Source organism: Gymnoscopelus microlampas, assembly GCF_963454915.1.
Source record: "Gymnoscopelus microlampas genome assembly, chromosome: 3".
NCBI classification, from domain to species: domain Eukaryota; kingdom Metazoa; phylum Chordata; class Actinopteri; order Myctophiformes; family Myctophidae; genus Gymnoscopelus; species Gymnoscopelus microlampas.
In genome coordinates this window covers 46,358,751-46,412,484 of record NC_139940.1, presented here as the reverse complement: position 1 = coordinate 46,412,484, position 53,734 = coordinate 46,358,751, and the positions used below count along the sequence as shown (strand labels likewise).

At 39.2% G+C, this 53,734-nt stretch overlaps 3 protein-coding genes and 2 long non-coding RNA genes across 6 annotated transcripts; 3 read left to right on the top strand and 2 right to left on the bottom strand.

Moving 5' to 3' along the window:
- The first annotated feature begins 5,634 nt into the window (after positions 1-5,634).
- LOC311042373 (uncharacterized protein) lies at positions 5,635-11,289 on the top strand. Its single transcript, XM_084053069.1, has 8 exons — positions 5,635-5,711; positions 6,651-6,929; positions 7,111-7,407; positions 7,510-7,761; positions 7,885-8,148; positions 8,655-8,762; positions 9,355-9,380; positions 10,589-11,289. Exons 1-8 carry the CDS (start codon positions 5,639-5,641, stop codon positions 10,721-10,723), a joined length of 1,434 nt encoding a protein of 477 aa, XP_083909195.1. The 5' UTR covers positions 5,635-5,638; the 3' UTR covers positions 10,724-11,289.
- Positions 11,290-11,408: 119 nt separating this feature from the next.
- LOC311042374 lies at positions 11,409-12,769 on the bottom strand. The gene is made up of 3 exons (XR_014600495.1): positions 12,586-12,769; positions 12,119-12,172; positions 11,409-12,020 (listed from the first exon to the last, which is right to left on the bottom strand). It is a non-coding gene; the product is annotated as an uncharacterized lncRNA (long non-coding RNA).
- Positions 12,770-18,457: 5,688 nt separating this feature from the next.
- Positions 18,458-24,822, top strand: LOC311041152 (allograft inflammatory factor 1-like). 2 transcript variants are annotated; one of them, XR_014600355.1, is made up of 7 exons: positions 18,458-18,578; positions 21,251-21,312; positions 22,048-22,114; positions 22,223-22,264; positions 22,571-22,748; positions 24,210-24,503; positions 24,571-24,822. XR_014600355.1 is itself a non-coding variant. In XM_084051668.1 (6 exons), the coding sequence occupies exons 1-6, from the start codon at positions 18,560-18,562 to the stop codon at positions 24,295-24,297; spliced, it is 456 nt and encodes a 151-aa protein (XP_083907794.1). In that variant the 5' UTR covers positions 18,458-18,559; the 3' UTR covers positions 24,298-24,821. The 2 variants fall into 2 exon arrangements, 1 of the variants encoding a protein (XP_083907794.1); XM_084051668.1 differs by having other exon boundaries at positions 24,210-24,821.
- Positions 24,823-26,551: 1,729 nt separating this feature from the next.
- Positions 26,552-29,849, top strand: LOC311041505. Its single transcript, XR_014600421.1, has 3 exons — positions 26,552-26,738; positions 27,196-27,269; positions 28,460-29,849. It is a non-coding gene; the product is annotated as an uncharacterized lncRNA (long non-coding RNA).
- Positions 29,850-30,370: 521 nt separating this feature from the next.
- On the bottom strand, positions 30,371-35,600 carry LOC311041504 (phosphomevalonate kinase-like). The gene is made up of 5 exons (XM_084051907.1): positions 35,432-35,600; positions 34,937-35,000; positions 33,886-34,038; positions 32,103-32,232; positions 30,371-31,007 (listed from the first exon to the last, which is right to left on the bottom strand). The coding sequence occupies exons 1-5, from the start codon at positions 35,518-35,520 to the stop codon at positions 30,832-30,834; spliced, it is 612 nt and encodes a 203-aa protein (XP_083908033.1). The 5' UTR covers positions 35,521-35,600; the 3' UTR covers positions 30,371-30,831.
- Between the last annotated feature and the right edge of the window lie 18,134 nt (positions 35,601-53,734).

Here is a 53,734-nt window from a genome sequence, read left to right as displayed (position 1 = left end):
GCGCTCAGGTCAGGATAATATTGGACTAATAAGAATTAAATTCACTATATCTCCGAAACAGTGTTCAAAGGAGTTGAATATGATATTTAAAACTGCAGTTTTTATTACAAGCCTATAATCTCCCAAGAACAGATTCTGCTCTGCGTTTGAATCTGTCGGTAGCCGTGTTGACAAACCGTGCACATTGGGTACAAGTGGGCATGCCATCAGATCAGGAAGCAAGCCGCGCTTTACCCAATCAAATGTAGTGGGCGGGATTTACGTGTGTGCGGTTCGTTCTCCACTGGAAACAAACCGAAACTCATTTAACAATAGCGTCCTCGAAGCCGACAAAACCACGGAAAGTTAGTAACATTTTAAATTGCTCTTTCATCATAGAAACAAGTGGGCTTATAACCAGAACGATCCATGTTCTTTGGGAGAAGTGGTGTTAGTGTTGAATGAAAGGCTGAAGGCAGACAAAAACCCCGGTTATGAAAAGTTTGTAAACCAGCCTTCTTAACAAAGTGTCCCCCCCCCCTCTCTCTTTTTTTCCCCACAGAAGTCCAGATGTCCTCTGACCTTGTGGTTGTGATTGTAGTTGTGAGTGTGTGTGTAGTTGTGTTCTTGGTGTGTGTGCTGCTCATGTACAGATGGAAGACAAGGAGACAGTCTGGAGGTGAGTGAACTTCATACACATGTACAGTATGTGTTGTTTAAGTCCATGTGTTCTGTACCACTGTCATCATAGAGGTTGGTGTTGGTGGTTGGTGTTCTCATCTCCTCACACACACCTGGATGGCAGTGACTCAGGAGGTACAGTGGCTGTTTGGGATGCCGGTTAGATCCCCAGCTCCTCCAGGCTTATTGTCAAAGTGTCCTAATAAATTAAATGCTAAGGATGAATTCCAGGTGTGTGCACGTACTTGGCAAACACCCCAAAAAAAACACACTGGCTGGTGTCTCAAACAGAAAGCAGCTGTCTGCTGTCTGTTTAGTTACCATAGAAGGTAGCGTTTTTGTGTGGAGTAACCTGGAAATTAATGTGATTGACCCACTTAACAGATAACGTTAGCCACTGTTATCAACTGACTCTGTTAAAAGACTTTTGGTTTTCCTAGATATCACACTGAAGGCAAAACTGTTGTTTAAATTTAAAAACAAACCTGCTGCTAGCAGCTTTTTCAAGATAATAAAAAAAAACTTTTCTTGAACAAAATTGGCACAACAAAACACATCTTCCTGGGTGTTCAGCAGCTGACAGGAAATTTTCCACCTGGCACCCTGTTTTGGTAATTATAACCGAACATTGTTCAAACATTTTGCTGATCTACAAGCTCACGACACTTTGCAGCACTTGTAAATATATTTTCACAGGTTTCGTGCAAAGTAGGGCCTAGCCTCTGAAACCATATACTGTGTTGGCCGGCGTCCCCCAGGGGTCTTTACTATGCACCTCCTTTTTCCCTTTACACCAAATATCTTCGATACCAACTGAGCGTGATTTTACGCCAACTTTGGAAGGCTGAAATTGTGTGTAAGACCAGCACTAGTTTAGTTTAACTTCACCAAGTGTAGGACCAGCTTTAGTTTAGTTTAACTTCAAGTAAAAGGTCAGCATTAATTTAGTTTAACTTAAAGCCTCATTGTGCAATACGTGGCCTCTAATAATTCACAAGTTGAATTATGCAGTTTTGCCAAAACAAGCCGGCTCTCTCAAACACCCCAACAGACTATGGCAGACAAAGTCAAACTTGCTATGTATATACAACAAACATTTCCCACAATTTGGCAATGAATGTAACTAAGTTTATGTGTGTGATCCAAAGGACCACGATAGAAATACCTCTCAAGAATGTTTGTGCTATATCCTTTTGACATAATATGTCAAAAGGATGAAGCACAAAAAAGCTTGTTCATATGACTGTATGCATTTTCCTCATTATTGTCCATAAAAATGTCAATCAATCAATCCATTCCACAGGGTCCAATGCCAGACAAGGAGCAGACACCAGACATTCTCTGCAGGTCAGAATTGTATATATTTATCTATTTATTCATGTCTCTACTACTCTATGTACAACTATGATTAATGCAGCACTAATATTGATAGATATATGGAGCACTTCTACCACAGTTACTACTGTAGTGCTGATAGCAGTAGTGATTACTACAACTACTCTATTACTATAAGGCAAATATCTTGTAGTCTAAACCTCACATAAGAGACAGAAGATAGATTTAGCCGGTGATTTTGGTGAATTATTTCCTTTTGCTGTTGAAAGGTAGCATGAAAAAATGCCCGCATCTCAATATTGTTAATTAAATCTTTATCTAACAAAAGTTATGTTAATTATATCTGTATACAGTTTTAATACTGTTGTTTACCTCCTCAGATGGCCACCTATGAGAACTGTCCTCCAGTCTCCACATCAGAGTTAGACTCCACCTACCAGAGCCTCAATCCAGCCACCATGGATCACAACTCACTCTACTCTACAGTCACACCAACACACACATAGTGTGAACTATATACAACACACTGTACTCTACAGTCACACCAACACACACATAGTCTACACTATGTACAACTCACTGTACTCTACAGTCATACCAACACACACATAGTCTACACTATGTACAACTCACTGTACTCTACAGTCATACCAACACACACATAGTGTACACTATGTACAACACACTGTACTCTACAGTCATACCAACACACACATAGTGTGAACTATGTACAACACACTGTACTCTACAGTCATGCCAACACACACGTTTGAATTGTTCATAACCGCCCCTTGGAAATTAATCTAGTTCCAAACTATCTATGCAGTGATACTAGTCTGGCCATGCCAGGCTAGTACAGTAGCCTACACTATTATGTTGCAGTCACAGTAGTGTCTCCATTGATCTCCAACAACACTGAAGAAGTGCATCTTCCTCATTTATATTTAGTCTTTCTACTCTACTTATTTGTTTTGATCTTTAACAGACTTGAGGAAAGTTATCCTTGTTTTGATTTCTTCAGGTGTGGACAACTTGTTTCTAAGTCAGTGCTTCCTTTCCCAGCATAGATAACACAGCTCCATGGTACTAGAGCAAGCTATATGCACTATTAACTCAGTATTGCTTAAAACAGTACGACACTTTGGTAGCGGTCTGGGTTGTATACTAGTTACCTTGCCATGATGTAACCCCATGGGAGGGCGAGATATCAAAAATAGTTCCTTGATTAGATATTGATATTATTTTTATATCAACTCCCTGTTGTTTTAGCTATTTATATCAGGAAGACAATCTGGACCAATCAATCAACAGGAAGTTGACATGTTTCAGAACCTGGTTTTGTGATGTTATATTGTCAGAATCAGCTTTGTTCCCATTTGTCATTTGTGCTGAAAGAGTGACTTTGACAGCTGTGTCCGGTTGCAATGTACTGTAAGTCATCATGGCAAAATAACTACACAACCCAAACCTCTACCAAACAGTGCTTGCTCTGTAACATGTGTAATATAGTAAATACTGTAGATTTTTGTTTCACAGCAATTTGAATTACTGATAAAATATATGCATTTAATATATTATATATAGTATTTGCATGAATCACATGATTTAAGGCAAGAAATGTATTATAGTATTTACTTTTGTCAATCCAATAATATTTTCTCCAGAAATATTTCTGTATTTGTGCCTGTTTGTCTTTGTAAATATATGAGATCATACACAGTTTTAAGAAGTTAAGTGTGCTACCTGGCAGAGGTCTGTGCACTACTGAGTGCTTTTTAGTTATTGTGTGTAGGTTGTGTGGAAAACCTGGTCCATCTGTTCGTCCCACAGTCCAATACTTTGGTCCCAAAGATATCGAGATATCTCGAAAACCTATACTTGACTGGTTCTGGGTTGCTCTTATAGAACAAGTGTGAAATACATGCATGAACGTCTTACTTGGCCAAGTGTCAAAGAACAAAGAAAGACTAGTTTACTTAATTTCTTTCATAGTCATTAACACCCACTCCTAATCTCTTTTTTTTGAATAATAATATAACGTACAGTATAGCTCAAATATCCACACTTATTCCACTCCTGGGGCGAGAGGTGGACAGATAACTTTACCAATTCCATGAAGAGAGCTGCAGTAGTTCTATTACGTTATATGGAATAGTCTAAAAGTAAGATTCATAACACCAAAGAAAAAGCTTGTTTTAACTTCATACACTGTACACTCAAAACATACAATAACATCTTTCTTACCAGTTTGATAGTGCTACTTTTTTAAATCTGTTGTATCCCCCTCTTTTTATGTGATAGTTGACTTTTGTAAAATGTATTTCTTTGTTGTTTTTAGTATTTCTTTGTGATACACTGTGATATTTTCTATTGTTGTTAATGTATATTAATGTCTTGGACCCCAGGAAGACTATCTGACGTTAAGGTGTCAGCTAATGGGGATCCATATAAATAAACAATAAACAACACTGGCTGCATTGACATAGAATTTAATGGTCACCTAATTCTTGCTCTCCGGAGAATAAACTGATTTTGGTGACCACATGGTCTGTCCTCTAGTAGCGCTACCCTAAGGACACCACACTTGCACACAAGATATCTCATGATAGGCAGATATTAAAAACGGAGCACATTCATGCTTCACAGAGGACATGTCGCACACAATTTCACTGCCGCTGTTCACAATGTGCTGTATGTTAATCCTCCTTCAGTGAATATATAACCTAATGCTGGCTTTGGCCCTTTATGAGACAATGACTCTTGGTTGAGGGTTTTTCACAAATAAACAACATCGAAAACCTTTGGAAGTGACGAGTCATAAAAAAATAGCCCACTGCAACTGCTCTATATGAAACAACATATTTGTTGTGACATTAGGATTAATTAGTAGTAAGAGATGCAACGTTTCAAGTTAATATCAGTACAAAGATCATCATCTTTGTCATAATGTGTTGCAAATATTCTGCAGATACGGGGCCATTTCTGGCTATTGGATGCATAGGGCTCCTGAAGCCACCAGGGGCCGCCTGGGCAGCAACTGCTGATTTTGAGAGGAGCTAAGATTTGGGTTGAACTGAGAAATTATAATACTATAGATCTCAAACTGTCCTTTTGTTTTATACATTTTACCACCTTTTGTGACTATTCGTCCCTAACCCCCCCCCCCCCCCCCCCCTGCCATCGAACACGTCATGTGAAGTGACAAGTCATAAAGAAAAAATAGCCCTCCAATGGCTCTATATGAAATAATATTAGTTTTGACATTAGGATTCATTAATAGATGTTAATAGATCTCAAACAGTCATTTGTTTTATACATTTTACCACTTTTTCTTCTTTTTTTTTACTATTTCCCCCCTACCATTCCAGTTGACCAGCTGCCCTGACACTTGAATGAATGTGAGAAACAATGTGTATGTAGACCAGAATGCAATGAAAGAGTACGGTTTTACAGAGCAATATTATTAGGATGGGATGGATCAAAAAAGAGCTGTCATGAAGAGCTGACAGGCCTCTGGAGATATTTATGACATCAAGATGTAGAAGTGTGTGGGAGTTGCCTGCATGTCATTTCCTGAACATACTGTAAGTGTTGAAAACTCACATTATGTTGCAATAAACAAGACAACCTTCAGTAAATTAAGATGGATTCCTTTCCCGTCTTAAGACTCTGTTTCTTCTGTCTTGTACAGGCAATATTTGGACTTCAGCCATCTGGTAATTATGAAAAACAATGAATAATATGATGAATATCATGTGATAGTTGTCATGTGTATTTATGGGAACAGTGCATGATTTTCTACAAAAGGAAGTGTATGTCAATTCTATCTTGTCTTGAGACATGAACATTATCAAGATAATGTTCATGTCTCATAGTCTCTGTGAACAAAATACATTTTTCATTCTGTGTAAACTATAGTTTAGAGTTATGTATTCTGATCAGGTGTTTTGGTTTTCATGGTCAATGATTAAGAGATTTGATCATTCCCACGTCTCTCTATAAAGAGCTTATAAGATGTACAGACACTTCAAACAGTATGTGTGTATCGGACAGTAATGGACATGTCCAATAAAGCTACATTTGCATTAGGAATACATTAGCTCCAGATGTATGCTGGTATGCTGTGACAGGTTTACAAGTGAATAAAATAGCAATCATGGCCTGACAATGTATTGACAAACATTGATTGACTACAATGACAGTTAATAGAGTAATTTACAGTATGTTATTAACATTCAGTCATTGATTAGATTTCACCAGCATCTCTTTGATTCCCTCAATAATTCAGTTGAATGAATAACTTCACCATTTTGCATCCTGTTTTGACCATTTCCAGTCTGGTCACCAGAGAAAACGTTGACAATGTGCATTTCTGCAAATCACAAGAAATGTTGAAACTGGATTTTTTTTCAGCTCGCTCGGCAAGCACCCCTTGAGGTACCCACGCTGCGTACCTCAAGGGGGTCAAGACATTTCTTCTTTGGCAATTGGGTTAGAAATGGTTATACATTTCTTGATTTGCACCGGTAACTGAGGGCATGTGTCAACAGATTTAGAAAGACACCACACATATTGTGTTTCTATGACTAGTTCAAATGTTATTCATATTTTTAATAAATATCTCTAAATATGTTTTTTAATAATTCTCCCAACAGATCATTTGGCCTTCTTTGCATCCCCTGGAGATAGTATAACTTTACCATGTGGTATACATTCTATCAAACCCTGTTCCAGCATCAACTGGAATATGACTGGATTATTTAGATTGGCGGAGCAGGTGGTCACAGCAGGCAAAGTGACAGTCAATGACCCGAGTGTCACACTGGATCAACACTGCAATCTACTGATAAATCATGTGGAAATTAATCATGCACGACATTACACTTGTGATGACGGGGCTCTGAGTTCAAGTGTTTCCCTTGAAATTCCGCAAAGTAAGCTGTCATGTCTTACTTATCATTTTAGCCTTAATGTCTGACTATACCATGTGCCGTTTACATTTTTGACAAAATAACGTATTCAATCTATAAAAAAAACTCAAAAAGCTCAAAAGATTGTTGATTCTGAACACTGTATCTATAGTAACTCATTTGTTCCTTCTTTCCTTTTCACCAGTTACTCAGGAAGAAGCTGCATTGAAGAAGAACAGGATAGAGCTTCACTGTTCCCTGAACACGTTTATAGGACACACAACTTGTACGCAGTACCACAGTGGAATTCAAATTAAATGGCTGAATGAGGACAATATGCCATTGAAGGGAAGCAGATTTGACATTCTTCCTCCAGATAATAACTGTCTCTCTAAACTTTCAATTACGCAAAAATTAACAGACCACCGCATGAAATGGAAATGCCAGGTGACTCAGGGAGAAAGTGTGAAAGCTACCGTCAGTTATACCACAACAGTAAAAGGTACTAAACTGAGCACAGTCATGCAAAGATTTAATCATAGTGCATTACAATGAAGGTCAGTCATGTCAAAAGTAACTGTTTTCTGTGCTTCCTGTTGTCTAGATGGCGTGGAGGAAGTGTTTGCAGTAGTGGGTGAGTCAGTGTCACTCTCTTGTGGCAACACTTCCTCTCTCAACATGGGGGACAAACTGCAGTGGTACCGAGGTGACAAGCCAGTCCCACTTGGTAATGAATTACAGGTAAAAGATGACTCTTCACTGGTCATAAGAGAAGTGGCTTCATTGCATTCTGGGGACTATCAATGTTTGGAAGATGTGAAGGTGGCCAATCGAGTGAGACTGCACACACTAGACAGTGAGTGTTGACACTTTGAACATTGTACTATTATCATTATTATTCTACCATTATTATTATTATTATAAATAGTAGAAGTTATATAAGTTACTGTGTCTCTACTTTGAATTTGTCTCTTCACAGTTGCTGCAGAGTACGGACCAGAGGGCAAAAACTTCACCTTGATCTGTTCACTTACCTGTGCTCTTACAAAATGTGAAGAAGAATTCAATTTAACCTGGACTGACAGCAGCCAGCATGGCCAGCAGAGTATTTTAATTCATGATAAAAACACATTCATCTCCAAGTTATTCCTCCCAGACCTGCAGGATGTAAGAGATACAATTTATTGTTCAGCTTCCAAAGAGGGGGTTGTAAAAGCTGTTAAGAGATGGCCTTCTACAAACAGTAAGTATGAGACACACTGGTTGTACTGTATGTATTCTTTAACCCATTAAAACAGCATCTGTGTCATTTTAGATTTTAGCTATATATATATATATAGAGCAACATAAGTTTATCAGAAAACTCTTAGGATTTAGAACATTTGTTTTCAAAAATAGCAAATATACAGTACAAGCTCACAGTGCGTCACAAGCTTGTACATCTGCTGTTTTTGTGGGGAAAAACTGAAGCGAATGAAAGGTTTTTAATAGTTTTGAATTTTTGAACACAAATCTTATTTTGTTGGGGTGCCTGGCGTAAAAAAATTCAGATGGGGGGCGGTCTGCGGCTAATACATATCATTTTGGGGGTCCTGGGCACAAAAAATACTTTGAGGACTACTAATTTAGAAGGCATTTGTGGAACCGGGCCTCAGGTCTTAATAGGTTAACAGCATCCACATGTGAGAAACTGAAGCCTCATTTCTTGATAGTGATTTAGATAAATAGCTGATGGTTCTGCATCAACAGCTGCTGCTCCAGTAGTTGCATGGGTGGCCGTTCCTCTGGTCCTCCTGCTGTGTGTGAGCGCTGTTGGACTCTACGTGTGCTGGAGGAGGAAACACGGACTACCTTTAGGTACCGTACTGTCAGTGGTGGAAAAAGTACTCACGTTTTTTTTACTCAAGTCAAAGTATCAATACTGCAATGTAGAAATACTTTACTACAACTTAAGTAAAAGTCAGCAATTCAAAATGTACTTGAGTAAAAGTACAAAAGTATTGGCATCAAAATGTATTTAAAGTACCAAAATTAGAAACTGCTCATTATGCAGAATGTCACTTCACAAGTTTTCAAATGTATACAAATCTTTTGAAAATAGCAGATTTACAAGATCACAATGATGAGTTTGTAGATCGGCTATATTCAAATGGCAGAAATGTATACAGGGCTAAAGTGGTTAATGTATGTTTTGTAATAATAATCAAAATCTACAAAGTAACTACTGACTAAAGTTTGATAATAATTGTAGTGGAGTAAAAGTAAAACATTTGCCTGTGAGATGTAGTGGAGTAGCAAAAGTACAGAAAATTGGAAATACTCCAGTAAAGTAAAAAATACTTAAAAAAGTACAGTACTTGAGTAAATGTACTTAGTTGCTTCTTCTGAAACTTTTTGCATTTTATTAATCATATCCCCCCCCCCCCCCCTCCCCCCTCCGATTTCGCAGGAAATGAAATGGCAGATATCGGAATGGTAAGAATAAACACTGTGAAAGAGGAAGCTTACCGTACAGTACGTTTATTAATCATGTAACCATTTATTGCATATGGAGATCACAATACTGTTTGACTCGTTGGTAAGATTTTTGCTACTCTTAATTGGGAATGTTCCCAGCTGCAGAAAAAGACAGCATAACAATATGAATATACACAAGCAGCGCGTAATGAATAACATGCAGGGAGCATTGCATTATTTACATGTGAAACAAGTATAATTGCAATGTTAACATTAAAGGTACAGTAACAGACTGTTGCGAAGAACACACACAATGACAATGTGACGGTAGCTGTTACAACGGTCTCATGTTGACTATCGTTGTAGCACAGCCACGACGCAGCCGTCGTATTATGACGGTGTGAACGCATCTGTGTCACTTTAGATTTATTTGGCTATTCAAATTCAGATCTACAAGCTCATAGCGTGGCAAGTTAGAGAACCACTGATATTAAAGCAACGTAAGTTTTTTTTTCAAAAAATACCTAGGATTTAGAAGACATTTGTACAATCCCCAGAAGCAAAGATTTGAGTTAAAAAAAAGTTTAAAAAAACCCCGAATACATTCAAAGATTTTCAAAAACAAATAGCAGATCTGCTAGCTAGTGGCGCGGCACTCTGTGCCGCACTATGAGCTTGTAGATCTGCTAATTTTGAAAAGCCCGAAGTATACATCTAAAATGACACAGTATTTGTTCCCGGATTATATGGGTTAAATAGATAATAAGTGCAGAGAGAGAAGCTGATGGCAGTGATAAGCTGGCTGTCTGCTGGCACAGCATGTCCTGCCAGAACTAGCTTAGCTACTTATTTAAAGTGCTCTTTCTTTCTTTCTTTCTTTCTTTCTTTCTTTCCATCCAATGTGCCTTAACCGTCTTAAACCATAATTGACCGGAGTCCCCGAGGGGTCTATACCAGTACCCCCCCACTCCCCCCCCCCCCCCCCGTACACTAAATATCTTTGAAGAAAATAGCCATACAATCTACCGACGCTGCTCTACTATCCATCGACATGACAAATAGAAAATAGCCGATCTACTATCTATCGACAGTACATATAGAAAATAGCCGATCTACAGGCTCAAGTGTGTTTCCGCCTAACATTTGTACCTGAATAGAAACACAGGGGTTCATGTGGTTAATTGATGTATTCAATGTAACAGCTCCAGTGTTGTTCTCCTCCACAGACTCATGTCTATGATGACATTCTGGATTATAATCCTGAGGCAGAACCACAGCAAAGACAAGAAGCCATAAGAGGAACACCTACAACCAATGAAGTAATCTATTCTCTGGCACAGGCTGTCGATAGTACTAAATAAAATAAAAAAGTGCCAAATTGAATCGATTTTAGCCCCGACTTGTGGTCTTACTGAGGTCACGTCTCTTGACCTTGTGATGTAAAATTCATTTTCATATTCTTTACCATAACAGAAACATTGTATATACTACTGTCTCTGCAGTGTTCATTTTGACAGGAAATTCTGATTTAGTCTTAGTCTTTTGAATAACACACCATTTAGTTTTAGTCCTATTTTAGTCTTCTGAAATAGTTTAGTCTTAGTCTAGTCTTAGTCGACTAAATATCAAAATCTTAGTCTTTTAGTCTTAGTCAAAAAAATGAACCCTGTCTGCCACCATGACTATCATTATGCAGATAATATTGGATTGTGGATATTTTTTATTTAACTATTTAAATGTCCTTTATAATGTGTTTATTTTGCTCTTTATCTTAATGCATTTCGCGTTTTTGTGCAGCACTTTGAATTGCCTCGTTGCTGAAACGTTGTGCTGTATAAATATTTGGTCGTTGGAAATATTATTTTCACAATATATGTTTGATATATTATGGCCAATCAAAAATGAATACATAATGTGTTTTTTTTCCCTACATGGTTTTGTCTAAGTTCTAAGTTTGCCTCTAAGTTAATAATAGCCTACTATATGCAACAGAAAGTCCACACAGAACCAGTGGTGTAAAGTAACATAAGTACATTTACTCAAGTACTGTACTTAAGTGCAATTTTGAGGTATTTTTATACTTAAGTGGAGTATTTCCAATTTCAATGCTTTTACTTTTACTCCACTACATTGATGAAAATATTGTACTTTTACGCAAGTGTGTACTTTTACACTTTTACTTACTTTTTAAATGTATCTTTTTATTACTAAACAGCATTAACCACTTAAGGTCTAGGCCTATATATATTTCGGCTATTTTAAAATAGCTGATCTACGTGTGGCATTGCGACACGTTGTGAGCTTGTAGATCTGCTATTTTCAAAAGATTTCTATAGCCTACATTTTGAAAACTTGAAATCAGTCATTTCTGCATAATGAGTACTTTTACTTTTGGTACTTTAAGTATATTTTGATGCCAATACTATTGTACTTTTACTCAAGTCAATTTTGAATATTGAACTTTTACTTGTAACAGAGTATTTCTAAATTGCAGTATTGATACTTTTACTTAAGTAAAACGATTCAGTACTTTTTACACCACTGCAGAGAACAGAAGATACCATACAGATACAGTAATCGGCAGTTCAAATGCTTCCTTATTAAGGGATGGATGGTCATCTTGGAATGTGAAGATGTCTCAAATCTCTACGACATGAACTGCAATCAATAAGAATTAAACAGTGATTATGAACAGGTTTTGAGGGAAATGTAATCATGCGACTAATTATTAGAAGGTATAAATGTGAAATACTTACAGGTGCAGAGGTCCTCCTCTCCCACACTCTCATATAGTGAGTTCATTTGTAGACCTATGAGACATTTGATATAAGTGTTTATATTGGTGTTGACGTGGACAAACTATTACAAACCTTGAGGGGTTTCCAGTGGGTCCCCAGCTAAACTAGTTAATATAGCATCACAATCATTTTACCACTTTATCCATATTTTATACTTTGGCTATTCCAATACTTTGTGCCACACTGTGAGCTTGTACATCTGCTATTTCTTTATTCTAGCATTAAGATTTAATATATATTTTTTATCACAAATCTTCTCTCCTGGGGGTCCCTGGCATGAAACATTTTCAGATGTGCGTCTGCGGGCGAATACATATCAATGTGGGGGTCCTTGACATGAAAAGGTTTGAAAACCACTGAAATAAATCATGTGAAAACAAAACAAAACAAAACAAAACAATACAAAGGACATGCCACATGCTTACCTGCTGAGGCTCTAGGCTGAAATCTGTTGTCATAGGTGCTGTCAGCAAGCATGAACAGATCTAATTGAAACATAATAAAATGTGGTTATGATAATGATTCCTAAAAATGTTCGTCATAAACTGTGAATTGGCACTATTGCAATAACCTGACTCCGCCAGATGGAAGAAGCTTGCTTCACACGTGTTTCACAACCTGTATTGTGAACTTGTGAACTCAATACCGGCAGAGTTCAACTTAAACCACTTAAAGGGGGATACCACAAATTCTCAACATTGAACCATGTCATAATATACCTGAGAGCTGTTGTGTGGAAATAAGAAAAACAAATGCCGGACTTTTACTTGTAAGGGCGCGCTCCCACCGCACTTTTATTTTACCTCTGGGGCAGAATCTGCCAACGCTTTGTCAATGCAAATGCGTGAATTCTTGGAAAAAATCCGCAAGACCAGGAATCCACGCATTTGCATTGACAAAGCATTGGCAGATTCTGCCCCAGAGGTAAAATAAAAGTGCGGTGGGAGCGCGCCCTAACAGAGTATTTCTACATTGCAGTATTGATACTTTTACTTTAGTAAAACATTTGAGTACTCTTTCCACCACTGGCTACTGATTGGCTTCTGGTGTCTCCAGTAAGACGGATGTCTTCCTACTAACCAGCCTCCAAGCACACCAAACCTCTGTGTTTTCAGTGTTTTCGATTTGCTATGTGTTTTTAGATTTGCCAGCATTAACATGGGTTAGAGTAAGCGCAAGCAACTGTTAGATCCCATTTTTATCTGGAATCTAGAGTTGCAATACCAAACCTTGACAGCCCGTACATCCACACGGAAAAGTCCTATCTGATTGTATTAAGCTGTAGTGACTGTCTTGGGGCATAATTCTCCATGGGCTCTTAAAGTGTGTGTGTGTGTGGGGGGGGGGGGGGGTTGTCAGTAGGGTTACAGTCTGTGAAATAAATGGGACACCTCGCTCTGCGTGCCCAAAGTGAGAAGTTGCAATTGTTCATTCTTGCAATTCCTACAAAACGACGTTAAACTCACCAACTTTGCAGCTGTACGGAAAGCTTGAATTATCCTCTTTCTATCTCGAAACATAAACTTATTTCTAAGTTTATGTTTCGTAGACATGTTATGAGCCACTTTCTGTCAACAAATTCCGTGCAGGTGATTTTTATTTTTAAGTGTTGGAGTTTGGAAGCGCTCGTTTTCAATAACGCAACATGCTGCCTCCTGCATTATGTGCCATATAGAAACAGTTGGTACGCAGGACCGTTGAGTGATTTCCAACAAGCGCTTCCAAACTCTTAACACTTAGAAAATGTATCACCTGCATGGAATTTATAGACAGAAAGCAGCTCATAACATGTCGGTGGATTTCTATGATACAAAAACTTTGGAGATATAGAGAGGATAATTCAAGCTTTCCGTACAGCTGCAAAGTTGGTGAGTTTAACGTTGTTTAATACAATCAGATCGGACTTTTCTGTTTGGATGTATGGGCTGTCAAGGGTTGGTATTGCAAAAAAAATAGGATCTAAGAGTTGCTTGTGGCTAGGGTTAGTGTACTGTAGTAGCCTTGGTACTGTAGTGGTGGGTGGCCTCCAAAATAGTGGTCCCTAACTCTGGGCTTTGAGATCACCTACTCAACGACTGCTGGTTTTCTATATGTCTCGTAATTGTATGAATGTACTTTATGTTATTTTATTTCGTACTGTATGTCTCTGCTGATGTGGAATGGTTGATGTGAAAAATATATCAGTGAAAGATTATATTTTAATTGAAAATGTTACGTTACACAGCACTTTAATGTACTTGAACGACTGCAATGTAACTGAATAAGACTGGTCTAGATGTGTCATCATACCTGGCTGTTGCAACTGTCTCTGGGGTTTGTGTTTGTGGTAAATTGCCACTCCCACTATCAGCACAGACATCATGGTAACCACGGTGACGACCGAAGCCACCACAATGCTGGTGCTGGGGGACACTGCACTGGTAACTTCCCCTTCGTGTTCCTGTTCATTCTGTATTGTAGCTTCTGGTGTAACTGTTGTGATATAAGTTAAAAGCCCACAAAAATAAAGACAGTCATCATACAACAGTGTCCAATATCTTTTTCATTAATGAGATCAATGAGTTATTTAAATACACAATAAAAAATCCACACAGTTTACACACAATTATCCACACAATTTATCGATTTGTTATAGCAGCAATCCACATTTTTTTTTTAACCAATCTGTATGGTAGAGGTTGTTAACTCATTATAACTAGAGCGTTTGGAGGTGGTCTCCCGTCGCTTCCATAGAGAAATGTAGATCCTGGTGTCGGGTAGGACACCTATTGACAAGTAGCACTGCCTGAACATAATAAGCGCAATATCTACCCTGGTCTAGTGGGGGGGGGGGGGGGGGGGGGTCTCAGACAGGAGACCAGGGTTCGAATCCCGGGTAAGACATAAAAGTTACAATTTGCAGCTTTAAATGAACACAGAGGATATACAGAATGAGATAACATTACAATACTGACCTTGAGGAGTCTCTGACTCAACAGTTGTTGTGATAACGGCATCTGTTGTATATAAAGAAGGACATAGGTTAATGGCATAATAAATAAATGATGTTATGAATTACTGATAGAAACAACAACAAGTCACAGTTTTTGACTCTCACCTTGAACCTTCAGGAGGCGATCAGAGCAGCGCTGTGTTTGTCCAACCAGGTACCTACATCTGTACCAGCCTCTGTCACTGTCCTTCACAGGAGAAATCACTAATGACGCTCCGGCAGCTTTCAGACGTTTGTTCGCATGGCTGATGTTCAGGTATGGAAATATGCTCTCCTCTTTGCCCCCTTTCAAAAATGCCCAGGAGACATTTTGGTGGTGTCCAGGTGTTGTGCCACAATGCAGGGTGGCCACTGAATTGCGTGCTGCCTCCACTGGGTCGAGTCCGGATCTGCACTCTGAAAGAGAACGTTCAGCAAAAATAGGTGACAATAGGTGAACATTCTGTGAAAATAGTCATACATTAGCAGTGAGTGAAATTATCTTAATTCTTAAGATTGCCTACTGTACTAATGCTGGTTTTCGATACTTCTATTTCTAGTCAAAATGAATCCCCGGTTATCTAGCTAGAATGGACTTTAGGGATTCGCCCAGGACCAATGATCTATAGGTAGCATTAGTGTGGCACAGCCCATTATTCTGACGTCCAGTTGGTCCGACTGCAGCCCATTATAACTAACCCTACCCCTAATCCTAACCCTAACCCTAACCTCACACCAGCCTAATGGTCGGAATAATAACTCTGTGGGGGGGGGGGGGGGACTCATGGACAACTCAACACATAGACAGGGCTCAAACCTATTGGACAATATGTTTCTCAGGCAGCCTCTCTACCCATTCAGCTGTATGGCCGCCAATAACAATATCAGTGTTGGGGAGCAACTCTACAAATCTACAATAGCAGATCTACAAACTCACAACGAGTCATTTTACGATGAGTTATGAGCTTGTATATCAGCTATTTTTGCTATTTGATGTACAACAAAGTATAGTGTTTAAGATTTGAAAATACACAAAGGAGGATTGTATAATGTTACCTTTCAATGTTAGAGTGATACTTTGGTCCAAGATAAGGACCCATCCTTTCCATATCTGACAGCGGTACAGACCCTCATCAGATTGGTCTACTGCTGTCAGAAATGCAGACTTGCCTCCTTTCTCATCGGCTCTCCATTTCACATTCTCTCCATCAGGGAATTCAGGGCTCTTGGGCCTGGACAGGATGACCTTGGGCTGAGCAGAATGACCTCCAGTGTGTTTTGTCAGTTGTAATCTGTAGTTATCCAGGCCTGTTTTGGTTGTCATGGAACATGGTAGACGCACGTCTTCTCCTTGAGTTGTTGCAACTGCTTCTTGAGAAGACACAGACCCTGGACATAAAGTTGAGAATCAGTTTTTAAGAATGAAGTCTAGTTTTTGAAACCTGATTTATACTTTGTCGTGTGATGCTGTCGCTCGCCAAGAAGTGTCGGCAAGTGACACCGTCATAAGGCAAAGTATACATTGATTAGCTACATGTTTAATTGTGTGTGTATGGTGTGGTAAGAAAGACTCACTACTGCAAGAGATATTAAGCATCAAATAGACAAAACTATATTTCATTTGTATGACTTTTTTCAGTTTGATCAATGCAGCCGTTATACTGTATATTGTACCATACTTTCACCATGAAACAGGACATTGAACATCTGAACGATTGTTAGATCGATTGATCAAATTTGGTAAAGAAAACAAACTCAAAAATCTACTCACCTCTGCATATGATAATCAGCAGAATTAATACTGAGAGATCCCACACATTAAAATGAGCCATTATCTGTTCATATATAAGCCTGTGTGTTCCACTGTTCCCATAGCAGTTTATTTCTGAAACTAAATTACGGTTACCTGCTCATCACATGTTTTCAGTTCTCTTTTAGTTCTCACATTAGTTTCTATTTGATTATCAGCTATTTTTTGGCAAAGAGGTTCGGTGTAGAGGGAAATAAATAGGAGCAAAGTGCAGAGCCAAATGTCAAGTTTTGAGGGTATTGAGGGTTTAAGTGGTTAAATGTGTGAAATAAACAAAAAACATTAATTTACACAACACTGATAGTCTATGAAGCCATCTATGAAATCTATGAAAAAGTTTAACCTGCAACATACTTATATTTATACATCTCTCTCTCAGCTAAGGGGTCCTTGGCCTGAAAAACGTTGAAGACCCCTGCTGTAGTGGTGGACAGTAACGGAGTAAATGTACTGTACTTAAGCACAGCTTCTGAGGATCTGTATATTACTTGAGTATTAGATTTTTTTGATACTTATTACTCTTACTTGAGTACATTTCCAAGACAAATATTTTACTTTTACTCAATTACATTTCTAGGAAGGCGGTAAAGTACTGAGTGCTTTTAGGATGGCTGTTTTTTTTTTCTTCCTTAAAATGCATAATTCTGCTTTCACGCCGTGTTTCTGGCTTTCCCCTCCGCTCGCCTCTTTGTTACATCTTGTATGGGTGCACAGGAGTAAAAGTATTTAGCTCTGGTTCCTCAGTAATTTCTATGTTTTTATAGGTGTTTCTGCAGGCTTTGTATAACATAGTGGTTCTAGCAAGCACATCAGTGGAGTACATTTGACGAGGAGTATGTGTAATCTTACTCAAGTACTGAGTACTTCGTCCACCTCTGGGCTACATTGTTTCAAAGCTGCGCACCACATAGTAAACAGCGCCACCATGTGGTAAGACCAAAGTACATTTTCAGCATTGATCATTGGTTAGAGAGACTTAAATAGTGAGTTATGAAGAGACAAAGCCAAATGAAAAGGTCAAAGGTGTACATTAATGCACCTCTCTTTTCTAATCTACACCCGTACCTTATTTTCTATTTGTAAATGATGAATACAATTATTGTTCAGTTTTTCATGGTGAAGTTTTTTCAGGACTGATTAGGAATATGAATGTGTTGAGGGAATATTTGGAAGTGGTCTTAAAAAATGATACACTTTAAGAGTTTATGGACATTAATTATGCCTACTTTAAAAAGTCTAACCTGCTCAGTGACACACTAACAACAGCTGTCAAACAGCTGTAATGTTGTTTTCTCTTAAGAAAAAAGAAGAAAAACATACAATTTTAGCCTCTAAACTGATAGAAATGTTAACAAATGTCCGCCTCTGTATGAACAGAGTGTAAATATACAAAGTGTGTCAGCTTTTATTTGCAGTCCTTGTGCAGAATAAATACAAAAAGGGAACTTCACAAAGTGGTCACATGCTGGCCTAAACTCCAAGCTAAGCATCACTCCTACTTCCTTTTCTTGCACCCTTTAGGAGTTTACAGCAACACCACAGACAATAACTCTACCATACTTTCACTTTAATATTTCAGCTGCACTTTGGACTCTTTTTATTCACTTAGTTAACAGACATGGCGAAGAATGTTCAAGGTAAGTGTCTTCTGCCTATTTGTGTTTTTGTCTGCCCATGCATGCCTATAGCCAACGGTAGGGCGGGCCATACTTTTTTTTTTTTGAAAATCAAAAAAGAGGGGTGTTCAAATGACAGATTTTGGCATGTAGAACACAAATCTGAAGAAATTTTTCAATTCTGATAAACCTAACCTACATTTTTTTGCAGTTGATTATTGTAAATGTTTTGATTAATTTGCGATTTTCTTCTATAAGAAAAAAATATTTTGGGAGGCTTTTATAAAGAATTCCTGTTCAAAATAACAGATGTTGGCATGTAAAACACAAATCTGAAGAAATTTTCCAATTCTGATAAACCTAACCTACATCAATTTGCAATTGATTATTGTCCATTTCTTTGATTAATTAGCGATTTTCTTCTCGAAGACAGAACTTAAGATGGGAGGCTTTTATAAAGAATTCCTGTTCAAATAACAGATGTTTGTGTGTAAAACACAAATCTGAAGAAATGTTTCAATTCTGATAAACCTAACCTACATACATTTGCAGTTGATTATTGTTTTATCAATTTGTAATTAATTCGCTCAGGCCAACTGCAGCAATAGCAACTGCGGCTCTGATTGAATCATCACAGAAGACACCCTATGAAAAGTGATTGATAAAAACAAGGTCAAGATAGCACAGGAGAAGTTGATACGAGAGCTGGGGGATGAATTTGAGGAGAAGTGCAGGAAGGAGGGGGGGGGGGGGGGGGGGCGCGTGAGTCCTGCATCCTCTTTGATGGACGGATTGACCTGACCAATGTAATGATGGAAGCTGAGGGCAGTGACCAATCTTTTCCTGCAAAGATGAGGGAAGAACATAGTGTTGTCAGTGAGCCTGGCAGCAACTATATGTTCCATTTTACCCCAGAAACAGCAACTAAAGAGGAGTCACATGCAGTGCAGATTGCTAAGGTCCTTTTTGCTTGGCTGAGAGAGAAAGGTTTTCATAAGACCTTGTGGGCCATTGGAGGAGACTCAACAAATGTCAACAGTGGTGTAAAAGCTGGAGTATTGTGAGGAAGCTGGAGCTGCACATGGGAAGACACCTGGTCTGGTTGGTGTGCAACTTACACACTGGTGAACTGCCCCTCCGCTGGCTCATTGTTGAACTTGAAGGTCCTACTCTGTCAACAAATTATCTGGACCAATACTAAAGCTCCTTGATTCAGCTACAGAGTTGGATATCAATCCAAAATTTACCAGGATCTCTGATGGCCCTTCACTGATCAAGCTGCCTTACAAGGTCATTCAAGATTTCTCGACTGATCAACACTATGGCCATCAAATTGTTTGTGCATTCGGAGACAGAGTGGTTCCTACAAGGCTGGATCTGTTGGATATTGGGCCACAATGGGCCAGTAAACCACAGCCACCGGCTCACCACAGCAAACAGACTTCTCAGGCTCTGGGTGTCAAAGCATGGACTGAGAGGAAAGAATCAGAAAAATCTGCAGTTCATTGTGGAATACATCATTGGAGTGTATTATCCATGTTGGTTCAATGTGAAGATCAAGGAGTCCTGGATTGAAGGGCCTAGGCACATCCTGTTTCAGCTGGACTGCCTGAAGTCCCAGAGGAAGTAGGTACTGGACATTGTGATGCCAACTGTTAGAAGATCTGCTTGGTATGCCCATAATGAATCCACCCTCCAAACACTGCTGAGCGCTAAGGATCAGAAGGAGAGGATTGAGGGGGTGGAGGGAATCCTGGCCATCAGGGGAGAAGGAGACCCAGACACTCAGCTGGGGGACTCCTCTGTAAGAACCATAGGGACAACTGAGATCAATTATGATGCTTCCAGCATTGGTGGATTGATTAGCTGGTCAGAAGGTGTGTCAGAGCCACCTCTCACTTGCATACTAAACACATCGGAGATGAAAAACTTCATTGTCATCCCATGGAGGTGCCCAACTGGCCCTGCCACACTCAGAGCATTGAGAGGGTTGTCAAAATGGTGACTGAGGCTTCTTCTACGTACTTCTCTAAGGAAAAGAGGGATGGAGGGATCAGGACTCAGGAGACCAGCAGGAGACTGATGTCTAAGGCAAAGCGTCAAAGCAGGACTTGTACAACCTAGCAAAGTTCAGGAAGTGATAATTGATCTTCATAATTGTATCCAGTGATATACATGCACTTCCATTGTGAATAAATATAAAGTATTTTCCTTATGTCTTTTAATATCCTAAAATTAGGCTAAAAAGGGCAAAATTAGTCATTTTGAAGTACAAAATAAAGTAGGTTAGAGTTATTCCACCTAAAAAATAATGTCACATTTGAATTCCCCATATAAAAACACATCATTTAGACACCCCACATGTTAGGATTTCCTTTGGATTTTAATATCTTATAAATTAATTAGAACGGGTACAGTTAGCGATATAAAAATGCAAAAAAATGTAGGTAAGAGTTGTCCTATCCAAAAAATAATGTCATATTTGAACTCTCCATCAAAAAACACATAAAATAGACACCCCTCTTTTTTGGATTTCCTTAATATTCATTTTAGCACCTGAGTATGGCCCGCCCTAAGCCGACGGCCTTCTGTCAGGCTATTATTTATTTATTTTAGATGTAAATAATATGTCAAGTGGTTTCATTCCTTTACATATTGAACATGCTAAATAAATGAGGTGCTTTGTCTTACAGGCGGTAAAACATATGGCCTTCTGAAGTCTCAGCAAGAGGAAAAGCTTAACTTGGTTAATGAGGTGTGTGTGGAACTGTTACGCTTAACTATTCTACTTTGTTGCCTGCCTGTGTCACGTGGTGAAAATAGCCGTTCTACAAGCTCAAAGCGCGTCCGTGTTGTGAGCTTGTAGATCAGCTATTTTCGGCACGTGACCCCGGCGCTCAAAACGTCACGGTTTTAGTGACGTCATTAGGCCTTATGAGAACACAAGAAGATGTATGAGTGACTCGTAGTTTTCATTGGTGGAAAGTAACAAAGTACATTTACTCAAGTACTGTACTTAAGTACAATTTTGAGGTATTTTTACTTTACTTGAGTATCTCCAATTTCCAATACTTTTACTTCTACTCCACTACATCTCAAAGACAAATGTTGTATTACTCCACTACAATTATTTGAAAACTTCAGTTACTAGTTAATTTGCAGATTTTGATTATTATTACAAAACATACACTACCCACTTCAGCCCTATTTTGGCCATTTGAAAATAGCCGATCTACAAGCTTGTAGATCTGCTATTTTCCAAAGATTTAACTTAAAATGGGACATTCTGCATAATGAGTACTTTTACTTTTGGTACTTTAAGTACATTTTGATACCAATACTTTTGTACTTTTACTCAAGTAAATTTTGAATTCCGGACTTTTTCTTGTAACAGAGTATTTCTACATTGCAGTATTGATACTTTTACTCAAGTAAAACTTTTGAGTACTTTTTTCACCACTGTAGTTTTCTAACATGTTCTATTCCTAAGACCTTTCTGTCAGATCCTGCGTATGCAGAAGTGGAAGACTTTGCCTCCAAGCTTGAAATGTTTAAAAGTGAGGATAAACTTAATATGTGATACACTGTAATATTATCAGTTAATAATTTCCTTTAATCCATACTGACACGTCCATTAATGATGTTTACATCTTCTCTTACTGCAGAAAAATACATGGAGTTTGATCTCAATGACCAAGGAGAGTTAGGTAAAATATGGATCACTGTCTTTACTTACAGATAAGGGTCTTCTAGCCCTATGATGTATTGTTTTTGTCAGCTAAACAACATATTATGGATACATTCGGATGTATTGTCCTTTTAAACTAAAGCAATGACAGATCATAAAGATCTGTTCTCAGATTATAGTTCCAAATAACTGCACTTAATTGTTAATTCAAATTAATTCATGTATTACTCTGAGAGTATAAGTGTTAATGTAACCCGTACGGGCCCATTCGGTTACATTTATACACTCTCAGAGTTAAATGAACACTGAGCATTTTGCTGTGTAGACATGATGGGGCTGAAACAGATGCTGGAGAAGCTGGGCGTGGCCAAAACCCACTTGGAACTGAAAAAGATGATGGCGGAGGTGGTCGGTGGGTCGGCGCAAGACACGAAACTCCGACCCATCAGCTACACAGACTTCCTGAAAATGATGCTGGGGAAGAGGAACGCCATACTCAAACTGTGAGTCCAACAACAGTTTCATTTGGTTTGCTGAGTGGGTACCCACAGAGTTGTGTCACATGTTAAACTGAGGCTGCAGGATGATAAAAAGCTGATGGTTATTAAAGGAATAGTTACGTTTTTTAGTTTTTGACACATTCCTCAGACAATAATTTGATGACCGGGCGTATTTCCGGTAGGAGACGCCGGTAATCAAATTATTGGCTTAAGAATGTGAGAAAAACTAAAACAATTTTGGGTGAACTACTCCTTTAACTTGAAAAACATACTTTTGTTTGAAGCTGGTAGTACGGTTACTAAAATTGACTTCTGCACCAAAGAAAAGTTTTGAAAAATGTCTATCTGTCTATCTATTACAGTAAGTTTATTTGGCAGACATTTGGCAGACAAGTGCATGTAACACTCTTACATGCACTTGTATTTGAGGTCATGTGATCACACACTGCAGCTCACTGCTCTAGATAACTGTAACCACACACAGCTGATTGCTGTGCATGACTCAGTCAAAGTGGTTTTGCCCCCTGAATGTGCACACACCCTGTGATGGTTTGTAAACAAGAAACCATATAGCCTACGAAGCATTTTGTAGTGTTATGGGTGGAGAGGCCGTCAGGGAATCAGAAGGTCTATGTTTTGAAGTGTGTCTGAGCAAGACACTTAAAGGTAGGGTAAGTGATTTTATTTGGTTAAAATAAGTGTTAAATAGCTCTATATGCTGAGAGTACTCATTGCTACAGAGTGTTTGTTCAGTAACAGGAGTCTCATGTCTCTCCAGCTCTTTATTAAACAGATCATTCATTTTCAGGTCGGGATACCAATTTTATCCAATCAGGATAGAGAACTCAATCAGGATACAGATTAAACAAGTGAAATTGGAAGTGATGACACAAAGAAATGAGCAGACAAAAATTGGAACTGGAACACTATAAAAATTAAGCTGATAAATGGGTACTCTCTCCTGATTGGCTGAACATGTGTCACCTACCTGACAATGTATTTTCTGTTCATTAAAGAGCTGGAGAGACAGGGAGACTCCTGTTACTGAGCAAACGTGCAATAGCAATGATTACTATCAGAATATAGTGCTTTAACCTTTTAACAAATAACTTTATATATCACTTACCCTACCTTTAACTGCTCCCTGGGCGCTGTATTAGTAGTGCCATGCACTGCTCCTAATAGTTAGGATGGGTTCAATGCAGAGGACAAAATTCACCTACAAATGTACTGCACTGTGATAAAATACCCCCTTTTCCCCCCATCAGCCGACTTGTTTTTCTTTTAGTATATTTTGGTTTTGGCATTGTACGCCCTGTGTAAGACAGGTCAGTGTAGAGAGATAAAGACAGGAAACCGAGGGCAGAGAGAGAGGAGAGATGTGTGAGACAAGACAGGGGCACTCACTAGGAGCATAATGGTCTAACTGACCGTTTGGCTGTTTGGCATGTTTTCTGTTTGAAGGATCCTGATGTTTGAAGGCATGGGGAAAGACCAAGAGCCCAAAGAGACTGGACCAGCTCGCCGCAAGACCTTTGGAGACCTACCCTGAAGGACATGTCCAACCCTGAAGCTCCAATTCAGACTTATACCTGATGGACTGCTCATTTCACTCTGTTACTCATGTTTATTTTATTTTACTAATACACAGTAGTTATCCTAATTTCCCTAGTCAAGCAGGTTAGAAATATAATTTAAGCAGCAGTTATCCCTTCATGTCATATCTTTTTGAAATCTCTGTGGAAATCCCTGAAATAAGTGACGCGTATAACACTCTGGTGTTCTACCAGTGCTTAAATCAACAGCCTACTGTATATACCTGTAGCTCAATGGCATAGATCTAGGTTGAATATTGGGGGAACTATTTATACCAGTGATTCCCAATCTGTGGGCCAGGGCCAGTGGTGGAAAAGATACTCAAAGTCTTTACTTAAGTAAAAGTACCAATACTGCAATATAAAAAATACTCTGTCCAGAATAAAAAAATTACTTGAGTAAAAGTACAAAAGTATTGGCATCAAAATGTACTTAAAGTACCAAAAGTAAAAGTACTAAATATTTGAAAATAGCAGATCTACAAGCTCACAACGCATCGCAATGCGACGCGTTGTGAGCTTGTAGATCTGCTATTTTCAAATAGCCTAGGTATAAAACAGGGCTAAAGTGGTTAATGTATGTTTCATCATATCATAGTTTATATCTGAAAAGTAACTAGTAACTAAAGTTTTCAAGTAAGTGTAGTGGAGTAAAAGTACAATATTTGCCTCTGAGATGTAGTGGAGTAGAAGTAAAAGTATTGGAAATTGGAAATACTCAAGTCAAGTACAAATGCCTCAAAATTGTACTTAAGTACAGTACTTAGTTACTTTCCACCACTGGCCAGGGCCCACTGGTGGGTCGTGAGGATATTGCAAGTGGGCAAGTGGGCCCGGATCCAGAAAAGGTTGGGAAACACTGATTTATATACTGTATACGAGTTGATCTAATCCTGGACGGAACATGGTAGAGGAAGTTATTGTGTGCAATATAACAACAGTTGTTTCTATAGAGTGAGATAGTGGAAAACACTTCCTATGCTGTTCATTCTCATAACAGATTGATCATTTCTCAAATAAAAAAACTAATGAAACATGGTATGGTGAACTGAGCTTTTCTAAAAAATCAACAGATCACAAACACATTTTCAATCCAATAGCCAATGTTACATCATTATTATTATTATTTAGCTGCTACTGTACATTATTGTATCTTGATTGTATGCTTAACAATGACATTATATCATGAATGTTATCTGCATTTAAAGGAGCATTTCACCGCTGGAAGAAGCATGCAGTCACACAAAGTTAGCACTATAGTGGGAAAGAGTATAGCCTACATAAGTATGTGTTCGCTTTCCACTGTATAGACCAGCTCAGAGTGTTTGAATGTTTGTAAACAAACAGGTATTTCCGGGTAGAAAGTCTATGGATATTTTACACAATATAAAATAAAGACTCTTTGAGTCTCCTACCAGAGAATCCGCCGGTCATCAATTATTGGCTCAGCCAATGCGACAAAAAAAATAAATAACAGGCATCATGGCGTGTGTAATTGATAGAAAATAAGTATTTTGGGGGGTGAATTATTCCTTTAAGAGTGTCAATGACCTTGCCAGGCTGTACCAAGTTGCCAGGGAAGAGAAAGGGGTGTGGTTGGAGTTTTTTTTGGGGTGTGCTAGGCTTTTGTTTAGTATTTATTTAGTTTATTATGCCTTTGGCTGCTCAACATCCTCAAAATGCAAGATGGCATGAGAAACTCTTATCAAAGGTTTATATTGTTTGAGATCCTTATCTTGTCATGATGCAACATAAAACAACTATAAACATTTCTGAATAGGGCTTAAGTGGTGACAATATAAATCTACAGCATTCGTTTTCATTATGATCATATATTATGTCCTTAACCGATCATCATTCAAAGCTCTCTTTCTATGTACTGTATCTCTGATATCTTTCTCCTCTTTTTTCCATTCTCACTCACTCGCTCACTTGTCTGTCTATCATTTTATACTACGTTATTTCCATATCATTATTTGTCTGTCTGTCTCTTTCAGTAGTAAATTGATGTCCCATTAGACAGTCTAGAATGGTGGAATCTGTCCCATCTGGGCATTCAGCCTAGGGGACAAAGGACACGCCTGCCGGCATAACAATAACTCCTATGCAGGGGATTTCTGTACAACGTCACACAGCCCTACAAGGCTTTGGATTGGTTCTATACAATAGAGGGAAAATCTGTTTCCGCCCAGTTTTAAACCCGGAAGCATGTGAGACTGTCCTCAGGCTCTAGTAAAGCTAGTTCTGAGAGTGTTTTTCTTGTTTACTTCTAGGCCAATAGAAGCCAAGCGTTGTCGAATGTGAGAATCTTACACATCACACCTTTATCTATAGCATATCGTTTTCTTTTCTCCGACACATCTGGACGGACTCGCGTTTCCCTCTCGCTTCAAACTCGGTGAGTAGACAGAATGATCTATTACTGTTAGCATTCCACCTGAAACCTGATACATACAGATCATTTTGATGTTCACATGTGCCTGCGACTCAAACCTCTATATAGTAAACAGTTAGGAATCACAGCACATTGTCCTGCTCAATGGTCCTTTTGTTCTTGAGAGAGAGAGAGCGAGAGAGAGAGTACGAGGAAAGAGATAGATAAGCAATGTAAACAAAGTCTGTCTGAGGCACACGCGCATGTGTGTGTGTGTGTGTGTGTGTGTGTGTGTGTGTGTGTGTGTGTGTGTGTGTGTGTGTGTGTGTGTGTGTGTGTGTGTGTGTGTGTGTGTGTGTGTGTGTGCCACAATGAGAATATATTATGTATTTTTACATTCATACTGTGTGTTTATGTTTGCATTTCTCTCACTGTGCTCCCCCCTTCCCTTCTCTGTCCTTTTCTCTGTTGTTCATTTAAGCCATCTAGGCCAGGGGACAGTTGGTGGAATCTCTCTCAACATTAAAGCTATTCTAATGGCCACAACAGATGATGGTACGTGGAGCGAGTGTGTGTGTGTGTGTGTGTGTGTGTGTGTGTGTGTGTGTGTGTGTGTGTGTGTGTGTGTGTGTGTGTGTGTGTGGAGGGGGGGGGGGGTGTTATAGAGTTGTTACAGACACCCATTTACTGTTTTACTGTCAGGGTGATGTAAAATCTGTCCCCTGTAGTAGCTGTCATCACAGACCTAGATATTTGCGTACATATTGTATGTATAAACACACAAAAATGCCTAGTATATACAGTAATACATCATTATCTATTAAATACATACTGTATAAACCTAAAGGAAACTAGACAGTAATAAAAACTAAATGGTTTTCCTAAAACACAGTTATTAGGAAATAATCTTATACCAGGAAAGAACATGGTACTCTGACCTATTATTACTGTATATCCAACTAGCTATACTCAGTAATAAACAGTAATTTACATCACTCATTCCAGATTATTATGGTCTGTTGTTCAGGATGAATTCTGTGAAACTCTCTTTACGTAAGAAGAAATAATTGGATCAATCAAACCCCATTATATGGCTAGAGCTTGTATGGGAAAACTTGTGGGTAATTTAGAGGGATAGTCAGAGGGAATGTCTATGATGTGAATTTCTGGAAAGTATCTCACTTGAAACTACATTTATAATTTATTTTGTTTAATCAACAACGTTATGGTTAAGTCGTCATGACTGGGTTCCCCTATAGATCCCTTAACAGACGACGTCACACTGATAAGAACCAGTATGCGCACAACCAGTATGCACGCAATGAAACCCATTATGTCAGGTTTCGCTAGGACACGCCTCACTAGCCAACACACAAGAGGGGGTTGGGGTGTGCTGAAACCAGCGCACCCCAAAACAACATGTTGGGAATTGATTGTGTGAAACAATCACCTGTGTGTCCAGTCTCAATGTTAGTAAACAAATAATTGGTCTATCCTACAACATATTGAAATAGCCTATAGGCTATTTTTATAGTTAGGAAACTTGTAGGAACCAACAACTAAGGTTACTGTAGCCTATATACATCAAATTCCCAAAACTGAGATAGGCCTCTACAAACACTGTTCCAGTATCTGAGGGATGTAACATCTTTACATCTTCAAATGTACAATGTTTAGAAACATGTGATTAATTTGTTTCACACACACAAAGTCCCCACTAATCAATTTTCATTCCCCTACTGTAGCTTTAGTGATTGACTTTGTCAACCTGCACCGGTGTTCCCTGATTCAGAGAGTGACCATGGTGGCACCCATCCTGGACGTGCTCCTTGTGAAGGGGGTCCTCACCCGAGAGGCCTACGAGTATGTGAGGTCTAAGCCCTTCAAACAGGAGAAGATGAGGGAACTCTATATATTACTGGATTCCAGTGGGAAAAAAGCCAAAGACATTTTCTACAAAGCTCTCGAGGAACATGAACGGTTTCTTGTCAATGACCTGTTATAATTGCTTTCGGGCCAAACAGATAGATACACACACGGCACATACAGGTGCTTTGCATACATTTGTAAATGTTCCTCTTTGAAGAGTAATTGCAGTTTAGATGGCGAGCCCATATACTTACAGGTTGCCTGTCAATGAAAGCTCTTCTGTTCTCCTTCAAACTTGGTCTGAAAATCTTCCCAATCCTGTAGAGGAGGGTGAGAAGCATCACTGGCATTAGTCTTAAAAGCATGTCACCTTGTGCATCTGGAGAGATAAATATTGGATAGCATTCAGCACAGAGTCCAAACTTTATTGATTAATCACCTCTGCAGGGTTAATTCACTATTATCAACCTGGACCTTAGTCTGTTAACATTTGCATTGACAAACCTTATGTTGCCAAAGATTATGTCTATGGAGAAACAGAAACACCTGGAGGCAATTAACTTGTCCAGATCAGCCAGAAATGCTTGCTCCTGTTTCTCATGCTCGGTGCAATCTCCTAGAATAACACTATCCAGTTAATTTGTCTGCATTTTCTCATGTTCAACCTGCTTCCATTTCACAAAGCCAGTTTGTTCAGAGACTGAAAACGGTGCAGTATACGTAATGTGTGGTCTTTGACTGCCATCTAGTGGATAGATTGTGTAACTGTTGGTTGTGGCATACTAGAATCCACTCTTGCAATTGCAATTGTGGTGATACCATACCATCTGCATTTACCATTCCTCATTAAATGTTCTGTACATGTTACTTGAATGATAGATGGTAGTGTTACATATATTCTAATGAATATAAAGAATTGTTCCTATGTAATGATAGAAACATACATTGAGACAAAGAATCCAACCGCTTTGTTCTTTGCATTTGCGATTGATTACACCATTATATCTGCGTTTCCCACAATTCATAATATCAGAATGTTGTGAAAAATTCATTATAGAAATGAGAACAACATGTACAGTGTCATTCAAAGAACGCAGATGTAATGGTGTCAACAGTATACAGTCAGTAACAATACTGATGGAAAGAACACATTATTATATACAGACAGCAGACATGTCATTTCTACTCCACTGTTTCACTTCCTCTCGCTGGCATGTTGGGTCTCTCACAGTTACTTGAACGCTCTCCCATTCCTGTGTTGAAAATAAAACGCCATGATTTTTCTAAACCCAATCTCCCATTTATTTGACATGAACTTGATTTTGAAATGACATGACTTTTCCAGCAGAGTGGGAACCCTGTTACTTCACATGAGAAGCTGCAACAGCATTATAATGAAAATAATTATAATTATTAATAACAATCAGAGAAAGCATTTTGTCACCATAAGCTTCAACACTAGGAAAATAAAAAGGTCTCAATTTAGTAATCATGTATTAGACAATGTGATATTGAAGTAATTTCTTCATTACACAGTGCAGTGATCAGGCGGTAATGTATAGTCATGTCAGGCTATCATGACCTGTCATGACGGGACTCAAGAGAGGAGTTGTAATCAAACCTGTAACATGATGATTACAACCACATCATACATGCTTTTTATGTACGTATGTAATGATCCTGTCATCTTTTCATATTAGGCTTCAGCAGTCCAGTGGATATCTCATATCGTTGCTGTCAGGCATTCTAACGTTCTGTATTTTTTTCATAAATTAATGCCCTACTTGATCATACTACAGCGTCACACAAAAGTATCAAAAGTAGCAGATCTGCAAGCTCGAAACACGGCGCGTTTTGAGCTTGTAGATCTGCTACTTTCGCTACTTTTGAATTTGAATACTGAAAAGTAACAGTTTTGGACATATGAGGTTTGCACCCTACAGAGACGATATGCTGAAAGTTGTTCAGCAGAAATCGGGTCCACCCTGTACTGTCCATGACAAACAGCTGTAGTAACTACAATCAGTGAGTTTTAACAGTCACAGGTCACGCTTTGTCTTGTCACAGAAATATTACAGCCAATAAGTGATAAAAAGGCTTTAATTCAGTCCACCCCCGTCTCTCACTTGTCAAAGATGTACAATGTGTTTCTATGGCACTGTTCAGCAAAATAGCTTTTTAAATATTCTCACAGAAAACACTGATGTGTCGTTCTTCACGTGGTTTGCTTCCTGGTCCACAGGATGTCTCAGTGTTCACTCGTTATAAGATGGTTGGTCTGTTTCAGTCCTGCTGCCGTTTCAGCTAAAGACAACATGGGCTGAAGCTGGTCGTTCAGCGACGGGGCGTCGGCCTCGTTCCTGATCGTCCAATCAAATTCCACGTTGCTGTCCAATCCGCATTCAGATTCAGCATCGTCTATCCCTGCAGGAAAAAAACGAATGGTAAAACCAGATTTTTACTTAGTCGTACGATGTTGTCCTGCACCCGAAATAGCATATCTATAAGCTCACAACATGCCACATTGTGGTGGCTGTTATGAGGTCAACATAAAAAGATTGCACACCACTTGTTATATGTACCGTATAGTGTTATTGCACTGTCAACGTGCATCAGGAATTCCTGATGAAGACTTGGTGATCAAAACGAGAGCGCAGAAAAACAAACGACGCATACGGTATAAGCAGTGTGCGGACGTTACTATTCTTCATGTTGAACAGTCATTTGTCCTGCAGCTGGGCGTTGAAGTGGATGTGCATGTACTACAGCAGTGGTTGTCAACCAGTGGTCCGGGGACCACCAGTGGTCCCTGAGGGGGTTCCAGGTAGTCCCCGGCAAAATAATGGAGAGTTGGTGATGAAATGGGGGCGGCCATAGCTGAGGGGTTAGTGAGCCTGCCTAGGGAGCCAGAGGCCCTGGTTGCCCCAGGTTCGATTCCAGGCTAGGTCAAGCATATGTGTCGATGAAATGAAATTTGTCCCTGAGCAAGACTCTTAACCCCTAATTGCTGACAGGTTCTCATTGGAAACAAGACCGCAAGGACTTTCATGAACAACCTGTTAAAAGGAATTATCCTTATCCTTATGGACCCTTATAGATCTTTAACTCTTGAGTGTAAAATGAAACCAAATGCACCCTTACGGGTCCATTTGGCTTCATTTTACTCTCAAGAGTTAAATTATTGTTAAACATCTGCATTACTTAATTAAAGAATTGTCATTTTGATCAATGTTTGCCTGTTATCTCTCCTATGGTTCCAACATCAATACAGCATGGAATTGTGGCCAAAATCGTATCCAACGATAACAAAATATTCTATGTCTTGGGTCTGAGTCTAAATCTCATCAAATGGTGGTTCCGTGGCTCAAATGACCAATAAATAATGGACCTTGATATGAAAAGGGTTGAAAACCACTGTACTACTGGCAGCTTCAACTAAGTACAGCATAGAGTTTAAGTGGTAAAGCCATGACATGGTTTCTTGTATAAACGTAACTTTGCAGAGTTTATCCCACCAACCAGCAGTGAAGACCCAGCCACGGTCCACCCTGGTCTGCTGTGAGGCCTGCACTCTGACACAGCGGGTCTGACTCGGGTACTCCTCCCAGAACCACTGCAGGTCCGACAGGCGCCGAGCGTCGCTGATCATCTGGGGGAGGGGAGGGGGGGGGGAAGTTAGTGTCGTGCAGTGGTGGAAAAAGTACTCAAATGTGTTACTTAAGTAAAAGTATCAATACTGCAACGTAGAAATACTCTGTTACAAGTAAAAGTCCGGTATTGTATACACAATTTACTTGAGTAAAAGTCAAAAGTATTGACATCAAAATATACTTAAAGTACCAAAAGTAATAGTGCTCATTACGCAGAATGTCCCATTTCAAGTTTTCAAAATGTATAAAAATATTTTGAAAATAGCAGATCTACAAGCTCACAACGCGTCGCATCGCGACGCGTTGTGAGCTTGTAGATCTGCTATTTTCAAATGGCCGAAATGTATAGGGCTGAAGTGGTTAATGTATGTTTTGTAATAATGATAAAAATCTACAAAGTAACTAGTAACTACATTTTTCAAATAATTGTGGTGGAGTAAAAGTACAATATTTGGATCCGAGATGTAGTGGAGTAGAAATAAAAGTGTTACCTAAAAAGTGTACTTAAGTAAATGTACTTAGTTACTTTACACCCCTGGTGTCATGTAAGAACTGCTGTGGAGCAGTGGAATTTTAATTTTATTTTTAAAGTCTCCTGTCGCATCATCATCATAACCTTTATTTCAGCTCGGAGTACAGTTGAGGGGCAGGCCCTCATTTTCAATGTAGCCGAGATACAGAACACAGTAATTCAACAGGAATAGACATTCACATACAGCAATAAATACATGAATCAGAATACAGAAAGAACTCAAAAACTAAAATAGTCAAAGAACTAGAACATATATATATATATATATATATATATATATATATATATATATATATGGTCCCTGAGGGGGTTCCAGGTAGTCCCCAGCTAAATGATGTTGAGTTGGTAATGAAATGGACCCTTATAGATCTTTAAATCTTGAGAGTGTAAAATGAAGCCAAATGGACCCGTAAGGAGGAGGACACTGGAGGATACTGATGAGTTCATTTCTAAACCCTTGTTTAGGTCAAATTCAACTCACTCCCAATTTTTGGGGGATTTTCCGCTATTATCTTAAGACTGACAAGCCTCTTCAGTCTCCACCTGCCCTAGCACTTCACTCTCCTTGTACCCCTTCTTTTCACCTTTGTTCGATAGATGCTAGTTTACCGTGCAGAACATATCTTGGTCACTCGTTCTCATTAGTTTTTTCTTGATGACAACTGTGCAGAATGATATTCAGATAGCATGTTGTTTAGACAGATGCTAGGTATTTTTTTTTAGCTGGCAATATAGTTTCTTTAAGGCACTACATTGTTCTCGCTGCACTCTACTTACTGTATGTGACTAGTATTAACCTTGTTTGTTGACTAGAGTTCACTTTACTTTACTCTGCTTATTCCGATCTCACACTTGTAAGTCGCTCTGGATAAGCACCTGCTAAATACCTAAATTGTAAATGTAAATTGTAAAACACAAAGAGGGACTACTGTTTGCATTTGTTTCAAGCAGCGTTATGGTCGAATCCCAGAATGCATGTGTCATACCGTGTGTGTGTGTGTGTGTGTGTGTGTGTGTGTGTGTGTGTGTGTGTGTGTGTGTGTGTGTGTGTGTGTGTGTGTGTGTGTGTGTGTGTGTGTGTGTGTGTGTGTGTGTGTGTGTGTGTGTCCTCTTCTCTTACCCAGACAGGCTGTAGGGCGCCTCTAGTGGCCAGTCTGCAGAAGAATCCCGGGTCCTGCTCTCTCCGTCTCTCTCCCCATTGGATCATATCGGCTCTGTACTTCTCTTTATACTCACCTGCTCCCAGCAGCTCCCTGAAGTCCAAGCTGTGTTCCTACACATGAACAGTGTGTTAAACATCATGAACACATGAACACAGAGAGTGGACACGTGCTAAACAATAACATCTAGAACGATTTTAATCTAGCCCATGTAACTCATGCCAGTAAAAACATGATTGTCAGAATCATGTTTTTACTGGCATGCGTTTCATGGGTTTGTTAAGAGCAGGCTTTGGTGTGCCTTGAACAACCTTACGAAAACATTCATTTGCCTGAGTGAGAAGAATTATGGCATCATCATTTTTTTAAATTGCTAAATGAATTGCCCTTAATATGTATTTCTCCATTGACACAGACAGTAGGAAAACTGAGAGGGAGACAGTGTAGCAGAGACAGACAGTGGGAAAGCTGAGTGGGAGAGAGTGTAGGAGAGACAGAACGTAGGAAAGCTGAGAAGGAGAAAGTGTAGGAGAGATTGACCGAAGGAAAGCTGAGAGGGAGACAGTGTAGGAGAGACAGACAGTAGGAAAGCTGAGAAGGGAGAAAGTGTAGGAGAGATAGACCGAAGGAAAGCTGAGAGGGAGACAGTGTAGGAGAGACAGAACGTAGGAAAGCTGAGAGAGAGACAGTGTAGGAGAGACAGAACGTAGGAAAGCTGAGAGGGAGACAGCGTAGGAGAGACAGAACGAAGGAAAGCTGAGAGGGAGACAGTGTAGGAGAGACAGAACGTAGGAAAGCTGAGAGGGAGACAGTGTAGGAGAGACAGAACGTAGGAAAGCTGAGAGGGAGACAGTGTAGGAGAGACAGAACGCAGGAAAGCTGAGAGGGAGACAGTGTAGGAGTACAAAGGCTGGGATTCCGAGGCTAGTGTAGGAGAGACAGAACGTAGGAAAGCTGAGAGGGAGACAGTGTAGGAGACACAGAACGTAGGAAAGCTGAGAGGGAACTCACCTGAGCATACTGCTGTTTAAGCAGACCAGAAAGACGCAGGATGCAGCATGCATCAGGACCTAGTCTAAAAGACAAGTCACAATAAACAACACACACGACACAATAAATAACAGAGACACACACAATAAATGACACACACACACACACACACACACACACACACACACACACACACACACACACAGAGTTCAATGTACACAAACAAACAGTTTAAAATGAAATGACACACACACACACACACACACACACACACACACACACACACACACACACACACACACACACACACAAAGCCAGAGAGAGAGAGAGAGAGTTTTCAATGTACTCAAAGTCACAGTTTAAATTAAATGACACAGATAGTACACACACACACACACACACACACACACACACACACACACACACACACACACACACACACACAGAACATTCAATGGGTTGAAGATACAGTATGAAGTAAGGGGGGGTGGTTATAATAATAATAATAATTATTACCTTTCATGAATTAATTCAGTCACGGAATCTTTCCCGGATTTTCGTTTTCCACTGAACACAAGGATGAGTTTAGGTTCTACTGTCTCCATTATGTCAAGAAACCACAACTAATAATTTAAATAATCTACATAAAACGTTCTGACAGCAGAGCAGCCTCCACATTGTTTACGTGCAGTCACACCACTGAGCTACTCTGCAGTGTTGCCAGACTGTGTGAGAGAAATAAGCAACCATGTCTATGAAAACAAGCGACTATATCATATTTCAGGGCTAGGTCGGTCTGCAGACAAATACATATTAATTTGGGGGTCCTTCCTTGACATGGAAATGGTTGAGAACCACTGGTTTAAACAACATTAGTTAACAAGCTCAAATAAGCAACTACACTTTAGAAACAAGCCCAAAAATCAACTACACTTTAGAAACAAGCCTTAAAATCAACTACACTTTAGAAACAAGTCCACATAAATAACTACGATATAGAAACAAGCCCAAAGAAACAACTACACTTTAGAAACAAGCCCAAATAAACAACTACACTTTAGAAACCCAAAAAAACGCAACCCGCAACTATTAACCAATAATATTTACTAGCAACTTTACAGAAAAACAAGCCAAAAGTCGCTTATAATAAGCGGACATGGCAACGCTGCTACTCTGCCGGGTGCTACTGTAATACAACCTCTACAAACGCACAGTAGAATTATTTTACTTCAACTGGACACATTTAAATATGAATAAATATATAATAAATATGCACATGAATACGCTGATATATTGAACACGTTGGACTGGATTAAGTTTATTTATCATATTAAACTTGACAAATAAATGGCAATGAATGCGTCACTGCACATCTAATGTCAAACTTACGGTAACGCCAGATGACACCTCATTATCATCACATTTTAGACTCTACCATTGGGATGGGAAAAAATGGGGGTCATGTCAAGTTTAAAACAGGGTTAGATTTAGAATTATTATCAAATTGTGTGTTTTCTGTTAATAAAAATCTAAAGTATGTTTTTAGATTCTTTCTTGTGAAAGATGTATATTTGTGTGCATACCTTTTTAATTAGGCCTCTTTTTCTCTCGTTATAGCCCTGTGTAAAGTAACTCAGTATGTAGCTGCCCCAGGTTCAACAAATGCCCACGCATCATACAGATGTCTTTTTCTGGTATTTATTCCATCATAACTCTCCAAACTCCTCCATACAGACCATACAAGACACCGTGAAAACTACAAATCAATAAAACATACATTTGTTCAGTTGAATCCATAATCATTATGAAACAGTCCTCTGATTAGTCAGTCCACACAGGTGCATCCAATTATTGTCATCTTACAATTAAGTCTTCCAAACAAAGTTTAACTTGCAAATAACAATGCACACAACAATACATCACAAATCAATGAAAGGCACAGAATGCAATAAACATTTACCGTGTGCGCCTCTTGAACCTTGTGCAGAACTATTGCAATTGTAGGTCTCTCTCTCTGGAGTTTCTCAAGACGTGATCTCTCTAAGTCCGCTCTGCTTGCTTCTGACTTGATTGACAGGCTTCACTCTGACCATGTGACTCTGCCCAATTTACCATTTATTCATAATTAAATGCATATTTTATCCTAGTGTGTACATGAACTTTACATAAACAAAACATATTTATAATTATAACTGAAACCACTGTCTCTCCATCTGGGACAGTTACACAGTACATTTAAGTACTGTACTTAAGTAAAATCTTGAGGTATTTTTTACTCGAGTATTTCCAGTTTTCAGTACTCTTACTTCTACTTCACTACACATCAGAGACTAATTTTGTACTTTTACTCCACTGCAATTATTTGAAAACTTATACTAGTTACTTTGTAGATGTTGATTATTATTATTACAAAACATACATTAAAGGAATGCAGTGTCACAACTAGTTTGATGCCAGGACTCCAAACTTTTAAACTTTTAGGTTGGAGGTGTGGATGGAGGCTTTCGATCATGGATTGTAGCAGACTAGTCTGCTATCATTTATGCTGACAACCTTATGTGGCCAATAATGGATCATGTCTATGAAGAAACAGTGTCAGTGTCCATCAAAGTTTTACATCAAGTCATAAATTCAGTGACAAAGTCCATTGACTGAAAAGGGTGGAAAGCATCATGTGTCAAACTTTCACTTTGACACAAAATTCACTTGTATTTTTAGTTGAGGGACCTAAAGTTGATCTAAAAGTAAAAACATACCAATCTGGAAGCGTCTAAAAACCTATGACCAACAACTGGAGGTAACTAGTCCAGATCATCAGAAAATCTTGATTCCGTTTCTTAGTGCACTATAAAATATTCAACCTTCTTCTATTTCAGACAAAGCCAGTTTGCTCATACAGTGTAATGTTTGGTCTTGGTCTTAGACTGCCATCTAAAGGATAAATTGTATACCACAACAATCAGCTCTCTGTATCAATATTGCAAATGATTTCAATATTGTTGATACTTGATACCATTACCTTTCATCATTTAAATGTACTGTACATAGGCTATTAGGCAACTTGAAATATAGATGGCAGTGTTAAATATATTCAAATGTATACAAATAGACATTCGGCCTCACATCTAGAGTTCAGCCTCACATCTAGAGAGAGACCTACTTTTCACCGCTGAGTCATAGTGTCAGGGGCTTTGTCAGAGTACCTGCTGTATCTGTCTGTCTGTGTCCCTTTTGTGCCCATATATGGAGATCTCTGTATCTGTCTGCCTACCTGTGTCCGGCAGTTCTGGACAACTGGATATCCATATATACATATCGGTTGGATCGGCGGTTCTGGACAACCTCACATGCGAACGACTCGACAGCAAGCACCGCACTCCCTCGAGTGCGTGCCGATACACTCGCAGAGTTTGAAGTCGGTCGGTCCCTTATATGCTCATGACCATACAGTATGTGGACATAGCAGTCGGATCTTTGGCTCTGGACAACTCTGGACTCTGGACAACAGGACAACCGGATCTCCATAATGCCTATACATGGAGATCGGGTTTATTTATCGTTATGTCTGAGTCATGACATGGTAAATGGTGCATTTATATAGCGCTTTTATCCAAAGTGCTTTACATTGATTGTGCCATTTACCCATTCACACACCGATGGCAGAGGAAACCATGCAAGCTCATCGGGAGCAGTTAGGGGTTCAGCGTCTTGCTCAAGGACACCTCAACACTAACTCTGGGGGAGCGCCCCAGCCCGGGATCGAACAGGAACCTTGCGGTTGCAGTTCACTCTACCCGGCCACTCTACCCCTGAGCCACTGCCGCCCCGGCTATATTTAGGCGTATCAGGTTTTGTTTGTCTAACTCCAAAATGTTCATTTTTCAGGAAATGAAAAAAAGTGGAGTTAGGAGTTTTGTTCATCATTGATAAGAACAACTGAATGGACCTCCAAGCTCACAATGAGGTTGGAGGTCAAAAAGGGGTGGAGCCTGGAGTCAGCAAAAAAAAGAGAAACGATAACGATGGGACAAACTGGAAGCCGACGGGCCGACCTGGTCCGCTAATCACCACAAATTGGCACCCCAGCCTCGAGGACGCGTTTTAACCCAGCGGCCATGGGGTGTTTTGTTTCCCTCGAGGGGCCTAGCATCAAAGAGACTCGGCCGCCGACCGGCCCCGGTCTCCCACGCCAGAAAAACGAGCATTCCTCGTTCCGCTTTTCTCACATGTAGGATTACTGTTTTCCCACATGAACAAAACATGTATAAACAGACAGCAGGTGCCTGTGGACACTTCAGAAATCCGCCTACCAGTGACATCATCGTTAGGCAGATGTTTTTTTTTTTCAAACAAGAAAACGCGAGAACAATGGCTTCCAATATAGCAAGAACTTTCCAGGAATAGAAAGCCTGCTATTTTTATTAGCATGGATTCCCCTCCTGTATATGAATGTTTTGTGTTTTTTGTTCTTAATCTTTGTTTTCATGTATTGCTTTGCTTTTACCTGTGCAGCACTTTGGTTAACTGAGATTGTGTGAAAGGTGCTCAATAAATAAAGTTTGTTTTGATTTGATCGATGATGTCACTGGTAGGCGGGTTTCTGAACTGTGGACAAAAATTGTACCACATTATCATGAGCATTAGTGAGGACCAATTATAAAGTTGGGTTGAAAATGGGTGACGTCGTCCTTTAAGTAGGCTGTGCAATATTCAGCCTTACTTTTGTGTTTCTGTTAGTCTGCTATTTGCATTTGCATGTTTGTGTGTGCGGTGAGAACCATAACATCTCTGTGGTCCAAACACTGCTAGCTGTTTGAGTGATGAGAGTTCTAAATTCTGACCCATCACCAACATGTGTTCACTGCCCTCTAGTGGCGTGGCTTTGCAATAACCCAAAAGTGTAAACATTCAGAGGAATAAAAAAAAAGTACACCCATATTGTCCTGTCCTTATACCTAAAATCACTTGGGCCCCAAAAAACGGCTTAATGCAAAGCTGCAAATACATTTTATAGATGTGATCCCAACTTATGGATGTGTGTTGCAATAATAATTATTACTAATAATGTGTCATGACCTTGAGATGTGCCCCAGACCGTGCCTTAGACATGTTTAGCTCATCTACGGAAATATTCTATTGTTTCCCGTCCTTAAAAGGAGCTGTAGAAGCTCTGCCACCTTCTTAAAATAACGGATAAGTCATATTAAAGCAATAATAAGTAATACAAAGTAATACAAATATAGAATAAGCATTGTGCGGTTTTTTTCCCGTTTTTTTTTTTATCTGGACCATGTTGGGGCCGTATTAAAATTTGAATTGACTATCCATTTATAACTGGACTTATGTGTCCATTTGGTCCAAATGTCATTTCATGTCTTGTTACAATGGTGTAACAAACATGAACAATGACTATTTGGACATAATTCACAACATATCGAAACAACAATTAATCATGTTTCTGTACTGTAATAGGATATTTTAGTCATTTTGCTGGTTTGTGTTTTAAACTCATGCAAATAAATGCCCTATGGGACTGTAATAAAGTTTGAGTCTCAACCAGAATGCTGGAGCTGTAAACGATTATGTTGGCCAATAGTATTGCTCTAATTATTAAGGCAAGGCAAGTTTATTTGTATAGCACATCTCAACTACAAGGCAATTCAATGTTACTTTATATAAAACAGTCCAGAAAGAAACATTTGAATTCAATAAAACATTAAGAAAGAAAAGTTAAACACCTATCGCCTTGATAGGAAACACCTATTCAGGACACAGACCAAAAGAAAAACACAATATAAGGACATTTAAATACAATAAAAAGAGAAAAAAAGAAATGAGAGAGAAAAACATAAGAGGGTAACATTAGATAGAGTCAGTGGTGTAAAGTAACTAAGTGCATTTACTCAAGTATGTACTTAAGTACAATTTTGAGGTACTTTTACTTTACTGGAGTACTTCCAAATTTCTGTACTTCTACTCCATTACATCTCAGAGGCAAATATTTTACTTTTACTCCACTACAATTATTTGACAACTTGAGTTACTAGTTACTTTGTATATTTTGATTATTATTACAAAACATACATTAACCACTTCAGCTCTATATACATTTCGGCCATTTGAAAATAGCAGATCTACAAGCTCACAATGCGTCGCAATGCCATGCATTGTGAGCTTGTAGATCTGCTATTTTCTAAAGATTTTTTAAACATTTGAAAACTTGAGATGGGACATTCTGCATAATGAGTATGTACTTTTGGTACTTTAAGTCCATTTTGATACCAATACTTTTGTACTTTTACTCAAGTCAATTTTGAATTCCGGACTTTTAGTTGTAACAGAGTATTTCAATATTGCAGTATTGATACTTTTACTTAAGTAATATTTTTTTTTACTTTTTCCACCACTGGATAGAGTGCATAAGAATAGAATAAATCTCAATAAAGGCAGCATTAATACTATTACACAAATGCATACAGTACATAGATATAGGTTAGATAATGCGGGTTGACGGTTGGATATTAGGGTTATATGTATAGAGTGTAGTATGTATAATACAAATTCTAATGCAGGAACACATTAAGTTGATAATTTACTGTTCTAAATGGAACATCCTCCTATAATTTGACAAACCTCTGTAGTGCGTGGTGTAGTGGTGAGGCCAACATTGGTTCTGCCCGTTTCTCCTCAGTGGCTGGAGCAATTGATCTGAATTTGCACACAGCCATTTCCCATTACCATGTGCACCTTACAGCGAAGTCCCCCGTTTTCCGATTACATGAAATCTCAGCTGTTTATTAGCGTTTTTGTGTTTGCTGACTCCCGGATTGCCAGATCATGTGCACATATCCCCCCACGGGTATGGTCTAGTGTTTCATAAATATATAAACAAAGTATGAAAAAAAATCACTTTGATTTGGATACAGAAACAGACAGAGCCTCGTGACAGCATATAATCTCATGTAATATTGGTAAAAGAGAGATACAGTAGCTGAATCTTATGGCAGTGAGCTGGTAGTTGTTTATTTTTATTTTATTTTACTATACTACTAAAGGTTATAGTTAGCAGTTAAGCAGACATGATTTAGCAGAAGCTAATGCAAACGTTACCAGGGGCGGACTGGCCATTTGGCATACCGGGCATACTGTATGCCCCGGTCCGGGGGATGGTGGGCCGGTTCGGACAAAAATGCCAGGGCAGAATTTTGGTCCCAGTCCGCCCCTGAACGTTACTGTAACTTTCAATAATCATAACGGCACAAACAATTATCCAAATAAATGTACAGTATTTGCCCTAGTGTTAAGTGGAAGATTACTGAGCTAGCCCCCTGTTTTTTTTCTGGGGAAATGCCTACATGCCCCCCACTCTAATTTGGCCCCCCAACAGTTTGTACTTTTAATCAGTTTAGCAACTAATTACTATACACGGTTAAAGGGCAAGAACTCTTTGGTAGAGGTTTGGGTTGCCATGATGTAACTCCAAAGGTGGGAGAGAAATCAAAAATGGTTGCTCCATTGATTAGAAATTGATCATTCAAAATATGCAAGGTAACTCCACAACCCAAACCTCTACCAAAGTGTTCTTGCCAAAGCAGAACATTAAGCTGTAGTTTCATCAATGAAGTTAAGATAAACATACAGCTGTCTTCTCACAGATCCTGTAGGCGTTATATGAACATAACCAATTACTCCATCGTCCATCTCTGTGACTGCATGCTGCACAGTTCTTGTCTTCATCATCAAGAGGAAATTCCCTGAACCAGTACCTGCAGAGCAAACATCATAGGGCTTCAACTATTGATTATTTTTAGCCATTATTAACGTTACATTTCCAATTTTTTGGGACATTTTTTGAACCAATGATGACAATTGTGAATCAATTATATTGTTAAATGATTATTATGATTTTATAATCGATTAAATTAATCAGTTTGATTAACTATTGCGTTAAGTGAACGCGCATGCAACGGGTCCCTCATTAAGTCATGTTTAGCACAATGTGGCCCCCGCCCCGAAATGAGTTAGTGCTGCTCTCTAGCAATGATCACCATCAGAATAAAAGTTATGTAAATGTAAGAAATCACTTACATATCCCATCGGACATGGGAGATCAATTCAAGAGGTGGCTGTTCATAGCTACTGTTGTGTGAGACTAAGACTAAGACATGGATGGTCACAGTAGACTACAGGAAAAGGCCCTGAATGGCGTCAACACAAGAACACTACGAATGGCACGTGGTGTCACATGGGCAGACGACATAAGAAATGTGGAGCTCTACGGGTCGCTCTTTAGCGTCTGCTAAATGCCTAAATTGTAAATTGTACGGGGTCCAGGTCCATGTTTGTCAAAGACAAGGTCAGAGAGGGAGGGACACTGTGTCAGGCACCCGGAACTGGTGGCAAGCAAACTGACACTGTGGGAGCCATATCCCAAGGCACAGCCAGGAAGGGAAAGAGGTACAGGTGCAACACCTATGTAGACACATTGCGGCGAGACAGTGGAGGTAACAACACTACAGAGCTCAAGACCCTGATGCTAGACAGGAGGTTTTGGAGGAAAGCGATTCAGGATTCTCAAGTTGGTGATGGCTTCTCTGCACTGCCACTCTTGCATCGCATCACACAATATCTTCTCACAGATCCAGTAGGCTTGATATGAACATGACCAATTACTCCATCCTCCAACTCTTTGACTGTAGGATGCACAGTTCCTTTCTTCATCCTTACGAGGATATTCACTGGCCCAGTACCTGCACAGTAAACAATATGATAGGGCTGCGACTATCGTTTTTGTTTCGTGTGATTATTCTATCGATTAACTTTTTTTGATGAATCGAATAATCGAGAAGCATGTTTTTTAATATACATTGCATTGATAAACAACTTAAGCGTTATTTTTGTTATTTTTCGCACAACGATGTCATGCAAAAAAAAGTGAAAATAGCAGATCTACAAGTTGTGAGTTTTGTACATTGACTATTTTCACTATCTTTAGAAATGTTTAAAATGATTTGAAACTTAACAGAATTACTATAGAAAAACATGTAAATTGTCTCACTGTGTTGTCAGTGGTGTTCCATCCACCCAGGTCCATTTGCCCTCCGTCCTTTTCACACCAATCCATGAAGATGAATACTGATCTCCAGGGTTCAATCCTCTGATGAATTCCTGATCATGATTGAACCATCATAAATTAATTGTCTCTAATATGTTCAGTTTTCACTATAATCACAGAATTACATCACATGCATGTTGATGGGCACGCACACGCACACGCACACACACACACACACACACACACACACACACTAACCAGTTCTTCTTGACTGTTAATTATCAGCAGATCTGCTCCTGTCTTCAGACATTGTTCTCTACTTTCCCCCCAAGTTTTAAATTCAGTAGATGTGTAATAACAGCTGCATCCAAACTTCTGCCATCCACTGGGACATGACTTGTCTAAATATCAAACAGGAGACGGTCATTGTCACATGACAGACGAGAGCAATTGTGCCTGATTTGGTGAAAAATAAATCATATTTTTTCAACAAACAGTGACACTTTAGAATATATGGTTGCGGCTTTGGGCTCTATTGTCTAGAGAGCCCTCAAAGTGTGATTGGGCAAATGGACACAGCATTCATGATTGAAAAAAAGAAAGAAAGAAAAACAACAAGATGTGCCCCTCCCGCAAACTTTGGAAGCCAATCGTAGCCGAATGGAATATGAAAAATCTGACTGATACTGATCCAAATAACCGATTTGTATATTTTTGTACAGTTTTGGACAACATCTGTAGCAAAAAGTGTGTTTTTGAAAAGAATGCTTGGCCTTTTGGAAAGGGCCAAAACATAATCCCCACCCCCGCCCCGGTCATTCCAGCCTGGAGGAGATACACAAATTAATATAAACAGTTTGTTACCTCTCTCATCTGCTCTCTCTCTTGTAAGCTGGTTTACTTCTCTTTGCAATTGGTCTCTCTCTACGATCAGGTTGTTGTATTTGGTGTATAGCTGATCCCACTGCAGGATCAGGTGGGCCTCTAGCTGGTCTCTCTCCAGGATCAGGTTGTTGTATTTGGAGTACAGCTTGTCTCTCTCCAGGGTCAAGTTGTTGTATTGCTGGTCTCTCTCCAGGGTCAGGTTGTAGCAGTTGCTCTGGTTACTGTCTGAATTATCAGTGAAAGACAGAGAGATTACAATAAAAACAGTTGTTGCTACTGCAGGATGAGGTCACTGATTATGTGAGTTTTTATGTAAATAGATCTCCAACATGTATAATAAAGTACTAGAGAACCCACACACATCAAAAGCGAAGCATGGTAGGGTTCATGAGTGAGACACAAGTCTGTTTTTACTTTTGTATGTGCATGAATTTGACCTTTGACCCCCTGATACTCACAGTCCATGGCCATGTCTGTGGTTCTCACTACTGGTATAACACACAGCAGCATAAGACACACTGCCAGCACTCTGACCATGTCTCTCTGTATGATGAGATCTCTCTGGACAACTGGAGGATATTAATACAATAGAATTCAACTTAACTATGAACAGCTTCAATCTTTCATTTCAAACTGAAGTGAATATTATATAGTAAGTCCATATGTGATCATCTACAATATCTATTTGAACATGTCTTCACCTTAACATGAAATGAGAGGAAAAATAAATCTCAAGGAGGAACGGGCACTGATGTTCATAATGTTTATTTTGATTATCATTGGTCCAACATGGTGGCATGTCCCTTGTAACCATTCATACAAACTACTACTTTAAATACTGGGTGACAAGCTATGATGAAGTGAGAAGAGAGAGAAACCCTGTAAGTGTGTTAATGTGTACCTTGATCTCCTGTAGCCTCCTGTGAACCAGAGCCTTGGTCTTGGTCTGACACCACGTTCACCTCCTTTCTCCTCCTACATCTCCTCCCTGACTCCTCCATGATCATTGTCTGGCTTGCCAGACATATCAAAAAACGACACAAAAAAAGTATGTTAACGACTAAAAGTTCAAATCAGTGGTGGACATGAATCAAGTACATTTACTGGAGGAGTACTTTACAGCACTTCAGTAAATGTTTTGAGTATCTGCACATTACTTGAGGGGGGGGGGTCTTATAACTTTCACTCAACTCCACAAAGCATTTGAAGTCAGCTGTGGAAACTTAATCAAAAAACAAAGGATACATCTTTTGTAAAAATGCAACACTGTGTTCCTCACAGAAGTGATGCATCTCTGACACAATGGCTCAATGTTCTACCCTCAGCCTTATTAGGTTGATTGAAACGTGGACAGTTATGAGTAAATATTGAGGGGAGAGATGCAGAAACAATTTCCAAGCTGGTTAGTACAGCTCCAAGCCCCAGTCATTCACTGAGTGGCATGAGGGCTGTTTTGTTTTCTTACCAAGTAAGAAGTTGTATAAACCATATATAACCATATCAGATCATACTAAAGTTCTGAAATTCACTCGCAAGATAAAATTGGTATCCCAACCTGAAAATGGATTGAGCTGGGGAGATGGTTACTGAACAAATACTCTAGTCTATAGCAATACTTACTTACAGAATATAGAGATATCTAACACTAACAAATAATTCACTTACTGCACCTTTAAATAAAAAAAAGATAAATCGCTGTCCTTTTGTTGATTCAATTTAATTTCTATGCTAAAGTTTTTAAGCTTTGTGAAGCATAGTGGTACTACAGTTACTAGAAGTGAGTCAGTATATTGATTAAGTGATTTCAGAGTCACAATGATCTGTAAATGTATTGTGGAATCAATACAGCAATGTAGTGTTTCAGAAAGAAAATGTACTTATGAATTTGACAGAGCAACTTTTAACTTGAAGTTGACTATTGAATATTGGGGTCATTTTGTCTACTACTGTCTGATAATAATGTACATACAGTGTATTATCATTACACTATAATGATTATATTTATAATGTAAATATGTTTAAATGTTATCTTACTCACATTGTCCAATATGTGTGTTGTCCTACAGTGGTCTTCACTGTTGCACTCTGAGTTGCTGTCTGTTCTAATCTGACTTTAAGAGCAGGCTTTGGTGTGTCTTGAAACACTTTATGAAAACATTAATTTGCCTGAGGGAGAATAATATTTGACATCTCCATTCTTAAAAGCAAAAATACAGAGATCACAACAGGGTTGCTTCATTACACAACACCTCTCCTCTCCATGTGCTGGACCCTGTGCAGCCCAGTAAGAGGAACCAGATGTACGGGTCTGTCTGGGAGAACTTTCCCCGACAACATCCAACTTCTGTCCCTGCTGTACATATCAACAATAACACAATAGGCTCTGAACACTATCCAATACTCTACTGCTGTAGTTCTCAAACGTTTTCATGTCAAGGACCCCGAAATTGATAAGAATTTGGCCGCAGGCTCCCATCTGAAAAGATTGTGTGCCAGGGACCCCCATAAGAGAAGATTTTTTCTAAATGTTAATAGCCTAAGTATAAAATTGGTTCTTAAAGACGGGGTGCCGTGATTTTCAGTGACCCCCCCCCCCCCCCCCCCCCAAAACATAATCATCAGGTATTATGGTTGTACTAGGAGGAAGATTATTTTTCAAAAAAGTGTACAGAAAGTGTTAAAATGATGTTTTTATGTGGACACGCCTCCAGTTCATTGAGTATACCTGGTTCTCACCTTAGCACCTCCTCCACCACCTTAGCACCACCCACCTGTCCTATTCCCTATATTTTTACTAGGTCACTAAAGTGCTGTTTTTTTATTGGCACGTTTGACCCTCAAGGTTTCAGCCTCCAGGTAGAAACTCAAAATAGTTAGAGAAGACATAAAACACCATAAAAAAAACCACCAGGGGGCTTAATGAAGCTCTATCAACCTCATAGACACATGAAAAACAGAAAAAGTGCAAAACCATGGCACCACCTAAGTGGTTAAACTGTTATGTATCCTTCCCATTGAGTCTGTTTCATTTGCTTTTCAAAAGCACGGCTTGTGAATGCATTTTTAGTTTTTTATTTCAGGTTCTAGCATCATATATATATACAGGTTATATACGCTATGCTTCCATTTACAAATGGCGTGTACAGAAACACTTTTCCGTAGCTTTTACACTATGTTGACAAGATACAATATCAGCTGGAATCACAGCGTGGTAAATGCATTTTCTTTTTTTATGATTAATGTTATAATATTTTTAGGGTATAACAACATACAAACATAACAAACACAAACAAACAGATCAAACAAAATGACAACAATGTATAAAACACCAAAAAGCCTACAGCATCACCGACAACCAGAACTCCAGACATTATTGCCATGCAATATACACAATACATTTAAGCCCTTTCCGAACCGGAAACGCCATCATATAAAAATTGTGCTTTCCAGTCCTTGACCAATAGCCTCCTTCTTATAAGGATAGTCGGAATCCAATCAGCTGAAGGAGGATACATTAGCTAACTTTTTTTTATGGGCCATAAGAACTTTGATCTGATGTCTCGTTATGGTAGCATGTAGCCCCTTTTAGCATACATATCACTTAAAATGAAGATCACCCAAAAATAGGGTGGGATATCCAAACCCAATATTCTCTCCACTGCCAAATGTATCAGGCCAGTACTCCAGAATCTTTGAACAGATCCAGAGCATGTGCAGCACCGCACCATCTCTGTCGGGACACCACCAATACAACACTCTGGGCCACCAGTCAAGCCCACTATTATGTAATCTATATGGTGTCAGGTATATTCTATTGATATTTTTAATTTAATTAATCTACAGTAGCATGCATGTTTCTTGCCATATTTTTACCCATTTGGATCAAATGTCATTGTGACTTTATACAATGGCTTAACTAAACACATGAAAAAGTTGTCCCAAAATGACAAAAGGCACGCACATCCTGTCCTATTGCACCCAGTGCTGGATAAAAATGTAACATGAAAAAACAATAAAATCCGCACACCAGAATGCTGTTCCCATCGTGGGTATTTCTTTTTATTGGTAACTTTTCGAGCCGGGAGGCTCTTCCTCAGACCTCATTAACTGAACACATGAACATTGACTTTAGACAGAATTCACAAGAGTAAACCCTGGTGTCGCTGCTTATTAGGCATGTTATTATCAGTGAAGAGACAGTATGTTTGTATTTGTAAAAAACATGTTAAACAAATTTTCGCAAAGATAAAAAAGCTGATATACTAGCTCACAACACATCAGAATGTGACATGCTGTGATCAGCTATATTCGCTGTGCAACAAAGTATTCAAATCACACTGTATCAATAAAAGAAAAGCGCAAAACCAAAACAAATACATAGGTTATAAAATAACTGACATTATTCCACATATCTGTTTATTTATATATATTTTTTTTTCAAACCAAACTGATGACAAGAAAACTGACACTGTGGAAGGGAAAGAGGTGCACCACCTACGTAGACACACTGGCCCTCATTTATCAACGCGGTGCAGCCCAAATAATGGGCGTACGGCGAGATCACCGCACCTTTCGGCAATTATCAATATATCCTGACGTGGGCTTCATCCTACCGTAGGCTGAAATCTCACGTCTGGTCGGGACCAGTTGTTGACTTTGGCTGCGCCCGTTTATTCCATTCTAGACCTGCGGAGCAACATTGTCTGACTGTCTGACAGGCATCTAGACACATAATCCACTCGACCACTCCTAAATGTATATCTACACTAATAAATAATCCCTGTGAAAATATAACATTTTATAAAGTAATTTAAACAAACTGCTTTAACAGTCATTCAGATAAGATTGCAGATCTGGCTGCATTGAAAATAGCAGATCTACAAGCTCACAAGCGTTGCATCGCGACCCATTGTGAGCTTGTAGATCTGCTATTTTCAAAATATACGACCGTTTTTGCCTCGGGACTCCCTCGGTCGGGACTCCCGACCATCTTTTCATGGACAGTGAGGTCTACAAACTTACAGTAGCTTGTCCTATGGTATGGAGTTGTCATAGAGAGTTATATAGGCTACAACCTGGCTGGGTTAAGGATATAAACCTGACGCTCCTTTTATATATAACGTGGGTGGCGGCACGGGATCACTGCAGTCTGCAGACCGCCCGAGTCTCATGGGGAATATAGCCTATATGCTTTAGTGCAGTGGTAACCAACCTTTTCAAGCCCAAGAGCACATTTTATTTCCAATTGTAAGCCGTGATCTACCACTAAAATATGTTAAAAAAAAAACACTTGCATGATTGCAATTTCTGACAGGCTCAATGCATGTGCATACATCCACACAAAGACTAGTAATTTAAATAAGAATAAAGATGATAGTTATATAATCAATTCCTAAATATTAAGAAAAACGTATTAGAAATATACATTTTAGGACAAAAATACAAGTAAACTTCTTTGTTTTTTAAATAAAACAAAACACAAAGGACATGAAATAAATTGCTTTTACAGATTTCTTCTCTTCAATGCACAATATTTAGTTTCTCAGTTCTCAATTTCTCAGAATTTTCACATTTACAGATATTCTGTTCAAATGACAAAAATGCATCCATGACCATATATTTGCACAGATATGGTGACAGATACAATACTCTCAGGATCAGCCCACCTTTAATGAGACTTCTATTACTGCACATTATCTGCAAGAATAACATTTGAAATCTGGTTGATACTTAGTGAATGCCAGTCTGAGGCAGTCATTAAGATGTGAGTCAGTCATACGAGTTCTAAACTTGGATTTTATTATTTTCAAGTAGGCATGCAGCTTAAGTGCACAAGACACAATCAGGGGATACTTCACAATTGACCAAAAGTCCAGGTTTCTAGCTCTGCCCTCCAGTTGGTAGTCAGTTAGTAGTTCAAAAATCTCCATTTCAACACCTGTAGTTAATGCAAACACATCCTGCATTTTAACTGACAGCTGTTCAATGTCAATACTGAGGAAAGGATTTTTTTTCCCATTCCAAGTGGCTATGACTGACTTCCAAAGTTTGCAGGCCTTGCGTAGACAACCCGGCCTGGCGGAGATCTGCACTCTGAGGAGGACCATTCTAGTTAAGGCAGTCCATCAATTCTACATGGCTCAGCCCTTTAGTAACTCTTGCCTTAATTTCTCATACATCACAGGCAACACACTTGTGCTCAGTGGTGTAAAGTAACTAAGTACATTTACTCAAGTACTGTAGACTTTTGAGGTATTTTTATTTTACTGGAGTAGGCCTATATCCAATATTCGATATTTTTACTCCACTACGATTATTTCAAAACTTTAGTTACTAGTTACTTTGCAGATATACATTTAAATATTATAAATCATACATTAACCACCTTAGCCCTATTTTATAACTATCTGAAAATAGCTGATCTACAAGCTCACAACATGCATTGCTACGTGTTGTGAGCTTGTAGATCTGCTATTTTCAAACATATTTGAACTTTTACTTTTGGTACTTTAAGTATATTTTGATGCCAATAATTTTGTACTTTTACTCAAGTAACATTTTGAACACAGGCCTAAAAAGTATTTCTATATTGTGGTATTGCTACTTTTACTTAAGTAAAATATCTGAGTAGCCTACTTCTTCCACCACTTGTGCTCAAATGTGATCAGTGCGATGGCACTTTGTATGCGCAGAGTTTTCCGTCTGTTTTTTTTTTGTTCTCGCCGTTTGGTGCGGGCACCAAACGGCAAGAACAAAAAAAAAAAAGAACCTTTTGGGCACTGCCCCCCCAAAGGTTGGTGCCCTGTGCTTCAGCACCTAAAGCCCGTTGGATAAGCCACCACTGGTTGTAGAACACAGTTTGAAGATTCAAATCCAGCGTTCTCCACCACTGAAAAGGCTTGCATGTCACAAGACTGCGCTCGTTATTTCTTGAGTGCGACCCGTGAGTCGAATTATGTGTCAGCGGAACGACGCATGGCTTCCATTTGAACCAGCGTTGCCAGATTTTGTGAGAGAAACAAGCAACCAGGTCTATGAAAAGAAGTCCAAAATAAGCGACTAGGGCAGTCCAGTCCAACTTTATTGTTGAATGTTGTTTTAGAGCAGTGGTTCACAAACATGTTCATGTCAAGGACGAATATATTGGGGGTCCTTGAAGGACCCCCAATATATTCATGCGACTTTACAGAAAAACAAGCCCAAAGTAGCTTATAATAAGCAGACTTGGCAACACTGCCTTAGACGCACTAGCCTAGTCTACACTACACAAATTCTGTGAATTGTCGATGGCTGCCCGTTTGCCACCGGGACCACCCCGCGATCGACTTAGAAGGCTTTGATGATCTACCAGTAGATCATAATCGACTGGTTGGTTACCCCTGCTTTAGTGTAACTTGAACGTGCACTGCTCGGTATGGGGTAAATAAATATACAAACGTATTCCATTCATGGCGATGTAATTGGTATCATAATATGTCATTCATGTAGGCTACAAGCCCACGTGACTGACAAAGATTGTACCGTAACGGATTATGAAAGACACAGTTGGGCGCGCGCGCGCGCGAGAGAGAGAGAGAGAGAGAGAGGCGTGTGCATGTGTGCGTGCGTGCGTGCGTGCGTGTGTGTCTTGATGGGCAGCAAGGTGAGGCGAGCCGGCTAAACTCTTTCTTTTGTCGTATGCTGGTTCTTCATGTCGTAAAATCGGGGTGTTTCGAGAATATTTAAGGGCGTGTTATTTAAATGACGCTCGTTTTCAGACGTGAGATTTATCAAGGCTGGGACCAAATGTACGCTCGGGTCGGCTGTGTAGGATTCGTTGATAAATGTGACTTCGACGTTGGTGTACGGCCGAATATATGGAAAAATATACGCCGGTTTATACGCTCCGTTGATAAATGAGGGCCACTGCATTGAGACTGCAGCAGAGCTAACAACCCTGCAGAGCTCAAGACCCTGCAGGAGGGTGTGGAGGGCAGTGTTTCAGGAGTTCAGAGTTGGTGTTGGTTAGTCTGCACTCTCGCATCACATCACACAATATCTTCTCACAGATCCAGTTGGCTTGATATGAACATGACCAATTACTCCATCCTCCATAGCTGTGGCTGTAGGATGCACAGTTTCTGTCTTTATCTTTATGAGGATATTTACTGCCCCAGTACCTGCAGAGTAAACAACCACTAGTTTTTACAAAATTATCGATTATTTGTATACGGTAATCTATTAAATAGATTAGTTTGTTTAATAGTTGCACACCTATTTTAAACCACATCCACTCAGCCACTAGGATTACAATATTGAAAAAAGTAAAATGTCTCACTGTGTTGTCAGTGGTGTTCCATCCACCCATGTCCATTTACCCTCAGTCCTTTTCACACCAATCCATGATGATGCAAACAGATCGCCAGGGTTCAATCCTCTGATGAATTCCTGATCATTTGTACATGATTGAACCATAATTAATTGTCTTTGATATGTTCACTTTTCACTATGGTCACAGACTGACATCACATGCAATATTGATGGGCACACACACACACACACACACACACACACACACACACACACACACACACACACACACACACACACACACACACACACACACACACACACACACACACACACACAAACCTGTTCTTCTTTGCTGTTAATGATTAGCAGATCTGCTCCTGTCTTCACACATTGTTCTCTACTTTCCCCCCAAGTTTTAAATTCAGTAGATGTGTAATAACAGCTGCATCCAAACTTCTGCCATTCACTGGGACACGACTTGTCTAAATATCAAACAGAAGACACAGGCAGACAGATGGGTACAACCATAGACATATAAAGGTAGACGCCTCCTTCGGCTCTGAGGCATCTGTATCTCGGGCGCCATT

Coding starts and splice junctions, on each gene's coding strand:
- LOC311041504 (XM_084051907.1), bottom strand. CDS start 35,520: ATGGAGACAGTAGAACCTAAACTCATCCTTGTGTTCAGTGGAAAACGA. Junction 35,001..35,431: donor ACTGAATTAATTCATGAAAG/GTAATAATTATT, acceptor CTTGTCTTTTAG/ACTAGGTCCTGATGCATGCT. Junction 34,039..34,936: donor TTAAACAGCAGTATGCTCAG/GTGAGTTCCCTC, acceptor GTTCATGTGTAG/GAACACAGCTTGGACTTCAG.
- LOC311042373 (XM_084053069.1), top strand. CDS start 5,639: ATGGATTCCTTTCCCGTCTTAAGACTCTGTTTCTTCTGTCTTGTACAG. Junction 5,712..6,650: donor ATTTGGACTTCAGCCATCTG/GTAATTATGAAA, acceptor TTCTCCCAACAG/ATCATTTGGCCTTCTTTGCA. Junction 7,762..7,884: donor GAGACTGCACACACTAGACA/GTGAGTGTTGAC, acceptor GTCTCTTCACAG/TTGCTGCAGAGTACGGACCA.
- LOC311041152 (XM_084051668.1), top strand. Junction 21,313..22,047: donor AGCTTAACTTGGTTAATGAG/GTGTGTGTGGAA, acceptor TCTATTCCTAAG/ACCTTTCTGTCAGATCCTGC. Junction 22,265..22,570: donor CAATGACCAAGGAGAGTTAG/GTAAAATATGGA, acceptor TTTGCTGTGTAG/ACATGATGGGGCTGAAACAG.